General features: G+C 34.9%; 1 protein-coding gene across 3 annotated transcripts; it reads right to left on the minus strand.

Moving 5' to 3' along the window:
• Positions 1–987: 987 nt before the first annotated feature.
• LOC138713495 (peptidoglycan recognition protein-like) lies at positions 988–58,740 on the minus strand. 3 transcript variants are annotated; one of them, XM_069845660.1, is made up of 3 exons: positions 58,597–58,740; positions 11,845–12,060; positions 988–1,950 (listed from the first exon to the last, which is right to left on the minus strand). In XM_069845660.1, exons 1-3 carry the CDS (start codon positions 58,706–58,708, stop codon positions 1,334–1,336), a joined length of 945 nt encoding a protein of 314 aa, XP_069701761.1. In that variant the 5' UTR covers positions 58,709–58,740; the 3' UTR covers positions 988–1,333. The 3 variants fall into 3 exon arrangements, with proteins under 3 accessions (XP_069701761.1, XP_069701763.1, XP_069701762.1); XM_069845662.1 differs by lacking the exon at positions 58,597–58,740 and adding an exon at positions 28,392–28,483; XM_069845661.1 differs by lacking the exon at positions 58,597–58,740 and adding an exon at positions 28,330–28,453.
• Positions 58,741–72,089: the final 13,349 nt, after the last annotated feature.

A 72,089-nucleotide genomic window follows, 5' to 3' on the forward strand; every position in this document is an offset into this window, starting at 1 on the left:
AATATCCTCAAAGTTATGAGCGCATGGATGTGAGAGTCTGATTTTTCATGTCTTGATATCGCAGTATGAAAATTATTCAGATCTGAATAGCCACGTTTCTTACTGTTCCATGAAGAACTGTCTTTTCTAAATAGCAAACAAGGCCAACAAAATAATTTACACAGTACTTCAGAACCTCATAACCAGTTTTACTATAATGTAGTACTGTTTGAACAACCAACCTTGTTGTAGCAATTAACATTTATAATGTTTGTTTTACTTTATTTGTGGACCTGGACTGTTTGAGGAGATGTAACGGCTTTGTTAATTTTTATATGGAATACTATAACCAACGAGCGCAGAATGCATTCTGTGCTCGTTGACTATAACAGACTGGTTAAAATTATATTTTTCACTATTTTTAATATGGAATATTTTTATTATACTCACATTAAAATGTAAGAATATTTAAATAACTTAAATTTAAAATAAATACAAATAATTTCAATCATTGCTGAGGTGATTTTTATGTATGTTTTAAATAGATCCTAAAACAACAATAAAAAGATGAATCGGAAATATATATGTAAAAGTGCAAAGAACGGCAAATCTTGGTAAAGATTCTTATTTTAAATTAATACGATTTTACCACAGCTGATTTGTAATTTCTGAGATTTACCAACATCTCTTGGTAAGAGTTCAAAATGTATACCTCTAATAAGATATTTTTGGGTTTTACAGTACTAGCTATAATGGTAAATGTTAGGTTATACCGGTAAATTCTAAGATTTACCAGTCTTCGTACATTTACAGTAACATATCTACTAAATAAATAAAATAAATAAATAATGCACTACAGCATAATCTGCTACAGAACTCAGAACTAATGAGATCTTAATTCCATACTCACACAGTAATATTGTAGATATTTGATAAGCTTCTTTCATATAACATTATGGAATAATATATGGTAGCAGAGTGGATGAAACGGGCCAAATAAACAAAGACTCAGGATCAGGATTGTATTTCAAATGTACATCTCAAGTAAACCCTTTAAACAAATAATTATGGTTCCTCGATTACTTATTTGTCAATTTGTAATAACGTGCAATTCTGTGAGATTCCATTGCTGTTTGTATGGATTTTATGCAAGTGTTTGTCTGACGGTAGTGCTGAAGAGAACGCTCTGGCCGAAACCATAACTTCAGATACGAAGGAAGCACCAAACCCTGATGGAATGGGAAGCCATCTCTGTAAAATCACTCAAAACAACTTTAATTTCAGAGTAAGATCTTTCCTTGAACAGCTTCATTTTTTGAACTGTTCCATGCAATATAAAGATACAACAGTTTAGTTACTGACTAATACTGAAGGTGTTGTTCATGCTATGTGGTGTAGGATTTAAACATAGAGCAGTGTCAATGTCTGATTGATTCAGAAATTGTGGCAATTTGCTGATCTCATGGTACAAGTTTTTTCCAGGGCTTTCTGTTTCCATTGTTTGATTTAGAGCCACAATTCTGAAGTCAACATCTATTTTACCCAGCGTAACGCCAAGTTGAACGAGTGCTTGTAAGGATTCCATAGTCTCGTCATTTGGTACGTCCGTGCTGAAATTACCGATGACTGACACTTCTATACTGCATTGTTGAAGGAACCCCGCGTGCTCATTGGCGACGTCCCAACCTCGTCCTTCATACACGTTGCCATCGCCTCCCACCACGAAGTTGTACACAATATCGGCGTTATAGTGAAACGCCGTCTGTGTTGTCATTTGTCTTCTCTGCAGAATCCTAACGATGAACACGCAGTCGTTGTAGGAGGAGCAGGTTCCCGTGTTGGTGTGCGATATCACCACGAAGGGAACTGGGTGATGCAGTCTTGGTATCACGCCTCTCGCAAGGTCCGCGTCCCAGTAGTCTTTACTGAGAATAAAACGTCCGTTCTTCAATTTTCTCCCTTGTAAATCATCTAAAACAAAATAAAATATACAGGGAAATTTACGAAGTTATTCACAGCAGTTTTTATGAAAAAAGTGAAACTTTTGAAAAGTTTACTGACAGGAACACATTTCTTAGTTTTATAAGCATTTGTAAGTTATTTATATGTGTGTAAAACAGTGGTCGTCAACTCGATAACCTGTGACGTCATCTCAGGCAGCTCTGAAGCCCGCTGCGCTCGTGTTTCGCTGCCGCGGGCACAGCGGAGGCTCGCGATGGTGGCTGCTTTTTCATGATAATAAATGTTACTCATATTGATGAAATTAAACTTAAAGTAATGTGAACGCCTAATACTGGTATTTACATTTATGAAAGCAATTGTTTGATAACTTAGGGATGAAATGAAAGCTGAATAAAACTAAATATTATACAGCATTTTAAATTTCTACTTTTTCTTTCCATTTTGTTAATTAGTAAAAATATTTCCTGATCTTCTGTAATGCTAATTTTACGAGATTTTTTAGCCTCTTTATTGCGTACTGATTGCTCAATATTATGCACTATGATCTGGGCAGTGCATGAACTGAGAAAATTTTGCAGATTGTAGTCATATGAATTAGCTAGTTCTGTGGTGGGATTTACTTATTTTCATTAAAAAAACGTTCGTATATGTATGTGGATCCGAACATGCACAGTCTGTCGAAAGCTGCTGATGAAGCCTGAGAAATCTGACTAATGGAAAATGTTAAAATTTTATGGTTTATTTAACGACGCTCGCAACTGCAGAGGTTATATCAGCGTCGCCGGATGTGCCAAAATTTTGTCCCGCAGGAGTTCTTTTACATGCCAGTAAATCTACTGACATGAGCCTGTCGCATTTAAGCACACTTAAGACTAATGGAAAATGTGAATAAAAATCACAGACTTTTTTCCTGCTTTTGTACCAGACCAGGATAGGATAGAACACTGTGACGTCACCTCACTCCGCTCTGCCTTCTCGCAGTCAACGTCTCTGCAGGGATGTGAAATGTGGACAGCAGTTTGTAGGGAGGGAGGAGAGGGTATTAGACGTGCAGGTAACAGTGATATAGGAGATAAATAAAAGTGATCTGGTGTTCACAACAGTTCCATGCATGGCTATCTCATTGGTAATGTTAATTGTTTGAATTGCACATCTTGTGTACTGATTACTGTGCGAAAATCAATCTATAAGAAAGTCAGTCTCATATGATGGACACTTTCTTGTATTTAATAACTACGTAGTATTTCATTTCAGTTAATTTGGCGAAACAATATCGGGTAAAATAATACAAGTTTTTATTATGCACGTTCATTTGTAAGTCAAGATATCCTTTATTTATAATTACTGCAATCACACAACATGTTAAAAATAAATACAAATAATTAAACTTTTCTCCACAATTAGGAAGAAAGCACAGACCGATTATGTGGACATTTTCCTGCATTTTCTGTTTATTTTTTCTTTAACTAATTTCTCAATATTGGGACACAATGACTGGGCAATATATAATCTAAGACTGCTTGTTAGGTTGTGATCTGATAAGGTACTTCTTGCTTTAGGCTTAGTAAGTTTCATAACAGAAAACAATTGTTCGCATACATATGAAGAACCAAGCATACATAATAACTCTGTAGGAAGTGCATACAACCTCGGTAATCTGGCTTGGGAGAAATTCCTATAAAAGTCAGCCAAGTCCTTCTTGTGTTTATATTTGTCCTTCAAGAAATCGTCACATTCTAATTTTAACAGTTCCGGTTAGTACCTGCTAGGAACATCGTTGACATCTACTGAATAAGTGATTGCAAAAAGCTGAAATGTAGTGGAAACTGTTTCTACTCAAACTGGCGAAGAAGATCTTGTAGTATTTGCACATATTCTACAGAGAGACTAATGTTCACGCACTTGCAATAACTTTGAGAAATGCAGTGTTCCCAGCCAGCAGTTGATTCACCCATAGAGCCTATGGCAATTTTAAAGCTTTAACCCTGTAGCATATATCTGTTACGATGAGATCCTTGCCTTGAAGTGAGGTATTTAAACCGTTTAAGTGACCTGTTAAATCAGCATGGAAACCAAGTCACAAATCCAGATTTTTTCTTGCAACTGAGAGTCTTATTTAGACTAGTCATGAATAATGTTATTTCTTCTAAATAACTCAAAGAAACGCCGTTTATATAGGCAACCTTGCATTACGATGCTCTCACCTGACGTCACACGAAATTAAGGATGTGCTCTTCCTTCACAAACGTCACACCGTCTGAAACTGTCTTCCGCTGGTGTAAAACAAAATTAATGCATAGAATAAATATAGTGCATACCCATCTGAGCAAGCTCGTGTTGGGGGGTAGAGCCTATACATAACTACTTTGTTCTCAGGGTGCGAATTAAGATTTCTGATGAGAGGGGGATTGAATTCTAGATAGAAATTATCATACATAAAATTATTACCGGTATTATTATTATTATTATTATTATTATTATTATTATTATTATTATTATTATTATTATTATTATTATTTTTAGTTGTGGTGGTGGAGGTGGTGGTGGTGGTAGTACATACATCCAACCTTACCAGAATTTCTCCGAATTAAATTTAGCGGTATTTACATATTGCATCATTTGCATGAATGCTGATATCTTAATAAACACAAACTTTTGACAACAGAGCGACAGAGACGATTTCGACCTCATTCGATACGGCTCAACGCTTGGTCGCACTGAGTTGCTTGTCTTGCATCTTGATCATAATAATTATATCCATGAGCAGGCTTAATAAAATGTGTAATTCCTAAGTTATTGATTGTTGTCAGCTTGCTGGTGATGATAATAAATCATATATTATTTTCTTTGCTTACTTTATACTTTATACTAGTATTGAAACAGTTATATTTTTTGAGGGGGATAGAAGTTATCCCTGGCAGAGATGTTAATATGAATTTTTGAGAGAGGGATAACTTTCCAACAGGGGGAGGAATCCCCCCATCCCCCCGTTAATTCGCACCCTTTTTGTACTAAAATACAGTACTTATAACAAAAGTTCAATAAAACTATAACATTTAATACAGTAATTATAAAATAGGAATTATTGAGATAGAACTCAGAGAATCATGTCAATAACTGAACATGTTTAGATCAATATGTTAATAATAAATAAGGACCGTATCTTTTGGTGAAAAAAATGAGTGATTTCGTATTAAACCTGCCACTAATTTGGTAGTTATTTCGTGACATACGTAAGTATTGTGCTATGTTTGACAAAACTTTGTTATTTTATTTTATTTATTTATTTTTTTTTTTGCTTACACATATCACTAGGGACCGTATTCTGGCCTACGACGTACGAAGATAAAGTTAGTGTTCACAGACTACAATAGATGTGACGTCATGCTTGGCGCGTGCCACAGCTATCAGGGAACACAAGTCTGCATCATGTTTGGTGATGCAGTTGTATTCATGATTCAAAATTAGACCCCGGGGACAGTTCATAAAGTGATAAAGGCTGATACTATGATGATATTTCCTACAATTCAAATTGTTTATTCATGTAGTTATTAGATGTATTTTTACTGGCAGAGTTAAGATCGTAAGACTTTCTTTCTCCTTCACTCAACCAGTATAAAAATAAATAACAGCTATACCGAAAACAATGGAATAATAATAATAATAATAATAATAATAATAATAATAATAATAATAATAATAATAATTATTATTATTATTATTATTATTATTATTATTATTATTATTATTATTATTTCGGACGACATAGTGTTTGTAACGACCTCAGAAGATAATCAACGTTCGGTCCATTCTTTCCTCCTAACTGCAGAAAATTACAATATGGAAATTTCAACAGCAAAATCTGAAGTTCTTGCCTTTTGAGGATACGAGTTGGAACAGATCAGTCTTATAACTGTGAGGAAGACAATGGACTATTTTCTTGATAGACTGGGATATTTTTTAGATGTGAATGGTTCTCATTTTGAACATCTGTGATAAAGCTTGGTTAGTCATAGTGTTTTGTTTAGTTTTATGGTCTACTCAACATGATTTTACATACTTATTTGTCTCAAGTTTCAAGTCCACGAAACGAGTTTAATAACGGTCTTACTAATAAAAACTCTATGTACAGACGTTTAACTGTCTTATACTTATACAATAAGTAGCTCGTTTATACGTCGTGTGTAAATTCCTTACTAATAATCACTACATAAGTCGTGTATAACAGAACAACTGTTACACAGCTACGTCTTAGATTCGTCATTACTTCATTACGAAAGGTAATAGAATATCTGAGGTTCTCTATTGCATCCGGTAGAGCGCTCTAGTGTACCGTGTTAATTATCGATAGTAAAACTGGCTGTGATCGATTACCACACTATGTTTTGGACAAAGAGTACAAGCTACAGCAATATTATTCTAATTATTCTGTGCTCTTTGGTTTGTTCTTCTGTGGTTACAAGGCAACCATCATCATAAAATGACAGTCTATACGAACAGCTGTTAGAGGGCGGCCATTTTTTTCTATATACAACGCTTAAACAAGGAGTTTCGTGTATATAACTAATGCAAAGCAATTCCCATTGTATAGTTACAGATTGTTTATACATCCATCGCTTATGCATGGTTTATTAGTAACGTTTTCTCTCTCAACTCTGCATAAGTCTCGTATAAAAACTATACACAGTTTATTAGCAAGACCGTAAATAGTTAAGAGACATGAAACCGATGAATGGGTAAAATTTCTACATATTCACACGTAAAATTTAATGGAGATTAGGAATATATAAATTTTAATATAGAGTGCCATTTAAAAAAATAAACTTTACTGCCACATCCTGCATACCTGAATAACTACCTTCTTTGGACCAATGGTAAGTTGTTGTATGACTAATCTCCAACACCTTTTGTATAAAACTTTTTTTTTCTTTTTGTAAAATTAAAATTTAAGAAGTTATTGACATGGATATGTTAGGAGAAAATCCACATAAGATTAGGGAAAACGCGGACATTTCATTTGAACCAAGTAAAGCGATAGGTTTGGAAGTAAATCCCGAAAAGACAAAGGCTGTGATAATGTCTCGTGACCACAATATTGTACGAAATGGAAATATAAAAACTGGAAATTTGTCCTTTGAAGAGGTGGAAAAATTCAAATACCTGGAAGCAACAGTAACAAATATAAATGATACTCGGGAGGAAATTAAACACAGAATAAATATGGGAAATGCCTGTTATTATTCGGTTGAGAAGCTTTTATCACCCAGTCTGCTGTCAAAAAATCTGAAAGTTAGAATTTATAAAACAGTTATATTACCGGTTGTTCTTCATAGTTGTGAAACTTGGACTCTCACTTTGAGAGAGGAACATAGGTTAAGGGTGTTTGAAAATAAGGTACTTAGGAAAATATTTCGGACTAAGAGGGATGAAGTTACAGGAGAATGGAGAAAGTTACACAACACAGAATTTCACGCATTGTAGTCTTCACGTGACATAATTAGTAGCCTAACATTAAATCCAGACGTTTGAGATGGGCAGGGCATGTAGGACGTATGGGCGAATCCAGAAAGGCATGTAGAGTGTTAGTTGGGAGGCCGGAGGGAAAAATACCTTTGGGAAGACCGAGACGTAGATGGGAGGATAATATTAAAATGTATTTGAGGGAGGTGGGATATGATGATAGAGGCTGGATTAATCTTGCACAGGATAGGGAACGATGGCGGGCTTATATGAGGGCGGCAATGAACCTGCGGGTTCCTTAAAAGCCATAAGTAAGTAAGCAATTACTATTAGCAATATTCCATACTTATTGTTTAGTCTATATATGTGTTAAGTTTATTTATACACGCTTTAACATCTGTGGTCATATCACGTGTATACAATGTCTGTGTTCATAGTTGGCGATGTGTTGATATTGTACCTGATGGTTCTCATAATTTTTCGTCATAGCTGTTTATATTACTACGACAATTTTGCGGTATTCATAAGGAAACGTTAATCGTGACAATGTTTTTTCCTTACGCATACAGCAAAGAAGAACGTTCTAATCAATAACGTGTTATGAAAAACACCAGCTGTCATATAGGTGTACCAATAGTATACTCCATACAAGTGTGAGAAGTGCATTATAATAGAATCGAGGAAAAGTTTGAAAAAACAAATGAGCGGAGCGAGTTTTTTTTAATTTCCGAGAGTCTGTTATGCACTTCACACGCATGTATTACATACTTTTTGCAAATCTAGTCTTTCAGGTGAAGCTTCCTGTAAAGCTGATTTGAATAATTTCAAGGGAGAAATTGTTCCGGGGTCGGGTATCGATCCCTGGACCTCTGGTTGAACGTACCAGCGCTCTCCCAACTGAGCTACCCGGGACACGGTGTCGGGTGTCGGGTGAGTTCCCGGGTAGCTCAGTTGGGAGAGCGCTGGTACGTTCAACCAGAGGTCCCGGGATCGATACCCGGCCCCGGAACAATTTTTCCCTTGAAATTATACATACTTTTTGTTAGACGGTTGTTAGTTTAAATAAAATAAATTAATGAATAAATAATTTTTATGTTATATTGATTTTAGATAAAGATTTTATTTCTTTTGGATTTATATTTTAACGGGGCTTTGGATTTTGTTGCTGTGATACATACAATTTCATTATTGTGTTTTGTCTTTCTGCATAATTTGTAATTTTCTCCTAGTTTTGATATTAATCGTAGAATTTATGGCAGAAATGATTGTAGATAACGATTGTGATGATGTGATGGAATGTAGTGATAGAAGAGGCGTGGAAAGAAGATTTTGCTACACTAATATCGGAGAAATCGAAACGAAGGTTTATGTATGATTTTACTTCCCTCGCAGCGGGCGGGAAAATTTCATAACAGTGTTGTTTTTCCTTTGTTACTACAGTTACAGGGAATCGTGTGGAAATTTGAAGTTCCGTGCCATGACAATACTGACCACAGTCTAGTATATACAATCACGATGTTTGAGTTTTGAGGGTACTAGGAACACTAGACTGTGCAGGTACTATTTCGCAATGTCTGTGATGAGACGATAGTAGCGATCCTAATGGTTAGCAAGTATCTATGGATGCATATTTACTACGTATTGAGCTTCGTGACTATATACTAGACTGTGTACTAACGGAAAGTAACAAAAAACGCACGATCGTCCAAAAAAATAGTATATCACGATATAAGGTTGGAAAGTGCTTTTTACAAAATCGAGGAATAGTTTGAGTTTTTCAATTTCCTAGATTTTTAATGCACTTTACAAATCTGTACAGTATTATTTTTCCACGATAGTTTGTTTTGAAAATAACATTTTTAAAAATATTAATATAACTTACAGTCATAGGCGGAGTTATGGGGGGGACATGGGGAGCACTGCCTCCTCAAACTTGCGTGAACTCTTTTTTTTCTATTAACGTTAGAAAATATTGAATTCAAAAAATCTTTTTTGCTTTTTTTTTATGATTAAGTTTCTGTGCTTAAATTGATGAATGAATGTCTTCAGATCATGTGTCTGGATTATAATATTTATTTTAAATATCTGAATGTATAAGAATTTCTACACCTCATTTGAGGAATGAAAGCACTGTAATGTTTCTTTTGTGACAGCCTGTACTCATGTGTTAGAAGTCTGCAGGTGTTCAGGCCGCCACTTGGAGAAATATAAATAACATACTGCACATCAATGCAGAAAAAAGAAAAGTGATCCCGGTATAATGTGTAAACTTAAAGATGAAATTAAATAAAATAATTAGAGTTTACATTTCATATGATATCTCAGGAAGGTAAGCTTCATATAAAAAAAAAGTTTTATTGATGTATGCATGTGTTTCTGTATGACAGAGAAAAAGAGGGAGATTGTTTTAAGTTATGCCCTATTATAATTTGTAGTAGACCTACAGTTCAAGCGCTATAAAAGTCGGTTCGAAACATGCTCCCCTGAAAATACCTTTATTAAATAATCATATTCCGATATACTGTATCACGGTCAAGTTATAACGAGGGGAAGAGGTAAACGATGTCTCCAAAATCCCGTTATATGGGGATTCTCTGGTTTTGCTTTGCTCCCCCAAGAAAATGATTCTTTCTCCGCCTATGCTTACAGTATCTACGTACGTTAGACTGTGAACAGCTGACTGATTCTCAGCAAGAAGTTTGTCATAGATGTCGGTAGATGGCAGGAGTAGTTTTAATTACAACCCTAGAGCAGTTATTGTAATATTTTAACATATTTATCTAGATTGGCAACTCTGAATTCAGTAAAATCGACTTACAATAGTGGCGGCCATTTGCTGTAACGACGAAGAAACACACTATCGTGCAGAAACATATTTATCCACTTTAAATCGTGGTCAGTAATAATTCTTAAGTATAGTCTGATCCGTTTGGGTATTGATAATATTTATTTATTATTATAAAGCTATTATAATAGTAGAAAAAAATTCTTGCTGGTTATATGGTTATATCATGGTTAAAAGATGGGAGTTTCCATATATCACAACCAACAATGCGTAATCTGAAAGGACAAATGAAAATCGTAGGCCTAGATGATTAAAATGGCTACTACAAATCAACAGCGGGCACAATGTGTTCTTTGGTATGCTAAATTTGAGAGTATTAAAAGAGTTCAAAGGAAATTGTGACGTGAGTATGGTGTGCGTAATGTACCCAAATACGATTCCATAATGTTGTAGTATCGAACATTTGTAGAAACAGGTTCTGTGTTAAAAAAAAAAAAAAAAAAAAAAAAAAACATGCAGGAGGTCGCGAAACCCAGTACGAGAAGCAGCTATCTCTTGGCTTGGTCCCCAAACTCCCTACATCTAACCCCTCCTGATTTCTTCGTGTAGAGTTTTGTTAAAAACATTGTCTATTCAGAGAAACCCAGAAACATTGATCTGAGAGTAAAAATTACTCAATCTTTTCAACAACTCACCCCTCTTATGTTACAACGTACATGGGCTGAATTGCATCCCGTTATGAGTTGTGCAGGGTGCGCAATTGGGATCATGTTGGGGTCTGAGGAATCTCCCATTTTTTCAGTGTTGTATGCACAAAGTTTCAACAAATAAAATTCAGTAGTAAATGTTTTACTGTGTTTTTATTTTATCCATACCCAATCGGACCACCCTGTACTTTACTTCAGTAGATTCCTTCAATAAGGAATATTTTTGCCATCATCATTAATTGAAAAATCAGCATTATGAATTGTTACATTTAATTTATCACAAGATTTTAATTGCTGTAAAGAACTGACATTTAAGGCAAATGGAATCGAAGTAGTCTTGGAAATATCTAGTGAAAGAAAATTGCTATCTAGCCATTTCATTTTAATATTTATACCATTATTGCATTCTCATGTACACTAGCTCAGGTTTAAGCGCTAAAAATTGAATCGCCCCATGCAAAAAGGGCTTCAGTCCATTAGACCTAGTTTTCAGAAAACTAAAAAAAAACATTCTGTACACTGTATTCCTTTCTGCATAGAACTCTGAGCCTGACGCCTCAGTTTCTATCTTTCCAAGCATTGGACTGAATACCTTTCTGCACAGGCCGATGGAGCCACTCATAAAGAAATGATTTTCATTTATATCTCTCTTTTTTTTTCAAAATTTGCGATGAAGCCCTTTCTGCATGGGGCGATTCAATTACAACTCTGTAATTAAGATATGGATACAGAGGCACCAAACGGGAGGAAGCACGAACTTTTGGATGTTAACTAGGCCTATATATTTTAAATATGCATATTTAATTTGTAATTTCAGTAAATTCAATCCAGTTGTGTTATGTCCAATCTTTACTGTATCATTAGAATTGTAACATCTTAATATGATTTGTGTTTGAATTACATGTACGTCAGGAAAATAATTTAATTATAATAAAACGGCACTAGCGCTACCTTCTATTTTTGGCTGCCCGTACTGTGTGAGAGTCGAAAAGACTATGAAGATAATAAGAAGCAACAAGATTGAGGGGTATAAAATGCACATCCAATACTTCTTATTGAATCTATAACACTTCGACTGGCTCTTTCCTCCTTCTTCTCCTTCCTCTTGATTATCTTCTTCGTTTTCTGCATCAAAATGAACTTTTCTACTGGAATCCATCACCATGTCTGAAAACATATACATTATGAATATTTGTTATAGATTTATTAGGAGAATATTTTGTATACAATATTAAGTTAGTTTATATACTATTTAATTATTATTAACGCACATATACATATTTGTGATAAGAAAACGTTCAATCTCTGGACCAGTTTTTATCAATATTTTTATTCTGGAGGAACTTCGATAATAATAATTTATGTCATGCACATATATGATAAGAAAGCCTATTACCGGTCGTTCTGTATGGTTATGAAACTTGGACTGTCACTTTGAGAGAGGAACAGAAATTAAAGGTGTTTGAGAATTAGGTTCTTAGGAAAATATTTGGGGCTAAGAGGGATGAAGTTACAGGAGAATGGAGAAAGTTGCACAACGCAGAACTGCACGCTTGTATTCTTCACCTAACATAATTAGGAACATTCAATCGAGACGTTTGAGATGGGCAGGGCATGTAGCACGTATGAGCGAATCTAGAAATGCACATAGAGTGTTAGTTAGGAGGCCGGAGGGAAAAAGACCTTTGGGGAGGTCGAACGTAGATGGGAGAATAATATTAAAATGGATTTGACGGAGGTGGGATATGAAGGTAGGGACTGGATTAATCTTGCTCAGGATAGGGACTGATGGCGGGCTTATGTGAGGGCGGCCATGAATCTCTGGGTTCCTTAAAAGCCATAAGTAGGTAAGAAAGCGTTCATTCTCTGGACCAGTTCTTATCAATATTTATATTCTGGAAGAAGTTTGGTAGGTAATAATAGTTTATATATCATACATACTGTATGTATGTATGTATGTATGTATGTATGTATGTATGGGTTGCAAAAGAAATTACTACCGAAGTCGCTATCGATTTGAAATATTATCGTGCTTCGAGGACTTCGCTTAGGAAACACAGAAAGCATTGTATATCGTCATTGTTCCTGCAATAATTCCTATGTGCAAAATATACAATTTTTCAGTAAGAGGAAAAAAGACATTTTATTCATTCTATGGCAGCCGTACATAGGGGAATGTGAATTCTTACATTTTCGAAAGAAATAAACATAATTACATATAGGAGATTTTATTATTTGCTGTATCACTATTTAAGTTATTTAATAGAGCAAAAATCTGAAAATCGATGAATATATCACATAGGAATTATTGCAGGAACAAAGACGATATGAACTCTATTATTGTTCTGTTATCATTACATCATTCAGCTTGTTCGTGTATGTCTTCAATAAACTGTAAATAAACTAAGTTATAAATGTTATATTTATATCTATATTTATAATAAAATGGATTCATTTTTTTGTTAATACAATATGAAACGTAACAGTTTTATTTCTTCGTAGTCATTTCTTGACTTTCAGAGTTACGACTTTCTTTCATGGCATTATTACCCTTAGATGAATGCGTTAGGACTAACATTAAAGTAAGCAAATATCAAGCAGATGATATTAATTTGAAATTGTCTGAATTAATTGAAGCGTCAGCTGGAACAACGTTAGAAGTTACATTTGGTAAAATTTACAGGAGATGCAAAAATGTGTACCCGTACAACGTTGTTCTTATGAGGGTAACAAACTTTTGAGTGGACAAATTTCACGTACTGCATTGATGGACAGTTGCAAGCCAAGGAGTATAGCAAAGTAACATGACATACAACATTATTATACGTTTAACGCCCACTCCCAACTTTGGGCTACGATAATGTAAGCCAACCTGGAAAAATGATCATGGACCTCCTAAATACTACAACCGCAGAACTTGTCTACAGAAAAGAAGATCCCCCTACTTTCATTCATTATGTTGGTTCTGGTACAAATCCAGACCTATTACTAGTAACATCAGATATCCATCACGAAACCAAGAAAAAAATAATTGAAGACCGTGGATCTGGCCATAGAGTCATCATTGCTTCTATCCATCTCCACCAAAACCGAAGAAAAGAACCCTACAATAACAAAACAACATGGAACTTTAAGAAAGCGAATTGGAAACTATTTACAACAGAACTCGGCGAACACCTCAAGCTCAACACACCACTAATGGAAAATACAAACTCAGATAGATTGAACAAATATTTCTGTGAATCTCTTCTTAAAATTGCAAAAAAGCACATTCCACGAGACAAATAAAAAAAATACACCCCATTCTGGACAGAAAACCTGAATTTATTGAAACAAGATAGAGATAAAGCAAGAACCAAAGCAGAACATAGCAAAACACCAGAAGATACTCAAGATTGGAGGAAGAAGACTGCCATTCTTAAAAAAGCAATCATAACAGCAAAAAAGGACAGTTTCAATAAATTTATTGAAAATATTAATTACAGAACCGATAGCGCAAAAACATATAAATTTCTGAAGAATATTTCCAATACACAGGAAAATACTAGCCAACCTTTTATTCATAATAACAAAACACTAACAGATAGTAGAGATATAGCAAACGCATTTAATAAACACTACTCAAACTCTCACAGATTACATTCCAATATAAAAAAATGACAAATTTATCAAAAGAGAATTACATAAAAATAATAAAAACAATATTACTAGTACAAAACCTGAAATATTTCATCAAAATTTTACTTCCAAAGAATTAACTCTAGCTATACAAAATTTAAAAACCAAGAAATCTCCTGGCCCCGACAACATTCATTCCGAATTTTTTAAACATCTGGGGGGAAAAGCCAAGTCTGTACTTTTATCCATTTTCAATTTATCTTTGAACACCTCAATTCCTGCAGCTTGGAAAAAAGCAATCATTGTACCAATTCACAAAAAAAGGGAAACCTGCTCATGATGTTAATAGTTATCGACCAATAGCACTATTAAGCATGATAGCAAAAACCATGGAGTCCATGATCTCCAACAGATTAACTTGGTATTTAGAATCCCAAAATCTTTTATCACCAAAACAAGCCGGCTTTCGACACTCTACCAATGAACAAGTCATACGCCTCGGCCAAGAAATAAAAGACAATTTTAACAAGAAAGAAGATACCTTGACAATATTTATTGACTTTCAGTTAGCATATGACTCTGTTTGGTGAAATAAATTATTACTAAAACTCCAGAAATTAGGTATATCCAGCAATATGTTCAGATGGATATCAGAATTCCTTAGTCAAAGATTCATTGCCACTAAATTCAATAACTCTCTTTCTAGTTACAGACAAACATATCGAGGTCTACCTCAGGGCGCTGTCCTCAGCACAACTTTATTCAATATTTATATAAATGACTTACCCTCCCTATTAGAGGAATCAAAAATGAAAACAGCACTATTTGCAGATGATATAGGTTTGTGGACTTCCGGATCTTACAGACATAGAGACAAAATTCAAAATTCTACTCTTAAAGCTGTCAAGCAACTACATGAATGGAATACATCAAATTTGATGACACTCAATTTAAGCAAAAGTAACTACCAAATATTTTCACTCGGTAAAAAAAGAAAGAGAATTCAATATCCAATGCAATGGCCAAAACCTTCCTAGGACTTATGAATCCAAATATCTTGGAGTTATTTTCGATAGTAAGTTAACATGGAGCAACCATTTGAAATACATTTCTGAAAAAGCTCGTAAAAGATTCTCGCTTCTAAAAAGACTAGCAGGAAAGAAATGGGGATGCTCTAGATATACTTTGAACACTACATACAAAATGTTTATACAGCCAGTGCTGACATACTGCGGAGAAATTTTAATTACTTCACCTTTCATAAACGAAATAGAATAATTATGTTTAAAACCAAGCTCTCAAACTCATTACTGGTGGAATCAAAACAACTCCAATAGATTCTACGAGATTCCTCACTAATATTAACAGTATCAAAATGACAATAGAAGAAAAAGCACTGATTCAATATCAAAAACTTATCAGATTACCAGGAAACAATGGCATTCATACAGTCCTCTCTGTAGATTGAAAACTCAAAAAAGTTTCATATCCATTGTTCAGGAATTAAAACAGAAAATCAATATCCCGAATTTAAAAGAAAACTTAGAAATTAAGCCAAACCCTTTAACTCTATTAAATATAGAATATAAACTAAATTTAACAGAAGAAATACTGAAATCAGAAGTAAACACTGAAATACTGAACAATTGTCTTTAGAGACAATTAATATTAGGTACTCTCCACAAAACTGGCTTCATTTATACACCGACGGATCCTTGATCTCCAGAGAACAAGGTGCCGGTGCAGGTGTTACGTGCTGTCTCTTCTCACTTTATAGATCACTTGGATATGGAACAATAAGTTTTGATGGTGAAATCATTGAAATAAGTGAATGTCTCAGGAATCTTCTATTCCACATCAATAAATTTAAGAATGCAGTTATATTGTCAGACTCCAAAGCAGCTATTCTATCAATCGTCTCTAAACACACACCTTCATCTCAAACAGCAGAAATAACTAAAATGCTCTCTCAATTAATATCACTCAATAAAAGAATTGTATTCCAATGGATACCATCCCATTGTGGAATCCTGGGAAACGAGAATGCGGATGCTTTAGCAAGGAAGGGCAGCACTGCTACTTACAGACCTGTTACTAAATCTACATATTACTCTGTGAAGAGATTTATTAAATCTACATGCTTAGACTTCAACAAACAAAATTTGATAACACAATCCCAAGGGAAAAAATGGAACTCTCTGCATCAAAATCCACAGTTAATTCCCGAATTACCACGAAAATCGTCTTTGCTGCATTTAGATTGGCAACAGGCCATGATTGTTTGGCTAAACACCTGCATAGAATTGGAATATATCAGTCCCCTAACTGCCCATTGTGCAACTCAAACCAAGAAATGGATTCGGAACACCTCAAAATCTGTGCTTCATTGGCTGGTCATGATAATATCTTTGAAAAATATTGGAGTGCAAGAGGTCAAATGACTTTATTGTCAAACGCCTGGCATTAGAAAACAACAACAACAACATTATTACACGGAAACACTCCGAATGAAAATTTTGTAATTTACAACGTTGTTCCAGCCGACGCTTCAATTATCAAGTAGTTTGCTATCTGCACTCTATACAGGATCCTCTCCATTTTAGATTTCAAGCGATAAAAAGTTCCATTCAATTCAGCATATACACGGAGCGTTACATAAAGGCAAATGCCGAACACAAATCTAAACTGTTAAGCAAACTCTTTTGACACAGTTATCTGAAGAATCCAGCAAAAAGAATCAGTTTTATAGTGACTTACGTCATGCCTTTGTAGCTGCTAATATTCCATTTCGGAAACTAGAAAATCCAATATTCAAGCGTTTCTTGAAAAAATACTGCCACCTATCAGTCCCTTCTGAGTCAACGCAAAAGTTACTAATATTGGATTCAATCTACAATGACACCATGAAAAGAATTCGACAACATATTGGAGAATAACATTACTGGATATCAGTTGACGAAAGGATTGATGAACTTGGTCGATATATTGCGAATTTTGTTTTAGAAACTATTTCATTTGATGTATATGAAGCCTAAATTGGATACTGAAAGGACTTATTTTAAGCACCTAAAGCGCATTTTTAGGACCTAAAAATCCGCGGTGTAGTAATAACATCTTTTTTCCTGTTTAAATATTTCTGTGCAATTGTTTATTCCATCTGAATGAAATGAATGATGTCCTTATTAAGAGTATTGGCAGTACTGAATGCATTATTGGTCATTGAACCGGTAGCATTCAATTCAGTATCATTTAAGCTGCGCTTATGTTTGCAACTAATTCGTAGAGAGCAACCAGTGCATGGTCCATAGAAAATACTCGTCTTTTACAAAAACACACATCCCTACCATTCCACAGCAACTCCACGCTGTATTGTATTTTTGGTTCAGGGAAAATACCCATTTCTAAGGTAAAAAAACGTAAGAAATGCGAGTGTTTTCGTAAATAACTGGGCCGAAAATACACAATGGCGGTGATGTGCTAAATTAACTTAATAGAAAGGGTATAAATGCATGTGCAAATGCATCTTGAGATATTTCAAACAATTTGTCAGTGTGATCAGATATTTATTTATTTATTTATTTATTTATTTATTTATTTATTTATTTATTTATTTATTTATTTATTTATTTATTTATTTATTTATTTATTTATTTATTTATTTATTTATTTATTTATTTATTTATTTATTTATTTATTTATTTATTTATTTATTTATTTATTTATTTATTTATTTATTTATTTATTTATTTATTTATTTATTTATTTATTTATTTATTTATTTATTTATTTATTTATTTATTTATTTATTTATTTATTTATTTATTTATTTATTTATTTATTTATTTATTTATTTATTTATTTATTTATTTATTTATTTATTTATTTATTTATTTATTTATTTATTTATTTATTTATTTATTTATTTATTTATTTATTTATTTATTTATTTATTTATTTATTTATTTATTTATTTATTTATTTATTTATTTATTTATTTATTTATTTATTTATTTATTTATTTATTTATTTATTTATTTATTTATTTATTTATTTATTTATTTATTTATTTATTTATTTATTTATTTATTTATTTATTTATTTATTTATTTATTTATTTATTTATTTATTTATTTATTTATTTATTTATTTATTTATTTATTTATTTATTTATTTATTTATTTATTTATTTATTTATTTATTTATTTATTTATTTATTTATTTATTTATTTATTTATTTATTTATTTATTTATTTATTTATTTATTTATTTATTTATTTATTTATTTATTTATTTATTTATTTATTTATTTATTTATTTATTTATTTATTTATTTATTTATTTATTTATTTATTTATTTATTTATTTATTTATTTATTTATTTATTTATTTATTTATTTATTTATTTATTTATTTATTTATTTATTTATTTATTTATTTATTTATTTATTTATTTATTTATTTATTTATTTATTTATTTATTTATTTATTTATTTATTTATTTATTTATTTATTTAATTAAACTTCATCACCAACAGAAGCAAGCTTCAAATTATAGGTGGCTTACATTGATACATATACAAAAATACAGAATAATGAAAAAACAAAACAAGCAACACAAATGAAAGAAAGAGAGATACATAATAGATGCTAGAATATATTTCAATTAGGCCCTAATATTAGTGCCAAATGTCAATACAATAATGCAGAATTATTTCAAAATTAGAGTAAAAACATTATAATACACTTATTCATAATTTAAATACCTAAAGAAATATAGTTCTTTTTAATATTGTATGAAGTTTTTTAACTGAAAAACAAATCAAATTGAGAATCACAGTTTAAAGACAGAGAGTTGTAACTATTACACATAACAAACAATGGAGAGTTATTGAAGAAAACAGTTCTAGGAATTGGAATAACAAAAGGTTGCTTACGACGTAATTCTGTTCTTTTTACATTGAACTGGAGGAATTTAAGAAAATCACAGTTATTCAGTATACCGTTAACAGTCTTGTTGTTTAGTCAACTGTCCGAAGACAGGTTTGAACCTCATAAGTAACACCAATAAGGCATTACTCATGAGGCAACTAGATCAGGGGATAATGGGGTAGGGTGGCTAGTTCCTTTCTCCCTTCAATGCATACTTCGCCAATTAGCCACTAATCAGACTTCAGATGCATACAAACAAATTTTTCTTCCTCTGACACATATATCGCCAAGTGAGATGTACTGTCTGATAATAAATATACATATCAGCCAGGACCTCAATCAGAGATATTAACAGTCTCATAGAGTAAAATTTGACTATTTATTAATCGCCTATATTTTAAATTTTTATAATTAAATTTAAAAAGTAATTGATTTGTATGAAATTTGTTTTTCATAAGACCACACGTGATGTTTTTTTTTTTTTAAATATAAGTAACGTAAAAATATTTTCTATGTCCTTTCTATTTGCATCTGATGGGACTGGAACTGAGGTGACCATATGATAGACGCATACTCTAGTTTACTCCTAATTAGAGTTTTATATAGAGTATTAATAATATTCATATTTTTTATTCTTTTGTATTTCTGATTATAAATCCTAATTTTCTATATGCATCAGTTACCACGTGATTTAAGTGCATTTTAAAGCATAAGTCATGTGCAAAATAAATACCCAAATCCTTAAATGATTTTACTCTAAGTAATTTCACACCATTAATTTCATACGAATTTTGAGCAATTGTCTTATTTTTAGAATATGTCATAAAGGAACATTTATTACATTTAACAGAAGAAAACTGTCAATACTCCATCTATATAGTCTGCTCAAATCATGTTATGGATCAAAATCATCTTCTTGTTTACCAATGACTTTATACAATTTAACATCATCAGCATATAGTAAACATTCAGAGTGTGAAACCTGTTTAGGCAAGGCATTGATATAAAGTAAAAAGAACAAGGGAAGAAGATTGGATCCTTGGGGCACACCTGAAGGTACTGTGAATGCTTTTGATTTTACTTGATTGAATGAAACATACTGCTGCCTGTTTGTATTATGATGTTATTAGCTGTAAGTATGAAAGAGACAATCCAGAATTTGAAAGTTTATTAATTAAAATTTGATGGTGAATTTTATCAAACGCTTTGGAAAAGTCAAGGTATATCACGTCTAAATTTCTAAGATTATGTAATGTATTAAATGTTTTTTGTGTATAATTAATTACATTTGTTGTGGTAGACCTTTGGGTGTAAAATCTATGCTGATTTATATCAATTGCATTATAAACATGTTGAAAAATTCGTGTATATAGAATCTGCTCAAATACCTCGGATGGGACGCAAACTATTGCAGTGGGTCTATAATTTTCAATTTTACTATTATCACCAGATTTAAACACAGGGCAAACCTTTGTTAATTTCCATTTTTTTGGAAAGTTTTTTATTAAATTATACAACAAACATAAAGGTTACATAATAGAGATGAACAACGATCGAGAAAGCAAGTCTAATGGCGCTCGCAAAGCCGAAAACCCGCACGATAATGTTGTATACGTCGCATCTTTGACGTAAAGACTGCTTGTGAGTGTTTCGAGACGGCGAGATTGATTACTCCCGAAGTCCAGAACGTCAAGCAGCCTTGAATTGCCACAGTTGTTTATATCTGACTGAACTTCTATCTACGTTGGCAACTGTTATACATGTATAAGTCCACACCTGTGGACTAACGGTCAGCGCGTGTGGCCGCGAAACCAGGTGGCCCGGGTTCGAATCCCGGTCGGGGCAAGTTACCTGGTTGAGGTCTTTTCCGGGGTTTTCCCTAAACCCAATACGAGCAAATGCTGGGTAACTTTCGGTGCTGGACTCCGGACTCATTTCACCGGCATTATCACCTTCATTTCATTCAAACGCTAAATAACCTAGATGTTGGTACAGGGTGTAAAATAACCCAATGAAATAAATAAAAAATATATATATATATATATATATATATAAACAATCAAGTAGCCTATTTGAAACATCGTCTCTACCTTTCAATGTATAATAATCCGTTCCCCAGTCTTTATTTAATTACTTGGCCCTTATTAAAGAGCTAGGAATTTTCTTTTCATATGTTTGAGATCAAGTGTGAAATCTCAAGTAAAAATATATTAACGTTATGTTTTAAGTTTCTTAGAAATGCAAATTAATTTGAGGATTGTTTTTTTTTTTTTCTATTTATATAACCATAGGTAATATCATATAATAGAAACAGAACATTTTGATAACTAAGATACTGTTTTGTTTTGTCTTTTTGTCTCGTTTAAACATTTATAATGTTATTTTTTCAATGATGTAGGTTAGTCAAAGTTACGAAATCTTTCCACGCCGACCAAATGCTATTTCAAGAATGATGAGCGAGACTCAAGAAGCGCACGAGAATGACAAGACGAGACTGGAAAGACAAATGCAGCGAACACAGCGAGCGAGAGCGGTAGTTAGTTTTGTTCATTTCTAATGCATAAGTACTTCGGAACAAATATAGCATGCTAATTTAGTGAATACATTTCACTTAGCAATTTATAAGTTTTCAGACGGAAAACACTCAATAATTTTTTATATTCTCAGCTTATCGGCACTTATATAACATGCTTATAAAACTTCGGAACAAGCTTTCAATACATAAGGAGTTAAATTATCTGGACCACAAGATTTTTTAGGCTATAATTTTTTCAGCAGTCAAATATTCTTGTCTAGTTATACGCTCAGTTATTAATGGTAATGTAATCCGGGATTACCGTATTTTCTATTAGAGGGTTGTGTGGTATGTTTACGGAGAAAACTGAACTAAAGTAATCAGCAAATGCTTATAAACTGGTTGTCACCGACAAGCGTCAAACTTTTTGTCTAGAACACTTAGAGAACGTCTAGTAAGTTATTTTAAAGCTAACTCTGGTTTCACCAGTTGAAACAATTTTTGTGGACTTTCAAGTACTATTTCTTATAGTTTATAACTCATAGATAGATAGGTAGATAGATAGATAGATAGATAGATAGATAGATAGATAGATAGATAGATAGATAGATAGATAGATAGATAGATAGATAGATAGATAGATAGATAGATAGATAGATAGATAGATAGGTAGGTAGGTAGGTAGGTAGGTAGGTAGGTAGGTAGGTAGGTAGGTAGGTAGGTAGGTAGGTAGGTAGGTAGGTAGGTAGGTAGGTAGGTAGGTAGGTAGGTAGGTAGGTAGGTGGATGGATGGATGGATGGATGGATTGATTTATTCGTTCCATAATATTCTTACATTTGTTTTATAGCATAGAATAAAGTACATGTCCAATTCTTACGTTTAACATAATAGTAGCTCCACGAAGTTCTGAACTTGCAACCTCACGAACACTTTGCTAACGCTCTACCACTATGCTAATGGCCGGTTTCACCAAGCTTCTTTAAATCAGCACAAACGACTTGTCAACAAATGGATCGTTTAATTTTAACGGAATCTTTAAAAGTTGACTATTTCACCAAGCCTCGTATCTTTAAAATTAACAGGCGTTTACTAACGAGGGGATTTTGTACTTGTATCTTGCATGTTTTGTTTTTCATACGACCATGGCTTCGAAATCCCGAATTTCATTGGTTACATATGATCATGGCTGACTTTGTTTGGCATGAAGAAACAATCATAGGCAAACGGGTAAGAGGCAGTAATTTTGAGAACATCTTCCTAAATACAGTGTGTTGTCATACCGCAATTAAAAAAAAAAAGACAGCTGCTTCCAAATGTAAATAATAGGAATGTAGAGCAGTTAAATTGTAGCTTCTAAAGGAAATCTGAGAAAATTTTGGCGGACTACAAGGTCGACAGCTTAAAAATTGATGCCACAATTAATTATATACAAAGCATTCTAAGCAGTTATATTAGGCCTAAATTTAGGACGGGAAATCGCCTCTTCCATAAATTGCATACTACTTTTCCACTGTATTTCATGCAGATTTATTAGTACCCTGTAACAATTTTGCCATGCTTGTGTGGCAGGATTCAGGAGAGATGTCATTAAATTGGATTTTAAGGGGTATCCATTGTCTCCTAAAATAAAATCTCTTTGCACCCTTTTCATTTAAAAGGCATCCTCCTTTGGAATGTTGTGCTATCCGTGTAGACCGTAACATTATCGTAAACCGAGAAGAATCTGTTGGAGAGGCGTTAAGTGGGTGATTCCTATCTGTCGTATTCTAACCTATTACAATTTCAATAAACTAGCTCTGAGGTAGTTCTGAGGTAAAAGTGAAAATCGTTGAACTTATAAGGGATTTTTTTGTGGTAATGCAGTTGATCGTATATGCAAGGCATAACAAAAAATTAAACTAATCAAACATAACCTGTCACAGATTCGTATGTGCAAGGTGTATAAGCAGAGTACGAAGGAAACTACCTCAGCGCTAGTTTAGCCACAATTTTTCTATGCGGAGCATTACATAGGCCTATGAAATTGTTTGAATATTGAAGGAAAAATAGGATCTTCTATTGCAGAATCTTTTGGCTATATTACTGCTAGGATATACGATTGGAATATGTACACAATCTATGTTGTCTATGACAACATAAAATTTAGCTATAAGCTTATTAGGCCTATAGAAATAATGACTATTGTAATGTTGGTAGTACGTCTGATAATTTATTCACATATCTAGACAATACAGCTTTTGATACCCCGTTCATATCATCAATTACTATTTCAAAACTTCCCGCAACATTATTTTAAAACGAGAAGAATCTGTTGAAGAGGCGTTAAGTGGGTGATTTCTATCTGTCGTATTCTAACCTATACAGTATACCGGTATTCAATTTCTTCTAGAATCATTCTTACTACTTATTTCCTTAATGTGTAGCTTTCGTGGAATTCTTTATCACTTAAATCTTCAAAATGATTATTCCGAGTGTTATTACAACATATAAGTTCGTCGTTATGTTGAAGTTCTAAATAAAGAACTTCATCATCGAATAATTACGTCCGCCATGTTGTTGACTTCTTAATGCATCGTTACTGTTTTAACGCGACGAATAGGTCCTAATAAATTAACGATGAATTTAAAGATGCGTTAGCAATAATGATACTTGGTGAAACACAAAAACTGACTAACGTGTCATTAAATTATTTAACGAGACGTTATAATGATAACGAAGGTTGGTGAAACCGGCCATAAGAGTACTAATGGTGAGTTGGTGAGCGGGGCATGAGGAGAGGGATGCTGTTATCGCTGCGAATTCCCGCTGCACGTGGTACTACGCATTGAACTGTATCATTCACAAAACTTGTGCTCTTGGTCTTACACAGTCGTATTATGAATCCATGTGTTGGGTTACTAATATTGTTTCATTTTAATTACAGTGTTGATAAAGATTGTGTTTTATTCGTCCATGTGTTGCGGTTACTGATAACAGTATTTTATAATGGAACCACAGAGGAAAAACGATACACAGTGAGGCCCGGGAAATTATTAGAAGGGTTATACTTGGTTGTGATGAGGAAGCACGACAAGGGAAACTTAGCCACAAGTGAAACAAGCAAATTTACGAATATCTCATTACACTGGTACTTCAGTCAGTTCAATAACAAGAATTCGTAGAGAAGGTGCTGATGCTGGTGAGACTTCCATTTCTACTCCAGGGAAACACAGAAAACGCCAAGAGGAAAGAAATGTTCATTTGGACGATTTTGATAAAAGGCTAATTCGAGATACCATGAGTGAATTTTATTTATCTATTATAAAATCTACATTAATTCATTAATATTTATTTTATTTATTTCATTTTATTAATATCCTTTTATAATTCTGTTGTACAAAAAAAAAAAAATAGCGTATGAAACTCGTACAATGTAAACTCGTTTAAAATGTTATGCATTTATTATATTCGTTCCTCGTGTAATAAAGTATAACATCGTAAACTTATTGACTATATATCATTAACTTAATACATTAATGTACACAATTTTTTTGCAGATTAAATTATTCTTAAATTGTCGAATTCCTGAATAAAGTAAGGAAAGAAAATTAAATTTAAGTAATTAAATGCTTTGAGAATAGCTTACAACTTAATTTATTGTTAACAATTAACAGTTAAAAAAATTCTTTCGCATTAAATATTAAATTAGAAACGCGACTAATATTTTCAGGACGCATAGTACTTCGATGCATGTGATAAAAATGTTATCACTCTAGTACTGCGTCACGCAGTCCTTCCGCTCTTCTTCTTGTCAGCTCTTAGCAGTATAATGTTGGTTTAGGATTGAATGGGGCAGTCTGATGCTTATCTACTAATATAGTATCAATGTTACAATTTATTCATCATGAACGTTTTCGGCATATTTATGCCATCTTCAGATATTATACTTTGTCTTTGTGCATACTTAATATATGCCACAATGGTGAAACATGAGTAGAAGCGACGTAATCGTTGTGTGCTATTTAAATGAACTTATGGATTACAGTGTTCATACAGCTATTGATTATACACTGTCACTTCGTAATGAATTAAAACACACACACTGAATGAATGGAACAACTAAAACAAAATGTAAAAATTTAACACACTAGCAGATGATGCTTGATAAAATTCAAGGTGAATGTCATTAGTGTCAATCACTTAGTTACATTTTCAATAAACCACTTTAAAACGATTAAATACACACTGACAGAATGGAACAATTAAAAGAGAAATATAACATAAGCTTTAACACACTAGTAGATGATGCTTGGTAAAATTCAAAGATGGATGTCATTAATGTCAATCAGTTACATTTTCAATCAAACACATTAAAACAATTAGTCTCTGCGTTTGTAGTGATTTGTGTTGTCTGGTTTTCAGCCACTAACAGTTGAAGTGCAGTGATGTTGTTATTTGGTATCAGCTTACTATGGTTGTGTATTAACAAATTTCAAACGTTGTCACTTCTCGGAGTTCAGATAGCCAGACTAAACACGCGAAATATTAGGACTGTATGCAACTGAAGTACTTATTTGTAATTTCTAGTTCTTAAGAAGAAATTGTAGAATAACTTACGTGCAGAAGCTTGTATTGTTGTATTGATGTGTTCATATCGGTGTCTCGGCTCTGACTGAAATTCGGGAAGTGCTCACATCAAACAACCTTACGCTAGTGTACATCCAGCGGTACCGGAAGTGGGGTTAGGGGTGGGAGAGCCTGTATGGAAGTTTGCCTAAATTGTTTATATGGAATTAATTTAAATAAGTTAAATAATGGGTTGGAAGTATTAGTTATTTGCTTGTTTATGATGGGATTATCTTGATTGTAACTTTTATCAATGTAATATTGTTCAGCCGTGTCAATTAAAGAACTATTGTTAATGACTTTTAGAACTTTTAGCGTGTCTGTTATGCTAGTTAATTCATGCCCTTCATCAATAAGATGTTTTGCAAATTTTGATTTGTTTCGATTATATTTTAAGTCTGTTATTTGTTCTTTGTATCTGATTTTAAAGTTACGGCGTGTTTGACCTATATATGTCATGGGAAAATTTTTACAATTTAGTTGATAAATATCACTGTTATGGAAAGGTTCAATATTGTTTGTTTTATTAGGGATTTTATTATGTAATTTGTTATTGGTTCTTGGAGCAATATGGATCTTCTGTCTTTTGAAAAAATTATTTAGTTGATTAGAGATTTTACCGAAATATGTCATTGTTTGCCAAGACTTTTTGGGTTTTGAAATTTCCGGAGTGAGTGTGGTAAATTTCTTTTTGGACAATTTTGACTTCCTTTTATTATATTTCTCTTTTAGTTGTTCCATTCTGTCAGTGTGTATTTAATCGTTTTAAAGTGGTTTATTGAAAATGTAACTAAGTGATTGACACTAATGGCATTCACCTTGAATTTTACCAAAGTGTGTTAAATTTTTACATTTTGTTTTAGTTGTTCCATTCATTCAGTGTGTGTGTTTTAATTCATTACGAAGTGACAGTGTATAATCAATAGCGTGTATGAACACTGTAATCCGTAAGTTCATTTAAATAGCACACAACGATTACGTCGCTTCTACTCATGTTTCACCATTGTGGCATATATTAAGCATGCACAAAGACAAAGTATAATATCTGAAGATGGCATAAATATACCGAAAACGTTCATGATGAATAAATTGTAACATTAATAGTAGATAAGCATCAGACGGCCCCATTCAATCCTAAACTTATTGTACTCTGCTTATCGGTCAAAACCTCAACAAAATGAAATTAAGTATAATGTTGGTTTCTTTACCTTTGTAAATCAGTATGCTATATGTTTTGGAGATTATTTTATATTATGTTATATGAAGCCTAAATAAAATACTGAAAGAGCTTATTGTTCAAAGATAGTTGGTGTTGTGAATATTCTGTACGCCCCTTCGTAACGCGAGACAGCATTTGCGAGTTTTCAAATCACTCTACTCATAAATCTGCAATTTTCCTTTCTTTGTAGCTGCTTAATTATTACCTTATTTTTATATAAAACTATGCAATTTGCTGTTATTAGCGCAGAGAACCGATTTTAAAAATTAGAATGGCACTACTAGTCATAGAGAGTCTTTAAATAACAGAATAAAAGCTGCGAGCAGAGCTCTTTGTGAGAAACTAACTATTTGTTAACTCTTTCTTTCGCCAGTCGTTATAACTCTATTTACAAGAAGAATAACTGGAGCACATAATATACAGTAAATTGAAATAGACGCAAAATCAAAACATGTTTATGTATTTTTTGTTTCTAGTTTTAATCCATTCCTGAAGTTGTCGCATGATATTATGATACATTCTAATTACTATGAAAAATTCAACACATACCGTATCCGTGTTAGCTTAGGCTATAGCCTATGTTAAAAATCCGTTTAAGTTGATGCACTCACCACTATTACAGTCAACACTGACTGGAACGTCACAGCCTTGCAAATTGAAACTACGAGTAAAATTATGTTAGCAGGATGAACTCTTCAACAGGATATTGTGGTGCAAGGACTTTGATAAAGAAATCCGGGATTAATATAATATCAGATAGGCTTTATAAAACGATATAGCAACGGTAGGGTCTCGTCATTGGACTTAACTAAGATAAGAATTTTACTTGCAATGAAGATCCGTAGTAAGACTCCTTTGGAAGAGGAGTAAATAATTGTCAGGATTCTCTGCACCGTGTACTTACGACATACAGAACCCTATTTTAGGCAAGCTTACGTCCATAACTTTCTCTACTAGTTTCTTTGGGTGTGCAGCAGTGGCGCTGATTGACTCAGGCAAGTGAGACTGGGCCTCAGTAACTTGGCTTAACTGAAATCAAATTTTGTGTGTTTATAATTATAATGTATTAGTTATTTGAATGAAGCATATATCGCTGTAGAAGCATTTTAAAACTTTGTGATGTAGATAGACCTCTTTTGCATTAAAATTTGTTCCTGAGGCCAGGATCGCTCGTGCCAGGTCTGGTTTCTGCATTTCGTGTGTCTTCGCGGGCTTTTGAGGTTGCGCTTAAAACGCTGTAGCTGAGGCACAATTCGTCTGGCCTCGTGGCTGGTCGGGTTTCACTCCTCCCATCCATGGGCCGGCCTCAAAGGTAGAGTGGGGTGGGAATAGCAATGGTGACTTGTCTTCCTAAATAGGCCATAAATAACAAAAATTCCAGCTCTTTGCCAGGCAGAGACCCACACTATTCTCTCCCCTATGTCTTAGTTTATGACTTAAGCGAGGGTGTTGTACTATTGTACTTCGTAGTACAGTAGTGAATCTGGGCCAATGTTGTTATTTATTTCGGGAAAATATAAACAGAAACAAATGCGAGAAATAATGCTGGTGTAGTTAATTCATTGTTAGAGTGTCCTTTTTCGAGCAGAAATAATATTGAAAGAAAGGAAGTTTTAAATAAAGAGAGAGCCTACCGAGATACGACATCGCTGACAATTTTTCTGACAGATAATCTTAAAACGCGAGTTTCTATTGCATCCTGGTATGGGCAACATAAATGGTTAAGTGGTAATGTGGTGTAAAATAAACTTCTCTGTTGGCCTTGTTTGTTGCTGTCAAAGAAAAAAAAAATAAAAAGAAAAGAAAGAAAGGGAAATTTCAACACATAATATGGGCTGCTTCATCACACTTAATCGCTGAAACTCGCAGCATAACAGCTTATTTGGTGAGTGAAATTATTTTTCATTAATAGTAATAATAATAGACTAATAATAATAATACAGTAATAATGATATTAATAATATAATAACAATAATATTAATTTCATAAATAAACATTTCCTATCGGAGGCACTTAACTAGTTGCATCTGGCCTCACCGAGGATTTCGATCACCGGCCGCTACTGGTGTGCAGACATCTTTGAAAGAAGAAATTTCGTTAAATTACCGAGACCGCTGGCTGTAAATAGATCTTCGGAAAGCTGCATTAAGGAATCTGAAAAGGACACTATGAAGGTCCACTGCTGTGGAGTAACGGTTAACGAGACCTGGTTTAAATCTTGATTGGAAAAAGATACTTGGTTGAGGCTTTTTTCCGAGATTTCCGCTCTACCAATTGAAGTACCAGTATAACTTTCGGCGTTGGACATCGGACTCATTCCACCATCATAATTACACTTACTTATTTACCTACTTACAAATGGCTTTTAAGGAACCCGCAGGTTCATTGCTGCCCTCACATAATACCGCCATCGGTCTCTATCCTGAGCAAGATTAATCCAATCCCTATTATCATATCCCACCTCCCTCAAATCCATTTTATATCATCCTCCCATCTACGTCTCTGCCTCCCCAAAGGACTTTTTCCCTCCGGCTCCCAACTAACACTCTATATGGATTTCTGGATTCGCCCTTACGTGCTACATGCCCTGCTCATCTCAAACGTTTGAATTTAATATTCCTAATTATGTCAGGTGAAGAATACAATGCGTGCAGTTCTGCGTTGTGTAACTTTCTCCATTCTCCTGTAACTTCATCTCTTTTAGTCCCAAATATTTTCCTAAGCACCTTATTCTCAAACACCTTTGATCTCTGTTCCTCTCTCAAAGTGAGAGTCCAAGTTTCACAATCAAACAGAACAACCGGTAATATAACTGTTTTATAAATTCTAACTTTCAGATTTTTTGACAGCAGACTAGATGACAAAAGCTTCTCAACCGAATAATAACAGGCATTTCCCATATTTATTCGTGTTTAATTTCCTCCCGAATGTCATTTATATTTGTTACTGTTGCTCTAAGGTAATAATAATTAGGCCTAAGTAAGGGACATGAATCAGTCAGGAGACTAGTAATCACCCTCTTCATATTCGTTCGCGCCTTGGAGCACGAATTTGGCAGGCATGATCTAGTGATTTAGTTAAAAAAAAACGTTTACAGAAACTCACCTTTTCAATTCAGCAGTAAAGTACCAAATAGATTAATACTGGGTGCCAAGTTTGGCATCCTCATGATTTCAACATGCATACATGTTTATTTGCCTGAAGGGCAGTGGTGTTTGGGTCCAACTAAATTACTGGATACATCAGATTAAACTTCAGAACTCAAGTTGCTAATAACAGCTACATCGCATTTCAGTCCTTCATCTTGTCTGTTATTTTCACGCATATGCCGAATCGACACCGTTCTTGAAGAATGACGTGATCCAGAGCCAAATTTGCACTGTTCAATAGTGTATTTTGCGAGAAAATCTGAACCAAGATTCTTCCCTTTTATCAAAACGCATTATTTTGGCCCACTTGAATCCAACACCGCCTGTGTTATTTCGCTCATATACCAAGCGGAATTTCTGGCGAATATTATTTTACAAGGAGTAAAGTCGAGAAAGGTTACACTCTTTACTGCATTACATTAAAGACATATTTTTTTAGTTGGTTATTTAACGACGCTGTATCAACGACGAGGTTATTCAGTGTCGATGAGATTGGTGATAGCGAGATGGTATTTGGCGAGATGAGGCCGAGGATTCGCCATAGATTACCTGACATTCACCTTACAGTTGGAGAAAACCTCGGAAAAAACTCAACCAGGTAATCAGCCTCAGTGGGGTCGAACCAGCGCCCGAGGCAACTTCAGACCGGCAGGCAAGCGCCTTAACCGACTGAGCCACGCCGATGGCATTAAAGACATGTTGCATAGCTCGTCAGTTGTCCTGGTCGTCCATATACCCGACCACGCATAGAAAGGTAACCGTCTTCAGGCGTAGAGTTGGGACCAGTGTTGAACTAAGAACAACTTCAGTATATTACTATATTAGAAGTATATTACTATAGACCTATTAGAAGTTTCTGTAGCAACTGTATTTTTAATATGAATTTGTGAAGATTTCAATATATGTAACGTTTGTCAAACTACCTAAAAATTAACATGAAAATAGTCCAATTTCTGATTAACCATAGAAAGCTATCGTCTATGCGTGTTCTACTTTTAAAAATCGGGATAGGCTGTATCGGCGAGACGTTTTATGCGTGGGTGAATACGTCGCTCATTGAATATTGTTATTAAGGTAAACGCCAAAATTCACAATCAACATCTCTTCTTTCCAGATACCCTGAAAATCCTATAATATATGTTTGCTGTGCTGAGACTCCTGATAGTAGCCATCTTGTATGCATTGAGAGTAAACATGTCGGATGCTATAGTAACCATCGTATTCTGTTGTTTATACGTCCGCTCCCATTTGCGCTGCATATGTCTCGACATTGTGAATTTTGTCTTTTCACTAAAGTTTATTCGAATTTTTCCAATTTAACTTGTCGACTGCTGATTGTTGCTCAATTGAGATTGTAGCCTTGCTCGTTACGAATATACGACACTACTGCGAACGTTCTAACGCTTATCATTCTCGAGTTACACTGCCTCGGCTGCCGCGCGACCCGCCAATTCCTGCCTCAACTTTTTTCCTTCCCCATATCACTAGATGACATCATCCGCTTCAATTCAAAGGCACATTGGATAGTTTATCTTTCGTCTGTCGATCGCCATTTACTTCATTGGAATATATTTCGTGTAGTTTAGAAATTTGTAGACGCGATGAAACAGACCTGAAAATGTGTCTGTTGATTTTCTGGGATGTCACCTTAGTACTGGACCGAACTTAAAGCTGTATTCACGTCAAAAATAATTGCATTATATGTGTTTAATTGATCTGCATGCTATACGCTATGTAAATTAATTATTGCACGATGATGCGTTGTTTCATACTTACCGTTGTTGTTACATGCCATGTAAGTTGATTATGCCAATACAATAATTGGCTAGTTTAGAAACTCTAGAGAGAGCAATGGTCAGTGTCTGGGTCATTCTCACGAAGCCCATCACATTTCTTTCCCTTGCATATATTTCTGTAATGGTTTGTAACTTGAAAAATGTCTCTTTTGCAAGTAATATAGGTATGCTACACATAGCTACCCACTCTAAACATAGGTCGATATTATATTTTCTTACCGCCATGAATACCCAAACATGTAGATGCCGTGGACGTCCCGCACTACAGAATATAAATTTGAATGAATATCACCTTTAAATTAAATCCGATTATAAAGAAACACATTGTATTGAAAAGTACGTTGAATGAAGTAAATGTCTCATATACAACCGTTTCATAAAAGTGTAGACTACAGTGTCACTACAGAAATTGTGTAGTTTTTGTCCACGAGTTTTAGGCTTTGCCATGGAACGAATCATTTTTCGCTTTAAATTTGCCGCTTTGAAGGGAAATTCAATGTGATGCTACCAGAACCTTCGGGAGGTAAAAACGATGAATTGCACACACAGCAGTCAGTACTTGTGTGTCAAGTTCAAAAGCAGCAACGAATAGCAAGTGTTCATTTTGAAGTGAACACCGTGGATAAAGTAGCCAGCTCAACTACGTAAGGGGAAATTAGCCTACCAACTGCTGATTAAGTAATGACTTCATAGGCTACTTATCAAATATAATCGGAAAAATTAATATGGTTGAAAGTAATTAGAACACAGTAGTGCAATTAATACTGAAGTGATGTCTATGATATAGGTGGACAAATATACAATCTCTAGAATTGCGTAATTCTATATGGATACAATATTACAGGATCAGTAGTAGTAGACTAACTAGGGGAAGACGATAATGAGAATAACGAAAGGGCAAGAAAAGAAATCTTAAAAAAGTAAGAAATCTGGTCATTCAGAAAATGTCAAAAGTTGAAACTTGCAACTTGCAAAGAAAGGAGAAGCAAAGCGTTTACGATGGAAAAGAATGAAAGCAGATCCTGAGCACGCTGCTTACTTAGCGTTGAGTGTATGATATGGGCTGCGAAGAAGAAGCAAGAAAAAATTAAAACAGTTTCGGGGATGAATAATAGAGAATTAAGAAAAATTAAGACAGTTTCGGCCACGAGTAATAGAGAATTAAGAAAAATTAAGAGCGAAGGAGAAAACGAAAATGGATGAGAAAATATCGGAAGAATATTAAGGGAAGGAATAGGTGAAATTACTAAATCTTACAGTTTTAATTTTTTTTTCTCAAAGACCAAGGACACTAGAATAAAATTATGTGATACGTTTCCTTATTAAGATGAAATAAATGGCAGGAATTTTTTTCAACGTGATTTTCTTTAATTTTCGACGTGTGGAACCATTTATATATTAATTAATTAATTAACCATTTATATATTAATTAATTAATTAATTAATTAATTAATTAATTAATTAATTAATTAATATATAAATGATTCCACACGTCGAAAATTAAAGAAAATCACGTTGAAAAAAATTCCTGCCTTTTATTTCATCTTACTAAGGAAACGTGTCACATAATTTTATTCTAGTGTCCTTGGTCTTTGAGAAAAAAAAGAAAACTGTAAGATTTAGTAATTTCACCTATTCCTTCCCTTAAGGACAAACGTATTCAACAATGTAATCATAGTAATTTGGGAAAGGATGCAAAAATATCTCCTGCTAATAAAAAAGTACTGAAGTTATTCGAAAACTGAATGCAGAAAACATTAAGCTTCACGTTTAGCAGAAAAATGGAAAAAGTATTATTTACGTATAAAGGAAAAATTTGAAATAAGCCTATGCCCTACTCCATTTTGTAAAACGAAGAAGAAAAAAGTAAAGCAATCTTTCGGCGCACTGCAATTCGTACTATTCTAAAAGGGGTCCAGTTTCTTCTGACATGTTAAAGAAAATGGCCCTTGGATAGTGCTAGAACAACATTTAAAATCTTAATTTTCATATGGGGGATATAAAAGTAAACATATATCGTAAATGACAAAATAATTAAGAAGTATAGAAATTTTGCAATTTTATTGTTATAATATTTCAGTAATGTTTATTTATACATTTGTTCAATTTGAAAAAAAAACATTGAAATGAGAATAAATCAAATTTGATGGATAATCAACTTATTTATTTAAGTAATTTTAATTATCAGTGTTAGCGGAGAAAGTAAATTTTGTTATTTCCCTTTGAATGTTGTAGAATAGATGCCTTGTGTTCATGTAACTGATTTTAAATTTTGATTAAAGTTTATGATAGTGGTGATTGAGGTGATGATGAATCATGATATGTAAATTTCTATGGACTTACCGTAATGGAATGAAATATCAGGGGTTTCTTTCTTTCTTTCTTTTTTAAATCCGTATGCTGTATAATCTTCAAGCATTTAAAGTAGCTCCTTATTTTCCGGATTCTGAGTTACAGTGACGTTTACATGGGAGTGCTCTTCCTGGAACTGTTCTGTGAGCTGAACTGTTCTGTGAGCTGTCCAGTGCTTGCAGTGATGTGAATTCATCTTCCTATATATCTGTAATCTGACACGCTATCATTTTGTGTTGTGTAATTCCGTTCACTCTCAATATGTGGTCATTTTCGTCTTCAGTTGAAAGAAATCTGCACTTAAAGTGATATTTTTATCATTTACACAATTGTTTTTCCTGTCACAAAAATAGAAGGGATTTTAATCTCGTTGTATTGTATTGAATTTATTTACATTCCATAGTATTCGTATATCGCTTTACAGCTAGAATATGGAACATGTTAAACGAAAAAAAAGTCTTAATCAAAGTCACAGTCTAGTTGAAATATATATAGTAGAGTTTACAATATAGCCTACTAATGCAACACAAAGTTTTAGTATCAATACTTCATACAAGACAGGAATATTCATGAAATGTCGTTGAATGTCATGAATTCACCTACAGAATAGAAGGCGTGAGAAATTAGGTAGACCTACTTCTTTAATTTGGCCCTAAATAATCTTATCTTTTGAGTTTGATTTTTTATATCCATAGAGAAGCTAATAAAAATGTTTACTGCCATATAACGCGCTCTTTTTTGATAACAGGATAGACTTGCCGATGGAGTATGAAAGTCATTTTTGGCGCGTATTTAGGCTATGAACTATTGAATTAGTTCCAAAGTTTTCACGATTACATACGAGGAAGATTATTCATGAAAAAAATATATACTGACAAACCATTGGAGCTACAGTTGGTAAAGGATAGTCGTAAAAGCGACACAAGCATTTTGTTAGGGAAAAATTAATTTCAATAGCGTCCTGATTACACTTAGAAGCTAATAGGTAAGTGTAAGAATCTGATTGGAGTCTTTCTACAGCCCTTTAAGTTTCCTAGTGGATATGAGAAAATCTGTCAGAAGAGCCAAAACTTTAGATTTTTCTTTCACGCTCATATTGGAACACAACTCTGCCAGCAGATCAAGTGCTATATTTTGTTCTTCCATGTTCATGCCTAGAATTAAGCACGTTGAATCATTATTTATAATCCTCACTAATATTGTTCTGCAAGCTCATTTCGACAAGCTCGATTTCGACAACTAATATGTGTGATTGTGAACTTATATGCATATTTAAATCATCCTCCCTCTGACTATCTAGAAGTTGACGGAAAACGTTGTTGATCTCTCCAATCGGGAGGATATACCTACCCTTTATCCAAAAGATAATTAACGTCAGAATTTATGAGCATGCAGAACATCAAAAAAATGTCCAAAGATGTCGGTATCTATAAAATGGATTTTCTATTGCGTGTTGTGTGCGGTAACCCCAATTTTTATATGAATTTTCTGTTATATCTACCCACGTCATTAACAGACTTTGGATAGTCAAGTCGTGTTTAATGAACAGTATTAACATTCATCTGAAATACGTTCTCAATCAATATAATGCCGCAAATTTCACACCATTACAAATTATTAAAAGAGTATAACACATGATGCCAGTATTTTAAAGATTATAATATTAGCTTGGAATAATGTAGTCTATTTAAATGTACTGATGTAATTATATTAATAAATTACGCGGTTGTGCAGCTGTCTGAGGCATGTAGATACGTCATCGCTATGAGTCCAGTGATGGAGTTACCTATATACAGTCACGAAGCTTGAGTTGTGAGGCTACTAGGAACAATGGACCATGTCGGTACTATTTCGCATTGTCTGTAATGAGGTGATATTAGCGATCCTAGTGGTTAGCAACTACCTATGTAAGCATATTTACTAAGTATTGAGCTTTGTGACTGTATATACTAGACTGTGGGGTTACAGCTTGGCGACACCACCTCTTCTATTCTATCATCTTCGATAGCTTCTACCAAGCATTTGCTATCCTTCCCCAACCCTTAACCTCCTGAGTCCTGAGACATTTGTGTTTTATTTTTAAAGTTCGATATAATTCTACATTTCAAAAAAAAAAAAGTCACTGACATAACGAAAAATTCTACAGGTTACAATTAGGACACAAATTCAGGTATATTAAACTATACTTCGGGTCTCTGGCGATACATACATCTTATATCATAATCATGTATGAAGTATAATAAGCATATAGTATACTATACTCTCAGGATTCAGGAGGTTAACTCTCTGGCTGAGCGCACACTTATCTAGCGAAACTGCTTTAAGCGAAAATGCTTTTGCTTAAACATACTTAAACATGATTTTTCAGTGATTAATATAGAAATGCCGTACATTTATCTAGCACGATTACAAAAATACTGTACAGCATGTTTAAGCAAGTTTAAGCATGATTGAGCAAAAAGCAAAAACGCTGTACCGGAACAGCACGATACAGCAAGTTTGAGTAGACCTGGAGCTGCTCGTAGCACAAACACTGACCAATGTTTGAAAGCAAAACATTTGGTTGTGCGCATGCACTTGCAATATGTAGCTGTCCCTAATGACGTGTTTGTTGTGGTGTGAGATTGTTACAGCCTAGCTGACATAAAGTTTTCTTAATGGAAGTATATAAATCCATTACGTCCATTACGTTTTACAAGTACTGTAATTATAAATACCAGCTTTCGTTTAAATAAGTTCTGTGAGTTCTTTGCATTATAGATTATAGAGGTCTGCACGAGCCGAAATTTTTAGGCCCAATCTGAACCAGACTCGAACCCGACCCGAGATTAGCTTATAAATTATCACCCGAGTCTGGCCCGAAATCCGAGATTACCTTAAAAAGATACGGAGAAGTACATTGTTCTAAAGAAAGGAGTCATGCAAGGATCTCCTCTGTCGCCAGCTTTATATAATTTAGCAACAGATCATATTTTAAATGAGTTATGCGAGCAGACAATAACATCAACTTTTGGATTTGAACTTGTACCAGGACTGCCTCTTTAACTGTTCTCGGCTTTGCCGATGATACCGTAATTATTGGTAAAGACGACGTTTCCGCTATTGAACTGACAAGAATGGCTTATCAAAGATTTACAGACATTGGGCTAAAATTGAATCCTAATAAGTCCGTAATTATAAATATCTCCAAAGGTAAGCTTGTCGGACACAATCTCAGTAAGTTATATATCCTGATTTTGAAATTAAATCTATTGGCACAAACGACTCTATTCGCTATCTGGGAGTAAACTTCTCTGACTCAATAGTTTTCAATTCCCAGTTGTCCACACCTGTGGAGTAACGATCAGCGAGTCTGGCCGCGAAACCAGGTGGCCCGGGTTCGAATCCCGGACGGGGCAAGTTACCTGGTTGAGGTTTTTTCCGGGGTTTTCCCTCAACCCAATACGAGCAAATGCTGGGTAACTTTCGGTGCTGGACCCCGGACTCATTTCACCGGCATTATCACCTTCATATCATTCAGACGCTAAATAACCTAGATGTTGATACAGCGTCGTAAAATAACCCAATTATATAATTATAATTCAATTCCCAGTCAACATTAAAAGACCTAAATAATAAACTTGAAACTCTTACCTCGTCACCTTTTCTTCATGCAGACCAAAAATATTGTGTTCTAAATTCCTCCATCTGTCCTTCCTTAATATATCAATTTCAAACCATCCCTTCTGCACTTATACCAAAAAAAGTTCTTGGATGACGCCGACAAATTAATAAAAAGTGCACTGAAAGAGGTACTGAATCTGCCTACAGACATTCCTGATGCAATGGTCTATAGTCCCAGGAAGTACAGAGGACTAGGAATTTTTCGAACAAAATGGGAAGCATTATTACAACAAATTAATGCCCTTCGATGTTTACACAAATCTCAAAACCCATACATCATACAAACACGTCAGGTTCATGAGGAGAGCATTAGATGTGCCCAATCTCTGAACATTGTTCCAGAAGATGCCCTATTTCATAAGAATGAACATTTCTTAAATGCTACAAAGATTCGTAACCTTCTGAGGAACAGAGAATTTGATATTTGGTGTCGTCATCCACAAAAAGGGAAAGGCGTAGTTTTATTTAAACAATATCCTGGTGCCAACAAATGGATTTGTAAACACGAAGGACTCTCCAACAGCGAATGGCGCGATGCCATTAAAATGGTTGGAAATGCTGCTGCAGTACGTGCTGTGCCGGGAAGATCTCAGGACAACCGTTGTAGGCATTGCCACAACGAGGTTGAATCTCTTGCACACGTCCTGGGATTCTGTCCGCACGGCGAAGCTCTGCGAAACGCTAGACACCACCAAGTACGATCAATTATAGCCACTGCCCTTAAAGATGCCGATTACAACGCCTTTGAAGAAGTACATGGTCTCTCCGTCACTGGCAGAACACGGCGCATAGATATAATAGCTTTCAAGGAATCTACAAGATCTGGATATATAATTGATCCGACTGTGCGTTTCGAAACGGATGAGGAACAGCCAGCAGAAGTGGATAATGAAAAAAATAATATCTACAATCCTACCATTCCCTATTACCTCCAAAAATACCAGTTAAAAGAGCTTGAAGTAATCGGACTTCTGGTTGGAGCAAGAGGTACCGCTACTCTCTTCATGAAATATATATTTAAGAGGCTTGGAATACCTACATCTATTATTCCGAAAGTAACTTTAACTGCATTGAAAGGATCAATTGCTCTCCTGAAGAATCGCCTATATTCGAAATCAGTTCAGTAGCATTCTTTACTTTTTCGTAACACTTACCTCTCTAAAAATAGGTAGGGCCTATATGTCCACTAATCTAAAAAAAAATTAATTGTAGCTATGTACTTGTAGGAATTTCATTGTTAAAACAAAATCAATGGTTCAATGAACTTGTAAAAATTTCTGTGGTTAAGTACTCTTTGTCCCTTGTGGCAGCTCACGAATGGTGAGAAGATTTATAAATTTTTAATTTTTTACACTGGACGTAGAAACAAAATGAGCTACTTAAATTTACCTACTTATTTTGTACTGTCAGTTGGCTAGTAGATAAAGCAGCTGCTAGAGATGTCACTTCGGTAGGAACATGAAGAGTAATCTACCAGTCTGCCAGGTGAAACAAATAATCATTGCTCTGTGTCTATGACAATAGAGACGATACAAATGTCATTACGAATAGGAAGTCGAACTAAACAATAATCTAGCGTACTGATAGCATTTTTTCCTGTTAGAAGGGAGCGAGGGAACATCCCACGTACTACGACCTGAAGTCTGTTGTACACCGCCCTATATGAGATGGGTTGCGTGCCCATCGATCCTCTACGCGCACTGACCTACCACTTGATCCCCTTAACGACTGGTCCCTACAGCCAACAGAGTCCCTGTACCAATCCTGCTTCGGCAACCCCCCCAAGGCTCCCTTAACGATCCGAGGCGGAAGTCCTCCTCCGAGAAGGTCTGTCCCGGGTTCCGTTGCATAAGTTATTCATCATCGCATGGATACAGTCCACGGAGGCCGGTCGAGAGAGCCAGCAGCTTAGGAGGACCGCATGTAGAGCGATCTGAAACCAAAAGTAACGGGATGATAAATGAAAGGATAGGGGAGGAAGGGAAGTGGCGAAGATAAGTGGGGTTCCAATCGCCTGATAAAGTTACCTGATATTCATCCATAGGAGTGATGGGAAAAACCTCGAAAAAACCTCATCCAGGCAACTCGTCCGGATCGGGAATCGAACCCGAGACTCGCTAACCCCTCAGCCACAACGGTAGACGTATCGATAGTTTACTGTTCTGGATGGGTGCCGGGTGGACATCTAATCGTGCATGCATTAAAACCTTCGTATTATGCTTTAAGCCAGCGGTATCAGCACAGAGCACCCTCGGGCAAGCATCACTTACCCGCGGATAAGAGACTGCACTATGGTGCATCCGTAGCTGCTGGCAGGTATGCTCTTTCCCTCTGTGCCTGCTGCACGACAGGGCATATGATGTTGCACCGAATACCCTTTACCCATTTCAGCGAGTGCTGACGACCACAGCTTTAAGCAAAAACGTTTCTGCTTAAAGTAGTTTTGCTAGATAAGTGTGCGCCCAGCCTCTGCCCTCACTTGCAGTAAAAGACAAAGAGAGGAAGAGTAGATAGAGTGCACTCTGCTAACTTCTACTTCTCAATCAGATTCCTGTCATGGCCATGTAGTATAGTCAATGACAAGGACAGGAAGTGCTCTCAGCTAGCCTCTTTTATACCCAAGTTACCCAGTCACCGAGAAATCACGCGGAACTTTAAAAATATACTAGGCCTATCAGTTATTTTATTTAACCCAACCTTGTTAAAATAACGTAAATCCTCTGTGCCTGCTTGCTCCAGAGCATTCGGCATGGTTTGGAAATGACCGCCGACAGGTTACCTCAAACAAGTAAATAGAATCGTGGGTTACGATACCGTGCTGATTTGTTATTATTCTTTTGAACTGCTGGCGATTCGTTGATACCACGAACCGATTCTTACGATTCTTTATTATTAGTCGATCGAAATGAACGAATCGTTTAGGAGTCGACCCAACTCTACACTGAATTATTATCGCAATTCAGTAGTTGGTGGATTGGTGCTATTTTTTACAAACTTCTGGAAGTCCCTATGGGTTGATTTCTAAACCCCGTTCATTAGTTAGTGTATCTATACCAGAGTTAATTCGTAGTCGTCTCTTTCTTCAAAAGTTTTGGTAAGTTAATAATGTTATTTGAGCTTATAAATTTGTACTCGCCTTGTCATTAAATATTTAATAGCAGGCAGGCCTATAAAACATATTTAACACATTCTTATTTATTGTAAATTTTGTAGACCGAATTTATTCTGATCACGTAGGCTATGGTTTCCATGTCTAATTCAGCTTTTTCAGATTATTGTTCAAATAGAATATAACAAAAAATTAGGTAATTATCTATAAGTAGACTACTGGTTTTTTTTTTTTATGAAAGTAATGTTTTAAAACTTTTCGATTACTATTCCTAATGTGATGGGGGAAGAAATTTTCTCATGAAATTTCGGCCAGTGTATGGGACCGGTGCCCACCAAGCATGGTGATGCACTTAGGCAGCTACGATAGTTAGCGAAAACCCGGTTTCGCAAACCAGCTATAACGGATGGGGGGATCATCGTGCTAACCACATGATACCTCCATTCTGGTGGATGATCGTCCACCTCTGCTTCGGCATGTGGGCGTGAGGCCAGCAGCCGGCTGGTCGGTCTTGGCCCCTCAGGACTGTAGCGCCATGGATTTACTTTTATTCCTAATGTCTTAGAAAAAATGAGCGGAAAGCAATTCCTGATTCAATTGTACTTTTGATTTTATTATGTTTACGTACTTACGGATATTGGCCGATTGGAAGTGGTGATCAGCCATTTTATGTTTGATGTTTATTAGAGAACAGAGACCGATTCGCTGTGGCGCATATGCTAACTTGTCATGGAGTGAGTGGCGTGATTTTTACGTGAATTTATTTTCGTGTGTACATTGCAGATCAAATCAAGGAGTTTCCTTCGTACTCTGGTTACAAATTTTGCATATACGAAAGTTAGGTTTGGTTAGTTTAGGTTTTTATTAACAGTCCCGCACAAGATCCTGCCTCCTATAAGTCAATATTCGATGACGTTACATTAATGCGATATTCCATTTTCTTTGTCACTTTGACTTTAGTTCTGGTGATGAGGTGCATATTAGTGTCCTGCAATGTTCGAACATGAGAGAGGCAACCAAGACATTAAAAACTTCATCTTATTTTATATGAAAATCTAATTGAAAGATCTGTGCTAAAATTCTTAAGCGGTTAAAGCATGAGTAGAGGACAACGAATATTTTTATAACTAGGTGAAACAAACACGACAGGCCTCCTTCTGCAGAGTGAACATCGGCGAATATCGAACTTCGCCATACTCGACAAATTTGAACCGAACATGCGGTCTGTAATGCACGACGCTAGTGCATATAGTTATGTAAGGATGGAGAAGAGATGCGTGGGCGCTTGTTACATTATATTTTCATGGAGAGATTATATTAACTTAGGAATGTTAAATTTATCGTTATTATAAATTGAAATGTAGTTTTGAAGTTTCTTCTTTTTTATTTTGAATTTACTTGCGAAAATGGGAGTTTTCAGATTTTTCTCCTGAACTTTTTCGACATTTTAAGGCTTTCCGCTCATTTTTTCTAAGTGTTTTAATTTATGGGACAAAAATTGGGAGTTTTTAGAGTGTTTTTTGTCGAAAGGACAGAAACTGTACTTAGGCTATAGAGATTTACAAAAAATTATATCCCAACAGTCATAATTAGTCACCGGGTTGGCTAAGATTAGAGCTATATGAAACTGATTTGTCGCAGTTAAATAGTAATTACTTTCACTCAACAATTCGATTAAACATTGTTATGCTATAGTTAATCTTCTGTTCATTTTGTTTTGAATATTATTTCCATTACTTCTCAAGTTTGGGCACGCCATTTCGAATTGATATGAAAATTCACAATGACTTAACACTACCATTATACACTACCTCCACAGCACAAAAATCACTTATAACATTGAAGAAGGCAAGGAATGCCATTTTGTAGCACTTTGTAAAATGACTCCCTCCGATAACATAGAAAATGAAAGGGAACAGTTGCAGTGATCCACAGTTATATGTATGTAAACAGTTTTGCCACAAATTTGTTCCATGATAAGATAATTAGCGAGGGCCCGCTGGTCTTTTACAAGGTATGTGATGAGGTTAGTGGTTTAGTTGAGGGGATATCTAAGGAACGTATGACTAAGAATTATTTTCAATCATTGAAATCTTTTCACATATTCCTCGTAGTTGTTTCTTTATATTTCTAAGAGATATACAATGCATATGTAGCCAGGTTATCCGAATGATTTCACAATGTAGGCTTTAGTATTTGTTTACTTTAACGGCATCAACTTACCTATCCCCTCATCTAACCTACTGTAACCTTGTCACATTCCTCTGCCTCATGTCACTTAGTTGTCATCTAACCTAAATTAACTTTTAACTCGCATTATTTACGAAAATACACGCCGGTGCAGGGCGAAATACAGTACAACACAATCCCCACGATCAGATGTTACCAATAAAACGAGTCAAATACGGTAAATCCACGGTACCTTTAAAGTAAATAATTACCATTTCTTAATTAAGGTAAAGGTAAGGTAAAAAAGTATCCCCGTCACATGCCATGAAGGCACTTGAGGGGCATGGAGGTACAGCCCCATGCTTTCCATGACCTTGGCATTAGAATGAGGTGGTGTGGTCGGCACCATGCTCCGACTGCCTTTTACCTCCGGGAAAGACCCGGTACTCAATTTTTTAGGAGATTGAGTGAACCTCGGAGCCGGTCTGGGAGTTTAGCAACGAGAAAAAAATCCCGTTATCACTCGGGATCGAACCCCGGACCTTCCAGTCCATAGCCAGCTGCTCTAGCAACTGAGCTACCTGACCGCCCCCTTAATTAAGACCCACTACAAATACTTGCGCAACTTAAATGTTTTGCTCATAATAGTAGACCTATACAAGCTTAACATTGTTGTTTAGTCTACTGTCTGAACCTCACAAGTGATACCAAGAAGGCACCAATTATGAGGCAACTAGGCCAGGAGATAATGAGGTAGGTTGGCCAGTGCCTTTCCCTCCTCCATTGCATACATCGCCGACTAGCTACATATTACACTAGTCAGACTTCAGATGCATACAAACAATAATTGTTAGAATTATTGTTGTACGGTATGAAATCAAATGGGTCATTCCATGTGAATTCAACCAATTTAAAAAAAAAATGTCATCCACCATCACAGATTGTCTTGCAACTTATTAGAATTGTTTGTTTATATGTGGTATGACTCTGTTGATAATATTAATTTAATGCTCTTGATTTAACCATTTACAAATTCTATCATATACCGTACTTTTTTCAACCACAGAAAGTTGGAAATGATTTTTTGCCTATTGATGGTTTATATATTGCTTGATATAATAAGCATAGTCAGAGCTCTGGGCCTATTTTTTTTTTTTTTTTTTTTAATTTTTAAACAGAGCTCGAACACTAAAAAAAAAAGTAAATTTCTACTTTTTATGAAAAATAAACAATTTGGACATTGCCCCATCATAGATGTGTCTCAAATTTTGAAATATATTACACAACAATCTTAGTTAGGCCTGTTATTGTTTTGGAGAATTTATAAGAAAGCTGAAAAAAAATTTATCTATTTAAGTTTAATGTATCTAACTACCTCAACTCCATTAGTGTTTACATTTCTGTATGTGCTTAATGTCACCTTTTCTAATAATAAAATAGTAATCAAAAGACTCTAATATATGTGTTTTTTGTTGGCGTAGACTTCTTACTGTGAGCAAAATGTTAGTTCTAGTAACTGAGACAATGCGGCACAAGCCTGGAAACTCTACACAACCCATATATGTATTTTTTGTTCAATTAAGTAAAACAGAAAAAAATAAGCAACAACAAACGTGGGAAATTCAATCAACACATAATGTAAATCTGTTGAGCTGTGCCTCTTGACCATAAAGCTATGCATGTTCGTTTTGATACATTGTCCATTTTGGAAATACAAGTTCTTTAGTTTCCTTTGAAAGGTGATATGTTCTGCCAGTAATAATGTTTAACTGAACTTCACGCAAAAGATGCTGAAAAGGCACGTCACAGCAATTACTTCTTGGCCAGTAAAATGATGATATGGTCCATAGGGTGCAAAAACTTTACAGATATGTCGCCTTCTTGTGTTAATTTTCTCAACTATTTCAATATACCAATGAGAGTCATGCACACATGCAACGTACTTGTTGACACACCAGTTGTAGTCACAAGGGATGTCGATGTTGATGTGAGCAACTATGCTGTATTCCTCATCAACACTTAATCTTTTACCTCCTGCTTCATTTTTTGATAAGAGTACAAAGTGATGCATGCTGGGAGTACCTGAATAGTGACTGCACTTTAAATCTTTCATTCAGCTGAAGTCGTTCAGAAGCCATTTCTTCCTTTGGAACAAAAAATACTTCTATTTCTGTGAGAGAAACTTTACAGAATTTATACATCGCTTCAGCTGAATGATCTGTTCTCTGAGAGGTCTCTGTAGGCTTGCTTTTGAAGTGAGGCGCTTTAGTGTACCACCTATGTCATCACAGGGTGATTTGCCATTGCTTGTAGCAAAAAATGACTAGGCCTACATGCATTTCAGACCCTGAAAGTCATGACTATGGTAGCACAATTGTAGAAAAGTTTTACAGTTCTTATACTGAGCTGCATTACCATCTGTAAAATATTCTGTGTACTTCAAATTTGGTATCATGTTCCTTAGATAAGGAAGCATTAATTTTTGCATTTTGAACACGAAAGAAACATCATGTTATTATATCATCTGAAATACTGGTAACACAGAAATTTTTGATTCAGTCTCAGCTTCTTCTTCTTTATAGTAGGCTACATAACAGTATGCAGACTACAGTAACCATTGTTTCAGTGATATCCTTGTACCTCATCTTGGTTGACAAAAGAGTATTTTTCTCTGAAGACCATCAGCATTATTGTAGTGTCATCATTTATAGTCTCTTTTCGGTGTTGTAAGGAACTTGACAGAGATTTTGCAATGTACAAAAGAGGTATTAACTTTTCTAGTTTGCTTGTGAGTGTTTCAATGAATTCTGTTATGGTAGAGGTAATTGTTGTCAAATCCATTCTATCTGTTGATACCCACTGTTGGTACTCTATATTATCATGTGGATCACAGTCACCAATCTTTTTTATAAGAAATTCACAAGCACCCTGGACTCTTCACCCGAGGTGTCTTCCTCCTTGTACTGTATTGTATTTATTAACATTCCATGGTATTCATACATGCTTACAGCTAGAATATGGAACAAGTCAGAAAACTTAATGCTATTATAAAATCTTAATTTATAGTCACAGTCTAGATGAAATATATAAAGACGAGAGTTACAATGTTGTCTACTAGTACAACACATAGTTTTAGTATTAATTTCATGAAGTGTTATTGAATGTCATGAATTCACCTACAGAATAGAAGGCGTGAGAAATTAGGTACTTCTTTAATTTGGCCCTAAATAATTTTATGTTTTGAGTTTCATTTTTTATATCGATAGGGAGGCTATTAAAAATTTTACTGCCATATAACGCACTCCTTTTTGATAGCACGATAGACTTGCCGATGAAGTATAAAAGTCATTTTTTGACGTGTATTTATGCTATGACCTGTTGAATTAATTACAAAGTTTTCACGATTATATACGAGGAAGACTATTAATGAAAAGATATACTGACAAGCCATGGGCATTATTTGTAGTTTTTTTAAAATAGTCCTACACGATTCCCTAGATTTGGCACCTGCTATTATTCTAATTACTCTTTTTTGAAATAGAAATATACTGTTACTACGTATCTGTGGAATTTCCCCAGAATATTATTCCAAAACTCATTACCGAGTGGAAGTACGTATGCAAAGTATTTTTTTTTTTTTTTTTGAGGTATTGATATTTACTATCTTTTGCATAGATCTAATAGCAAAACAAGCTGAATTTAGTTTGGGGGTAATTTCTTTAATATGATTTTTCCAATTTAACACATTATCGATTTTTAAGCCAAGAAATTTGGTTGTTGTTGTTTCTAATAGGGATCTATTATTAATTATTGCGCTATAAATTTGCAACGTTGAATTTGGACAGGATTGAAATTGAATTATGTTAGTTTTGTTACAATTTAATACCAATTTATTGACTGAGAACCAGTCACATATTTTGAAGAGAATTTCCTCTGTTGAAGATTGGAATGTTTTGGAGTTATTGGCTGTAATTACTATACTTGTGTCATCTGCAAATAATATGGGATGACCTACATCTCTTCTTAGGGGGCAAGGTCATTTATAAACACTAGAAAAAGTAGGGGACCTAATATTGATCTTTGAGGAATTCCATTATTAATAGTTCCCCATGTCAATGCAGATTTCATAGTTGTATTGATTTCAACTTTCTGTTTCCTATCTATGACATATGAGTGAAACCATTGGTGTGCAACACCTTTAATTCCATAATAATCTAATTTATCTAGCAGCATTTTATGATTTATATAGTCAAATGCTTTGGATAAATCACAGAAAATCCCTCCAACTTGTAATTTTTTATTAACTGCCTCCAGAATTTTATCTGTTAAACTAAATGTTGCATTTTCTGTGCCTTTATTTTTTCTAAATCCAAATTGTTCTGGGACTAAAATGTTGTATCTTTCTAGATGATGATATAATCTTTTATACATTACTTTTTCAAAGATTTTGGAGAAGGCTGGTAGAAGTGATATGGGTCTGTAATTTTCTGGAGACGTTGTTTCTCCCTTTTTGAAGATAGGAATAACCACTGAATATTTTAATCTCTGGGGAAATATACCATTGAACATTGAATAGTTACATAAATAACTTAATGGCCCAGCTATAATATGTGAACTCGCTTTTAATATTTTGCTTGTTATTCACCCTGAGGAGTTTTTTGACTTTAGATTTTTTAATAATTGCAATTATTTCTTGTTTGTTTGTTGGAAATATTTGAATATTTGGGAATTTTGTCGGAAAATATTGTGTTAAAGAATCTAAACTGTTAGTAACATTATCTTGGGGGATGTTGAGGTTATCAGTTATTGTAAGAAAATATTTGTTAAATATGTTTGCAATTTCATTTGGGTCTGACGTTTTTGTATTGTTAGATATAAGGGTATAGTTTGTTACTTTACTTTTTGATCGTCCACTTTCTTTTTTAATTATGTTCCAAGTTGTTTTGATTTTATTATCAGAGTTTTGTATTGTTGTATTATAGTGTAATTCTTTAGTTTTTTTAATTACTTTGTGTAATATTTTTGAATAATTTTTACAATATTGTTTTAAGTTTGTATCATTACTGTTTCTGCTCTGTATGTGTAATGATCTCTTGGTTTTGCATGAGATTTTAATACCTTGTGTAATCCATCTATTGTTACATATTGTTTCATTTTTATACTTTACAGGAAAACTGGATTCAAAATTTTTTAGAAATGTTTTATGAAACTCGTTGAATTTACTGTTCGTATCACTTCGACTGTATACTGATTCCCATGTTTCATTTTTAATATTTATTTCAAAATTATTTAATGATTCCTTGTTTATATTTCTCAATCTCACTTTAGTTGGTTTTTTGATGATGTGTTAATATTTATACTTAGGAGTTGAGCATCATGATCCGAAAGACCATTAATTATTGGGGTTGTTTGAGATATACCTATTTTTTCTTTTCCAATGAATATGTTGTCTATTGCAGTAGCTGAATCCCCTTGTATTCTGGTCGGAAAGTTTACTGTGTAAATTAAATTGAAAGATGCTAGCAGTGAATTTAGTTGATCTTTCCTATTGCTTTCTGTTAGATAATCGACATTGATGTCTCCGCAAATAATGCATTCACATTTCAGTTTCTGTAAGTATTCTAGTGCCTTTTCCAATAAATGAATAAAATTTTCGTAGTCTCCAGATGGTGCTCTATATAGACATATTATAATGAAATTATATGTTTCATTTTCTAATTCAACAGCACAAATTTCTAAATCCCTATCTTTCCAAAAATGTGAACGATCAATATTTTTTAAATTAAGGTCAGATTTGAGAAATATACTCACGCCTCCATCCTCAAGAGTTTGTCTGCAGTAACTAGCACCTAATTTATATCCTTCCAGTGAGAGAGACAATATTTCCTGTTGTTTCATATGGTGTTCGGTAATACATAGCACATTCGGATATAAATGTTCGGAAACTAAGGATGCAAGGAGTTCATCAGTCTTATTTCTTATACTTCTTATATTCTGATGGAATACACTGAATGTTGATTGTATTACGATTTGTTGATTCTGTTTATTATTATTATTATTATTATTATTATTATTATTATTATAATTGTTATTTTGACTTTATTTACCCTAAAAAAGGACAAGCCCTATGACGGATTACAACAGGAATTTTATTGCCACACTTGCCATGGTCACATTGAAGATTGTCAGCAATGAGTCGCTTTAGCGAGTCCTTGCCTCGAGAATTCAAATGCAGTCCATGATTAGTGTATTCCTCTCTTACAATGGAGGATGTGTCTATAATATTAATGTGGGCCATGTCCCTCTCCAACTAAGCCAAGTCAATCCGCAGATTTACACTCTCAACCTTCCTATTCATCCATGGCTTGTCATGCCTCTGGAAAAGGTTCACAAAACCCACATTCGTATGGTCACTCTTCTGTGCAATGTTGTATATATCTCCATCAATTGAATAATTAAGGTTCCTGTCTAGGCTGTTTCCTGCACCCCCCACTATAATTACATGATCTTCTTTATCAAGATCTTCAGCAAGCGCAGATAGATCCCCTACAACATTGGACAGAGAAGCGTTGGGTTTGAAAAAGCTGGTAACAGCATATTTCTCACCAAATGAAGCCTGGAGCCGTTGACTTATTCCTCTACCATGGCTGCTACCTAACAAAAGTATCTTCTTCCTGCGCTTGGGCTCCGATACTGAGTTGGAAGGAGCATCAGATTCAGGTTCTAGAGAATCCAGAACAGAGAATCTGTTACTCAGTTCCACTTCAGTGCTAGAGGTAGCAGTGGCAGTACTAGGGACACTGGAACTCTTCCCTTTACGCTTCTGATTAAAGACCACCTTAAACTCTGGTGATTTACTTCTAACTTTAGGCTTTATAGATTTCAAGGCTGCAATTTCCTCATTAGCAAGCTCTAATTGTCTGCGTAAATGGGTGATGGTTTCCGCCTGTTCCTTTACAATATCTGTTTACAATATTTACATTGCCATTGACTATTTACATTTTCAGCATTAGTATTTGGACAGTCCCAATGAAACCATATATTACATTGTATACAATTTACACCTTGACACACTTTCCTTCGACATGCACCACACTTATCTGACATAATGAACATTTTCACTTCACTCACTTCACTTCACTAATGTTCTATTTCTCACACTAGCACATACACTTTTTGACTTTACTATACTAAACTAAATTAGGCCTAAACTATAACACGACATGAAGTTATATTATTATTCTTATATTTAACCTTACCTCTTAATATATCACTTCACTTCACTTGTATTATTCACACGGCACATGACACTAGCACAAACGCTTTTAAGCTTTACCATACTATACTAAACTAAATTAGGCCTAGACTATAATAAGACACGAAATTATTCTTACATTTAACTCAGTGGCGTATACTGGTTTAAGAGTCTGGGCTACCACTGACCCTATTATTACGCAAAATATATTTTAAAATCCCTATAATAAAATGCCTTACCTATTTATATGTGAATTCCAGACGTCTTGATTGGGACGAAAATACTTTGATGACTTCATCATTGAAATTACAGTTGGGCCGCTTGCGAAGTTTCTGTAGAAATGACTTTTCAATGGACATCAGTGCCAAGCCGGATAAACGTTCTTGTGTATGAGTTGATGTACAGTAGGATTTTATTCTCTTCAACGCAGAAAATGTTCTTTCTACCGTTGCTGACGTAGCTGGTATTGTCACAATTAATGTTGCCAATTTAAGGACTTCAGGAATAACTTGGTTCAGCTGGTTTTCATATATGGCAGATAATATTTCATGGATATGTTTGTTCGAAAAATCAAAGATTTCTGCTGAATATATTACACTTAATTCATTTTTCAAACGCACTTGATCAAAGTGACTGTTATAGGACTGAAATAATTTGTTTAGTGCCTCATTCAGGAAGTTTTCTCTATAAGCAGAAAATTTGAGAATTTAGAAGATGTGTGAACTGAAGCTTTCCATAATCAGAAAATCTGTTAGTAATTTCCATGTGCATACGATCTAGTATGCTGTAGTACAGCTACCTGTATTTCAATTCATCATCTACTTTTCTTCGCTTTAATGGTGGTTCCATTGTATTGTCTGAAGAATTTTCATTTTCCATATTACTCTATATGGACGGAAACCCACTACGTCTGAACTCGGATATAGTATTTTTTAACTTCGACACCTCTTGCAAGCAGTATGCTATGTCTAGACTTTTTGTCTGAAGAATATTGTAGAGCACATCTGTATGTGCGAACACTCTAGCATAGACTTCAAGAAGAAATATATTCTGAAACTGTGTGAAAAAATACAAATATCCTTGAGCCTGCACAATTACATCATCATCCCAGTTTTCTTCAGAGTCATTACAAATGATATTTTCAAAAAAGCAGTGAGTTGTTCTCTGTATTCTTTCACTGTATTTACAAGCCGAGATGTAAAATCCCATGTAGTTGGTGCAACTTTTGGGAGTTTCTGTTTCATAAATTCCTTGAGTTTTTCTGATCTTATAGGAGATGATGAGAAAAATGCAGCTAAACCTGACAGTGTTGAAAAAAATGCGGCATTCTGGAATGGATGAAGTAGTTTGTTGCAAAACTAAATTGAGAACATGGCTGTAACAATGGACAAATAGTGCTTGAGGATACTTTTCTTGAACTTTTGTTTTTAAGCCATTAATATTTCCCGCCATAACTGAAGCACCATCGTATGTCTGTGCAATTAAGTTACTGCCGACATTGTATTCTGCTATAACACCTTCCACATGCTGAAACAAAGCAGCAGCAATTTTGTCCCAACTGACATTTGTGAATCCTATAAACCGTTCTTGAACATTGGCAGTACTATCGACGTATCTTAAAACAGTGGACAATTGACTCTGATTAGAGCAGTCACTTGTTTCATCAACAACAATGGCCACAAAAGGTGTTTCTTCTATTTCAGATTTTATGTTCTTTATCATAACCCCACTTATAGCAAATATTAAGTCATTCTGAATTGCAGGAGAAGTACCACGAAATATTGTTGAACTCTCAAGATGATTGGCCAGTAAATGGTCAAATTCACTTAAGGAACTAGGTTAGTTATGGCGGCAGGTAAAGAACATGTGTGTGGACGCTGTACAATTGTTATGAAGAAAAAGGATAGCAAAATAACCTGTTACGGTCCATGTGAACAACAATTTCACTCTGCTTGTACGGACTTAAAAGATCATGAAATCAGGCTGCTTAACAGTGGAAATAAAAGTTCCGGTTTGAATTGGTTGTGCTTAGCCTGCTGCAAGACTATGGCGATGTTGAAACATGTTGAAACCCTGCAAAACATCATGAATCAGGAAGTTGGTAAGCTGAATGACGCTATAATGGCATTAAGACTTGAATTTGAAGATAAAATCCAAGAAGTAAAATCAGATGTAAGTCGAAATGAGGTTAGTAAGGTCACTGGCTCACTGCCTACAAGACTCCGATCTGATGCATCACGGTCTGCTCAATCGTCAGCTGCTGCCCAAGAACACAATCTACAGAGAGAAAGAATCGGCCAGGAAGAAAAGCAATACACATGGACAGAAGTAGTAAGCCGCAAACAGAAGCAACGAAGAATTGAAAAACAGACCCTATGTGGCTCTAATAAAGGAGATATTATAAAAGTAGTAGAAAAACAGCCAAAGAAAAAAGCAATCTTCCTGAGCAGAATTGCTCCAGATGTAACAGCTAGGGACATAACACAGTTCCTGGGAGAAAATTTCCAAAAGCTAAAGGTGACAAAGCTGAAAACGCGTTACAATAGCTATTCCTCATTCCATGTGGAAGTAGAAGAGAAGGATTTCCAGAATATTTTCCGGGAAGAAATGTGGCCACATGGTTGCCTGGTGACGGAGTTCTTTGGCAGACTTAGACCTGATCGGATTGAAGACTCAACAGACTTACAAACAGAAGTTTCCTCTGAGTGACTTGGAGGAAATTTCAGTGGTGAAATAGTGAAAAGTGATAATCTTGGTAAGAGTTTAAATGTCTTACAATATAATGTACAAAGTTTCAAGAAAAAGACGGAAGAGATGGAGGTATATTTGATTTCCAAATGCATTGATGTGTTAAGTGTTTGTGAGCATTGGATGTCAAGAGATGAAATTGAACTTGTGCATATGGACAGTTACAAACTTGCTAACAAATATTGTAGAGTTAATTCATTACATGGTGGTGTTTGTTTGTTTCTTAGATCAGATATTGATTTTAATATCATAGATTTAGGAAACATATGTCATGAAAAACATTTTGAGGTAACTGCAGTAGTGTTACCTACATATAGATTAGTAGTTATTTCAATATATAGAACACCTGACAGTGATTTTAAAATCTTTCTTGAATGCATTGAGCACTGCTTACAAATTCTGTCTTGTCAGCGGTTAGGATATAATATAATAATAGGTGGTGATATTAACATAGATATAAGATTGAACACTAAAAATTCTAGAGATTTGCTTAATGTGCTGAGATCCTATGGATGCTACTGTACAGTTTTTAGTCCAACAAGAGAAGCTGCATGCTTAGACAATATTATAACTAATATAAACTCTAAATTTGAAGTAGAAATAGTAGAACCCGGGTTATCTGATCATGTGGCAATCCTGTGGAAACTTAATCTGCCTGACAACCAAGATAAAAATATCTCAAACAGTTATATTTATAGAAGAGTATTCTCTCAAAAAGGTATTGAGTTTTTCGTTAGGGAAGTGAAGCACAAAGATTGGATTGCCAGTTTAGAATCTCACTATAGAAATTGCAGAGGCGGTGATTTATTTGATGGTTTTTTTCATATTTTTATTGACCTTTTTAACTATTATTTTCCGGAAGAAGTGATGAAGATTAAAAGAACAGAAGTACGACACGACAAAAGCAAATGGTTTACAAAGGAACTGGAACATATGAAAAATAGGATGATAATACTGTCGTCCATATATAAATTTTCTGGGAAGGAAGAAGACAGAGTTGAATATAAGAAAGCAAGGAAAACTTACAAAGATTCATTAATAGAAACAAAAAAAAACAGAGAAATGCTATTTTCATTGAATCATCCAACAACAAATGTAGAGCTGCATGGAACTTGATAAAGACAGAATGTAACAAAGGTGTCAAAAATCAAAATATACCAATTGAACCCAATGAAATGAACAGGTATTTTCTTGAATCTGTGGAGCATATCATTTCAGAGATCAGTTCTTCACATATAACAGCAGAAGTTCTTCTAACAAGCACACCTGTGCAAGTGCCAGAGATAGGTTTCAAATGGCAGTATACGTCATGTGAGGATATAGTTAATATTGTGAACAAAATGAAAGCATCAAACAGCAAAGATATTTATGGAATATCCAATAATTTCCTGAAGCAAGTGATTAATTATATCGTATATCCATTGACAGTGTGCATCAACGATTGTCTGGAAATGGGGATATTTCCAAATAGTCAAAAATACTCGAGGATTTGCCCAATATACAAGAAAGGTGAGAAAGAGAATCCAAGTAGTTATAGACCGGTATCTATTATTCCTATTTTCGGAAAAGTGTTAGAATGTGTAATGAAGACTCAATTGGCAAATTATTTTGAAGGAAATGACTTATTGTGTCATACGCAGTTTGGTTTTCGTAAAGGTAGAACAACAGTTGATGCTATCTTATCACTGCTGGAATCAGCATACAATGGTTTTGAAGATAAAATGTACTCTGAGATCACGTTATGCGACCTAACAAAAGCTTTTGACTGCGTTTCACATGACATTTTAAGACTTAAGCTACAATACTATGGTATAAATGGAAGGGAGTTGGATCTCCTCTCATCATATCTGTCTGGCAGAAAACAAATAGTAGAAATTCAAGGGATCAGGTCTTTTGAAGGAGAAGTGCAACATGGTGTCCCACAGGGTTCCATCTTAGGACCTTTCTTATTCCTAATTATTGTAAATGATTTAAGTTATAACACTATGGCCAAATCAACATTATATGCAGATGACACTTCTTTTATAACATGTTCGACTAGTGCAGCAGAACTGCGTCAGCTAACCTCAAATACAGTTTTGGAAGCAGCAGAATGGTTCAGAGCAAATAAGTTAATTTTAAACGAGGAGAAGACTCAAAAATTAATTTTGTCATTGAAAAAAGAAGAAGGGTCTGAAGAAAAGGCAGTAAAGTTACTTGGTATCCATCTTGATACAAAACTAACCTGGGATTGCCACATTGAATACATCTCTCGGAGACTGTCCAGAGTCCTGTATCTCTTAAGAGGAATTAGAGATAAAATACCCGGGCAGTACCTAAGAAGTGTTTATTTTGCTTTTTTTCATAGCATATTGAAGTATGGAATCCTGGTGTGGGGAAACAGCAATAAACTTATTGAAGTCCTACTCATTCAGAAGAAAGCAATAAGAATTATCACACAAGAACCAAGCAAAGCACATTGTAAACCACTGTTCATACAGGAGTCCATCTTAACAGTTGTGAATGAATATATTCTGGAACTCCTTCTTTACATCAAGAAAAATCTTTATGGCTTTACCAGTAGGATGGATAAACATGAGTATAATACTCGGAATAAAGAAAAACTGGACATACCATTTTGCAGACTATCCAAAGTTAAAAGTAGTCCTAACATGTTGGGCTGTAGAATGTTCAACATGTTTCCACAGGAAGCACAGGAAGTGTCACTTGACATATTCAAAGTCAAAGTGAAAACGTGGCTTCTTAGAAACCCATTCTATTCTGTACAAGAATATTTTGAATCAGAAAATCAAGCTGTTGATATTTTTTAGGTTTCTTTCTCTGAATTGTATTATTATTCTGTAATATATTAGGAAATTCTCATAAATTGTTAATCAAATCAATATTTGTGATCAGTGTGTTACAATTTTCATCTAGATATTAGCCTAATTTTGATAATCTTGACTCTCAATTGTAAACTCTAAGGAGTATTTGTGATCATTTTGTTTTATGTTTAGTGTTGTAATAGAATAATTTTCATTTTTGCACTATAATTTCACACGTGTAATTTGACAATGTCATTAGCTTTTGCTATAACGACAGCTAATAAATACTATACTATACTACTATACTATACTATACTATACTATACTATTCAATATAATTTCCTCTATTGTCTGATTCCACACTCTCGTTATGACCCCGAAAAGCCAATTCTTGTTTTCCTAGAAAGCAGATTGCGTTAATAAGACGCAGTAAAATCTCCCGATTTTTTTTCACAAGATCATTGTGTTGATTGATGTGTAGAGCTTTTTGCTTATCTAGCTGTAAATCAATTCTTGTCTTCCCAAAGTTTGCAAAGTTCATGCTGCTACAAATATGAGCTTTTGATATGTCGTGTTTTAGGACTGCCGTTCGAAGGGAGTTCATATTAGAAAACCCCTCTTTTGACCACACATTAGTTTCGCGGCTAAATAACAAACATGGCCAGCAAAATAGTTTAGACAGTTTAGAACTCCCACACAACCAATTCCACTTACCATATGATGTTGAAGTGAAATGGCGTGTGTATTCACGCTGTTTTTCTTTTACGTCCATGGACAAATTTAACTCAGGAGTTGGTCTTTCCATTTTCACAATTTCAACTTTCTCGTTGTATGTACGACGGTTAAAAGGCACTTTTAATAAACCTTCTATTACACAGTCATTTTCAACACAAACCTCTCCAGAAACTTGTTCTGCCATATTTTTCACAATATCACTTAATTGGGAAATTAAAAACTTAATAATTAACAATTAATATAACCCTTAGACACTCGAACAAATCACAAATTTAAAATACTGCACTGCAAGAACGCAATCACATTGATGAGCTAGCGTACTAAGCGTATTGCTGCTTCGCGCCTGCGAAGAAACCGATCACGAGAGCGGCAACTCACCCGGCCTACACTGCACGATGGAAACAGAAGGGAGAGGGGGACGGGCAGTTGTGTGACAGAACAGCGTTAGCGGAACGGTCACAGGCTACCCCTCATAGCAGCGGTTTCTGCAGCAATGCTGCCTTGACAACTTGTTTCTTTTCGAGAGCAGAGAGTGCATATAAATCTAACGATTACCTTAATTTTAATTACTGTGGTAAAACTAATAATACAAAATTATTACATTATGTTATATTATAAACTTTTTCTTTTGTAATTTCCTTGGGCTACCGCCGGTAGCCCCGGTAGTCCGCAAAATACGCCCCTGATTTAACTTCACCTCTGACCTAATATATTTTGCTGTTTACAAGTAGTTTCACAACAGTTCAATATTATGAACTATAAATATGTACAGCAAAAATACAATTAATTACTATTGTGACAATGAGTCAGAGTGGTTTTTGCACTGGTCAGATACTATTAAATTTCAATATGGCGGCCGGATCAGCTGATTGGGAGTCTAGGAACTAATATTCAATTATAACTATTTTAGTATTTACGTATTTATGAAATTTATATATGTAACTGTAGGAAAAAAGTTAAATATTTAGTTTATATTAATATTTTTCAATTAAAATACTGTTTTACCTCTGAATTGTTTAATAAATACGGAGCTTACTTTTGCTGCTGAAGTACGCAACCAGTGCTGCCACCACTCCCTTGATGACAATACTCGACCACACACTGTAAACCAAACCGAACGCCAAATCGTACGGTTTCACTGGGAGCATCTTCAACCATAAAACGTCTTTGCCTTCAACGCTCACCTTACAGACCTGACTTGGCACCTAGCGACTTCCATCTCTTCCCAGCACTGAAGAAGAAATTGAAAGATCGCCATTTTCAAAATGATAGACAGGTCAACAGCAGTGTATAGTTAGATCCATATATTCTTTGACGAGGGCATTCAAAAGTTGGGACAACAAAAGCCTCAACATCGAAGGTTCTTATGTGGAGAAGTAGGTCATGGATGGTGTTGAAGGATGTGTATAGTAGGTGAGTATAAATTAATAACAATAAATTTCAGAGCTACAGGATACTGACTTATTGAATGTCTCTCGTAGTAACCTGCATCTCTGCAGCGTCTATTCTGATGTGTTATAGTTCTAGTAACAGATATAACCGAATTTAAATGAAGTAGGCCTACAGGTAATTGAATTTATTTTACAAGGTCATGTTTTACCCATGAAAACATTACTTTATCAATAATAAATTTCATTATTAATTAGAGGTTTTATTTTACAGAATTCATTCAGACGTATAGATTGCAGATATGCATATGCAATTTATAATCGAAAGCTGAAGGTAGTTCAGTTCAAGCAAACAGGCCTACATGACAACAAATCATGGACAATGATCTAGATAATGAGCGTCTTTCAAGACTTCTGAAAACACTGAATTCCCTCGCAACAAGAGTTCCAAAAATTGAGTTGCAACATGTAGAAGAATTATTTACTTCACTGAAGTCAAATGAAGTAAGTATTAGCGATTCTGCTTTCTGCCAACAACAAAACTGAATGTCTTTCTTAAAAATTTCACTTTCTCTGATTACCTTCTGAACTAGAAAAAATTGAAAATATAATAGCTAACTAATATTATTTCAGGTAACTCTTAATAACCAAAATGCAGTGCCAACTAACATTACAGCAATGTCTACGATGAACTCGTCTTTCAGTCTACAAGGATTGATAAAATAAAATAAATGAAATTAAATAAATATGGATTTTTTCTAAGGAGGGTCTGTCTTCCTCTGAATGGCGGGACGCAATTAAGATGAATGCTAACGTAGCACCAGTGAGAAGTCTTCATGGGAGATCCTTGGATGGTTTCCGTTGCAGATACTGCAACGAGATTGAAACCTTAGCACACGTCCTAGGATCCTGTCAGCATGGAGAACTCCTGAGAAATTCACGCCATCATAACATCCGAAAACTAATAGCACAAGCCCTTAGAAACAAATCCTTCGAGGTCCATGAAGAGGTGCACTGCGTTGCATCGGAAGGCGGCAGAATTAGAAGAGCGGACATCGTGGCTCTAGACAAGACTAATAGTAAAGGTTTTATACTGGACCCAACTGTTAGATTTGAGATGAGCCAGACCCAACCATCCGAGGTCAACAAAGAAAAACAACAAATTTATGAGCCTACTATTCCGTATTTTCGAGAAAAATATCAGATGGAAGGCACCTGGGAAGTACATGGTTTAATGATCGGAGTGAGGGGCACCATCCCACGATCAACTGTAAACACTATCAAAACATTTGGAATCCATGACATCATTCCAAAAATAATTACTTCAACCATTAAAGGATCTGTGGCAATTCTGAAAAATCATTTATACGGAATATCATAATCCCCCCCTTTTCTATTCGTTAGTGTGTGATTGTTACATATGTATGTACAAATTTATTATTTCTTAAATTTAAGCTCCTAGTTCACATTTCAATTTGACTCATCTATCTTACTGTAATCATTACTGTTCTTATATGTGTGTTATTCTGTGTTTTTGACAACCTAGGATGCCTGGGCAGACTATTTCTTGAAATAAATTATATATAATAATTTTTCTTTACTTTTGAGTTTCAGTTCATCAGACCTGTGCTATACGTCTTGATATTTCTCTAAGTGCACTTATTTTAAATAAGCTAACAACGTTGATCAAAAATATTCATTGCATGTGCCAGTACGGTATTTGATATGTTTATTTCCACGATATTATGTTTTCTATTTGATAAATAAGATGTAAACCAAACTAAGGTTTCATCTTTATGTACTCCATTACTTCATCCACTAACCTGGAAGCTGCATTGTCAGTCGAGTTATATTTTCTAAAATCAAACTGCTCTAAAACTAAAGTGGCCAGATTTTCAAGCCCCAAAATCAGGACACCTCGCTAAGTGGGATAGTAAATGAATGGTGAACTATTTATATAAATTGACTTGAGAAATATGAATATGCAATAAAATAAACAGAATCACGATAAAAACAACACATTGCAATACATGGATATGATAACATGAAAACACAAATTAACATTTTACACATATTAAAATTGACTGCATGTGTTTAATAGATCAGTCCAGAAGGGAATCAGTTATTGATTTGCTATATCCTTGAGATTTTAATTACAAATTCAATCAGGTCCAGTTGCTTTCTTGTTTTTTGCCTTGAGGATGGCTGCTCTTCCACTATGCTATCAGCTCTGTCATATGACTAACAGTGGTTAGGTTACACCTGTTGAGGAGAAAAGAGTATTTTTCCCAAGATTCCATTGAAATCTCCGTGACAGTGCTGGTTAACTTCTATCTAAGGGCAAGAAAGGGCTATGTTAGCACCTCTTGAGCCTGGGTTTTCCTTGTTCTGTGAAATTAGTAACCTTCCTTTCATCTGCATAGATATTTATATTTGGTCTATGCAGAAGTTTGATCGTTTCTTTCCTCTGTTTGTTGCACTCAACATCAAACCAAGGTTTGGCTGTCCTTTCCCTCTGATGGATGAGCGATGACGGTATGTAGGATATTCTTTTCAGAGGTCGGCCTGGATGGCGCAGTCGGTAGAGTGCTGGTCTTCTGTGCCCGAGGTTGCGGGTTCGATCCTGGCCAGTTCGATGGCATTTAAATGTGCTTAAAATGCGACAGGCTCATGTCAGTAGATTTACTGGCATGTATAAGAACTCCAGCGGACAAAATTCTGGCATGCCGGTGATGTTGATATAACATCATCAGTTGCGAAAGCTGTTAAATAAAACACAATTTCATTTAATTTTTTTCTTTTCAGAGCGGGATCTAATTCAAGGAAGGCTGAAGGTTCATCAATTGCGCATTTTCCTTCAGTTTTCTTGAGACTGTGGGGAATTTCACTGTTTTTTTATGTTAATGTAATTGTTACTGATATATGTTTACTTAGAATGGTGACTGATGAGAAGAGTATTTGTTGTCGCATGAATCATATGAAAATGCAGTCTTATAGCATAAAGCTACTATATCATGTGTAATAAAAACATTAGTCACTTAACCATCACATTAATAAAATATCTCTCAGTCCAATCACAGCACGTTGGAATACTGTTACTGACAGCTTCTCTTATCGGCTATCACCCATATTCAATTCGAATTTGAAGTGAATGAGATATACTACCAACACCACTAATAGCAATTAACTGACTATATTGCCAACTTTACAATTTATATTCCTTATAAATTTTACTATGAATGTAGAAAAATAAAAATCGGGATAAATCATGACATCTTGGTAAAATCGGGGACAAATTGGCATCCCGAACTTTCAGAAAAATCCGGGACATGGGGTCTGAATTCGGGACTGTCCTGGAAAAAATCGGGACAGATGGTCACCTTACTAAAATTAGTACAGGATACTGGTATTATTGTATTTCAGATAATGATATGATCTATTAAACCAGTTGTTCTCAAAGTGTGGCTTGTGACCCCCTGGCGGGTTGTTTAAAATCCTGAAGGGGTCGTGAGATAGTTTACAGAGTAAAACAAACACGCTTTATTAACATAAATTTATGTTATATTTAGAAACATAAACGAGATTGAACATAAAAATAAAAAATGTGTAAGTAGTTACAAAGCAAAAGGTAATTAATGTAATAAAATTTGAAAGGCATGTTGGTCCGACAAGTTAACAAATTTAAAGAAACAAATATCAAGATTCCTTCAATAACTGTCTATTAAAAATTACAAAATATTACATAGGTTGCAGGAACATATTCTGACTAGCGCTTTCGCTATAATAATAGCATCTTCAGGTCAGACTTTTGCGATGTTATGCTTTTCATATAAAGACATGGATAGACTAGTAACGTCGAAAAGTGTTAAAGTACATGACGTAAAAATATAAAAATACAATGATAAGAGAAATAAAAAGACTTATGAACAGTCTGAAGTATATATATATATGGTAGTAAAACCTTCATGAGGTCTCAAAAAATAAAAATATTTGACATGTGTGCAGGTGATAGATCACAATTTGGTAAAAAATATGCAGCTTAAAATAGCGACACAGACAATAAAAAGAATAAATTAAAATATTGCTTTGGATCAGTCACCACGACGTAGCAGCACATTGTAAAATCTGCAAAAATCAATAATAAGTATTTAGTAAGGGATCAGTGTAGGACCAGAAAAAGAAGTGAATTGACGATAAAATACTTACAAGGTCTTTGGTCTTGGCGTAATAAAAGAAAATGATGTTGTCTGGTCTGTGGCGTGGTGGTGACTGGTGCAATGACACAGTATGAGAGACACGTCATGACGTAAGTGGAGAGGGGTACGTGCCGCAGTGAGAAGAGTTTCTATTGGCTAATTTAAATAAGGGGTTACCGGAACTAGGTAATTGTTCATTAATTAGTGGAACTGTATTATTAAGCGATTTAGCTATGTAAAATTCTTCAGCAACTAAATTAAAAATTCCATTACTGATGGGTTTTAAAATCTGTAAAGCGTCGGACATATTTTGAAGCTCGTGGCCGTTCTCAATCAAATGCGTTGCGAATTTGGATTTATTACGATTGTGACGAAAATCTGCTTTATGTTCAGAATATCTAGTCCTAAAATTCCTTTTGGTTTGGCCAATATACTTTTTTGGGCAATTCTTACAATGCAGCATGTACACTCCACCACTGGCATATTTATCAAAGTTACAAATATTGTTTGAAATAACATTATTAAGTTTATTACCTGTTCTAAAAGAGACCTTTACATTTTCTTTTTTGAAAAAATTATGCAACTTGTATGATACATTATTATAAAAAGACATTGTGTTCCAATATTTAGATTTTTTAGTATCAGTAAAGGGTGTGAGCGTAATATCTGAATTCTTGTGTAAATGAGACTTTCTTTTAGAAAGAAGTTTATCTATCAATTTTTTGTTGAATCCATTTTCTATTGCAAGTCCTACTATATATTTATATTCTTTTAAATAATTTTTCTTGGAAAGAGGGACATATAGCAATCTATCAATTAAGAAAACAAAAGTACTATGCTTATGAGACTGGGGATGGCTGGATTGACAGTGAATAGTATGGGTAGTGTTTGTGGGTTTTCTAAAGATATCATAATCAAAACTTTTATGTTTTCTGATAATTTTCAAGTCTAAGAAATTTATAGATTTGTTACATTCAACTTCTATGGTGAATTTTAAGTTAGGATGTAAACTATTGAAAGATTGCAAGATACCTTCATGGGTGTCAGCATGACTCTCAAAAACTAACAAGGTGTCGTCAACATATCTATTGTAAGAAATGATGTTGTGTTTAGCAGCAAGTTTTTCGATATGTTTGTCTTCCAAGCTCTGTAGAAATACGTCGGCTAAAAAACCGGAAAGAGAGTCACCCATTGCTACACCTCGAGTTTGTAAGAAATATTTATTGTCGAAACGGAAGTAATTTTGTTTAGTGCAAACAGAAAGCAACTGCATTAGTTGATTGATGATTTTTTCTTCGGTGTTAAGTTTGCGCAATTTCTCTGAAATTATCTTTAAAGTTTCATCAAGTGGGATATTCGTATATAAATTTTCGATGTCCAAAGAGACAAGTTTAGTGGATTTATTAATACTTAAACTTTGCAATCTTTCAATAAGTTGTTGGGAATTATTCAATGAATACCTATTATCCATCTTAAGTATTTCTTTCAAATATTTCAACAAAAATTTATTAATTTTGTGGTTAGGTGAATTTACGCTATTAACAACCGGACGCATAGATAAATCCTTTCTATGGGTTTTTGGTAAAGCTTTGAGGGTTGGTAGACTAGGATTTTTAGCAATATATTTGTGTGCATCTCTCTCATTTATGATATCATAAAAACTTTATCACAGACACCGGTCTCTTTAGAGAAAGAATTGTTGGTGTTTTCTAATGCCAGGCGTTTGACAATAAAGTTATTTGACCTCTTGCACTCCAATATTTTTCAAAGATATTATCATGGCCAGCCACTGAAGCACAGATTTTGAGGTGTTCTGAATCCATTTCTTGGTTTGAGTTGCACAATGGGCAGTTAGGGGACTGATACATTCCAATTCTATGCATGTGTTTGGCCAAACAATCATGGCCTGTTGCCAATCTAAATGCAGCTACAGACGATTTTCGTGGTAAATCGGGAATTAACTGTGGATTTTGATGCAGAGTTTTCCATTTTTTCCCTTGTGATTGTGTTATCAAATTTTGTTTGTTGAATTCTAAGTACAGTGAAACCTGACTTTACGGTCACTTCATTTAAACGACCACCTGGCCAAAAGGCCAATTTTCTCTGGAACCAATTGGATTTTCCATAAGATCAATACAAATTCTCTCTTTATTTAGCGGCCACCTCATGCGCCGGCCAGCGGCCGGGGTATATTTGGGTTGGAACCTGACTATAACGGTCACTGTCCAACAAAAAATCTTTTCACGGATACTGTCTGACCTATTTTTTCGATGGTTAGAGGACAGGAAGCAATAGCTAAGTGTACGACAGTACACCCTCCATATCTTTGGGGTTAGGTGGTTACTGTTTTATGATTCTTTTGTCACTTTCCACTCCGACCCTGCACAGCTATAAATTCTTACTCGGTTTTTAAGGATTGAAACACGGACATTTTCTATCGAAAATGTCACAGTATGTTTTAGGTAGTTAACCATTCAAATTTTTTTTTTCTCCTCATTCTATCTTTCTCTATAAGGATCAGCTTTTACGAAGTTAGTCTGAGAGAGAAATCATGTCTAACAATAAATTTAGAGTGGTGTTAAGTTTAGAGGTGAGACGAAAAATGATTGAAGAAAGTGAGAAGGGAACATCTGCGAGAAATACTGCAGAAATATTCAAATTTAGAAGGACACAAATAAACGGTATAATTAAGAATAAAGATGAAATATTAGAAGAATGGGAGGAAGAGAGAATCTGTGTTTAGTAATGTGAATGATTTCGTTTACGAATGGTTCAAGTGTGCGAGGGCGAAGAAATTGCAGTAAGTGGGCCTATGATTCAAGAGAAAGCTCTTGAAATTGCCAAAGAACTCAATGTAAGAAATTTTGTTGCTAGTAAAGGGTGGTTAGAGTGCTTTAGAAAACGGCATAACATTGCATTTCGTTCTGTGTCTGGTGAAGGAGGTGACATTGCAACCAATGTTATTGAAGAATGGAAAAAATAGACTGCCTTCAATTATTCTTGCGGAATATCAACTCAGAGACATTTACAATGTTGACGAAACAGGTTTTTCTTCTGGGCCCTATCTAACAAAACTTAAGTTTTAAGAAAAATGAATGTAACGGGAGGAAATTGGCAAAAGACAGAATAACTCTGCTCTTTTGTTTTAATGCTGCAGGAGAAAAAGAACCACTCTTAATGATAGGGATATCATTAAAACCGAGATGTTGGAAAAATGTTGACATGGGCTTATTGGAGGTGAAGTGGACTGCCAACAATAAAGCTTGGATGACATCATCATTGTTTGAGAATTAGCTATGCGATTTCAATTCTAAGATTAAAAGACAAAATCGCAATGTGATCCGTGAAATTGGTGTTTCTTCCCCCAAATACATCACACCTCCAGTCCCTTGATCAAGGTATTATCCAGTCATTTAAATTGTGGTACCGCAAGCGAGTTTTGAAAAGGCTAGTTGCAAGAATGGAAGAGGCTGACATTAATATGCATGATTGTTTACACGTACAGTCCTAAAAAGTCAGTGAAATTCAGTATTTTCGTGCTGATTCATAAAAAAAACCGTAACCTTAATCCAGCGGCCACCTGATAAAACGGCCATTTTACAAGGTAACTTCAGATGTAACAGGTTTGTAAGTAGCAGTGCTGCCCTTCTTTGCTAAACCATCTGCGTTCTCGTTTCCCAGGATTCCACAATGGGATGGTATCCATTGGAATACAATTCTTTTATTGAGTGATATTAATTTAGAGAACATTTTAGTTATTTCTGCTGTTTGAGATGAAGGTGTGTGTTTAGAGACTATTGATAGAATAGCTGCTTTGGAGTCTGACAATATAACTGCATTCTTAAATTTATTAATGTGGCATAGAAAATTCCTGAGACTTTCACTTATTGCAATGATTTCACCATCAAAACTTGTTGTTCCATATCCAAAAGATCTATAAAGTGAGAAGAGACTGCACGTAACACCTGCACCAGCACCTTGTTCTCTGGAGATCAAGGATCCGTCGGTGTATAAATGAAGCCAGTTTTGTGGAGGCTACCTAATATTAATTGTCTCTAAAAACAATTGTTTCAGTATTTCAGTGTTTACTTCAGATTTCAGTATTTCTTCTGTTAAATTTAGATTATATTCTATATTTATTAGAATTAAAGGGTTTGGTTTTATTTGTAAGTTTTCTTTTAAATTCGGGATATTGATTTTCTGTTTTAATTCTTGAACAATGGATATGAAACTTTTTTGAGTTTTCAATCTACAGAGAGGACTGTATGAATGCCAATTGTTTCCTGGTAATCTGATAAGTTTTTCATATTGAATCAGTGCTTTTTCCTCTATTGTCATTTTGATGCTGTTAATGTTAGTGAGGAATCTCATAGAATCTATTGGCGTTGTTTTGATTCCACCAGTAATGAGTCTGAGAGCTTGATTTTGAACATATTCTATTTCGTTTATGAAAGGTGAAGTAATTAAAATTTCTCCGCAGTATGTCAGCACTGGCTGTATAAACATTTTGTATGTAGTGTTCAAAGTATTCCTAGAGCATCCCCATTTCTTTCCTGCTAGTCTTTTTAGAAGGGAGAATCTTTTACGAGCTTTTTCAGAAATGTATTTCAAATGGTTGCTCCATGTTAACTTACTATCGAAAATAACTCCAAGATATTTGGATTCATAAGGCCTAGGAAGGTGTTGGCCATTGTATTGGATATTGAATTCTCTTTCTTTTTTACCAAGTGAAAATATTTGGTAGTTACTTTTGCTCAAATTGAGTGTCATAAAATTTGATGTATTCCATTCATGTAGTTGATTTAGAGCTTTAAGAGCAGAATTTTGAATTTTATCTCTATGTCTGTAAGATCCGGAAGTCCACAAAACTATATCATTTGCAAATAGTGCTGTTTTCATGTTTGATTCCTCTAATAGGGAAGGTAAGTCATAAAGTTGTGCTGAGGACAGCGCCCTGAGGTAGATCTCGATATGTTTGTCTGTAACTAGAAAGAGAGTTATTGAATTTAGTGGCAATGAATCTTTGACTAAGGAATTCTGATATCCATCTGAATATATTGCTGGAGATACCTAATTTCTGGAGTTTTAGTAATAATTTATTTCTCCAAACAGAGTCATATTTTAAAAAGTACCATAGGGACAGTTTTTAAATCTGTATTCGAGAGCAGTGGAAAATATTTTAATTTTATACTGTGTCCAGTGTGCTCATGCCACACATCAAGCGAAAGCACAACTAGCGCGCAAGCAGGAAAACAGTAGAATGAAATCAACTGGTGGGATGACGTCACTGCAGTGCTGAGACGAGTGCTGAGGAGTGCGGTGGGCTAAGCTGGGCTGTGAAGCCCACCGCAACGGGCTAGGAAGCGGCCGCGCCAAGCAGTGTTGGTCTTGGGTGGTCTGGGCTGCTTATGCATTAGGACTGACAGTGCTGAGCGGAGGGCCAGTCTGCATGACTCTGCATATGCTGTAGCCTCAATCCATTATTTCTTGCCTCATGCTAAATTTTTCTCTATTGCAAATATAGTGCATACTGTTTCGGAAGCTTCGCCTTCATTCTGTTAACATTGTTTCCAAATATAGTTCTGAAAAAATTTAAAAATTTTGTTACATTATTTAGTTCTCTCTTTCATTCTTTCTTCCTCCTTCTTCTTACTTTTCTTTTTTTTCTTTGTTTCACCCTCGCTCCTCTCCTGTGGCTATGCAATTTTGGCATGTATGGCATGGTGTCTCAATAGATTCAGATCTACGGTACTTCGTAAATTATTGTTAGTAATTTATTTTGGTTAGGCTTATATGTATAGTCTGCTTTTAAACTGACCACTTGTACTAGAGGGGAATAAAATAAAACAGGAATAGAGTTTGAATATTTTAATATCTTCTTCAACAGATATAACTTAAATCTGCTTCTAAAGTTGATATTTCAAAACAATATAAGGACTTATGAGTTACTGAGTATTAAAAACGTATTATTGTCATCATATCATCATCATAATTAGGGTTGCCATATTTCTGGATAAAAAAGCCGAGATTTTTGTTTTTACAAAAATTGCAGGCATTATTCACATTAAAGAAGACTATCTACTACATTGTACCAATACATAAAAATTAAGTATTATTACGATATACCGAAGTACATATGATATTTTCGTGCAGAAATTCTGCGTCATCATATGATGAAAGATGAGTGGAACGGAGAAATATCATATATACTTCGGTACATCGTAATAATAATAATAATAATAATAATAATAATAATAATAATAATAATAATAATAATAATATATATGCGAAAAATAACCACTTAGTGATTTAAGATGGCGCTTACTCCATCGGATCCCGGCCATAGTCACTCATAACGAGTGCACCTCTGCACATGTGTGGACATTGTGCCACTGTCATACATCTATGACGCAGTGAATGAGGGTAGGCCACTAGAGGGAACCCAAGAGGTGGAACTTAAACTGAGAATATTATAGATCTTTTATTAATTTGTCAGACAGAATAATATCTGTAATATTTACAATTAATATTTGAGGAGAAAAATTCGCTCCGGCGCCGGGGATCGAACCCGGGTTCTTGGGTCTACATACTAAGCGCTCTGACCACTGAGCTACGCCGAATTCAAATCGCCGAAAGGCGAGAGAGACTTGCGTCATCCTCTGTACCCGTCTGCATAGTCAACTGCAATTGCCGTATTAGGGCCCGCACTCCCGCGGTCTAATAATTACATTATAATTTCATGAATAAAAATATATAACTACCACACTGAAAGGATTTCAATTTCTATGCTTCCTCCTCCATCCAGTGAGAGTTCCAAGTTCCAAGTGCAATATAAAGAACAACGAGAACAGTGTAACCGGAGCTGTCACGATTCAACGGAACAGGTTCTGACTGTTCTCTGTTGTCTCGGAGTCGGAACATGTCTTGCGCAACGCAGTACTGCGGGCCCGCAACAGCTGGACAAGTGAGCAGCTCGGAGTCGGAACAGTGTTATTTCAGAACAGTAGGTTCCGATCTACTGTTCATTTTTGCAACAGTTCCGAGACCGGAACAGTTCCAAAATAACTGTCGTGTTATTTTTTTACCCATCTCTAGCTGACACATAAGAAGGTGACTTTACAAGCACTTTCTTCACATTGGAAATCAGCAGGACAACGGTACTTATTCCGCAATTCTGTGACAGGCGTGGGCGAGGCAAGTAACATGAATCATTTTTCTGTACCCTATTTGGATTTAAGCTCGCCTTCTGTCTGATCATGTAAGATACCACATCACTAACGAACATTAGTACTTTTTTGTATTGTACACCTGAAAATCAAGGATTGCAAGGCACTGTCAAATACGAAAGAATTGTAGAGGAATTCACTTGATCTAATTCTTGACACTAAAGAAGATAGAGTATTTTAGGATTGCCTACATCCATAGCTCCAACGATCACATTTGCCACATACCGTCCTCTGGAATCCATTGTATTCACTGAAATCCATCTATTGTTATCATTGTTTTCTCTGATATCATCAGTGCATTTATAGTAACATTCCTGTGCGTCATATTTTCGCACAGTTGAGGGATCTCGGATTGACCTTTGCGTATATTTACTAAAATAATTCTCCCAATTCCGTTCAGCAGATTGTTTAGAGGGATGTTGGTGATGCAAATGCAACACATATCTGAATAAAACTCTTTATTAGTATTATGTTCTGTCCCTGATTCATTTTGTTGCACTATTTCAAGAGCGCTTATGTGGCCTTGTGTGTTTTTTGAGTTTTAAGTGGAGTGTAACACTATACAGAGTGTTTCCGGGCCAGTGTTAAACTTTCAGGGATGATGGGGAAGGGCACATGTATCAATCTGAGATAAGGAACCCTGGATAGAAAATGACTGAGTCGAAAATTACAAGCAAAAATAGTTGTGTGGCAATGAAATAATTTTATTCTTCTGTACACCTTATTTATGTGCATTTATCTGTACATCTTACACATACTGTATTCATCTGTAGACAGCAGTGTATGTGTACAAGTTGCAGTGTTCAGTCGATCAGTCCTAGTGAAATGGAAGAGTACACGAGAGTGGAATATGCAGACATGATTTTCGAATAGGATGAGCCAATGGGAGCAGTAGACAAGCTCACAGATTGTATCCGTCAAGTACCCACGTAGGAGACATCCGACCGATACCATCTTTCCACGACTGTTCCAAAGGTTAAGGGACGGAGGATACGTGGTGCCAAATTACAATTCCATTTCCACACAACTAATTTTGCTTATAACTTTCGACTCATTCATTTCCGGACTAGGGTTCCTGATCTCAAATTGATACATGTGCCCTTCCCCATCATCCCTGAAAGTTTGTAATACTAGCCCGAAAACACCCTGTATGTTCGTTTGCATGATATTGAAGTTTTTCAAAAAGTTTACACATTACAGTATACTGACTAATGAACTCCAGATGCTTACCATATCTTGTTATAACATTAACCACTTTGCTGGAGAGACTGCATGTTTGTTTCGGCATTTTAAAACACACTTTGTACTCGAACCTTGTTTGTGCTGAAGACTTCTGTCGTGCTTGTACGAATAGCGATGGTTTGTTTTCTTCGGTCTGTAGATACTGTTAGGTAGCGTGCACAGTGTGTCTTAAGAATTGAACTACAGTAGATGGTGAGCAGGGCTCGAAGCAAGAACTGCACGGGTCATATTTTCAGTGCGCTGACATGTTTGTGACGGCCTTAAGATAGGCGCCCACTTACCGGAACGGATCCGTACGGCGCGGCCTGTTCGGATTTTTATTCTTTGCATTATTTTAAATGGAGCATTGCCCACTTGGCCGTACCGCAGACTACAATCTCGATTGCGCAACAATTGGCAGTCAGCAACTTAAATTGGAAAAAATTTGCGAGTGCATTTAAGGAAAGTGAGAAAATTCGCAATGCCGAGGCATATGTA

This window comes from Periplaneta americana, chromosome 14 (genome assembly GCF_040183065.1).
Source record: "Periplaneta americana isolate PAMFEO1 chromosome 14, P.americana_PAMFEO1_priV1, whole genome shotgun sequence".
Classification (NCBI taxonomy): domain Eukaryota; kingdom Metazoa; phylum Arthropoda; class Insecta; order Blattodea; family Blattidae; genus Periplaneta; species Periplaneta americana.

Excerpts from the sequence above, each read along its gene's own strand:
- LOC138713495 (XM_069845660.1), bottom strand. The coding sequence starts at position 58,708 with ATGCTCCCAGTGAAACCGTACGATTTGGCGTTCGGTTTGGTTTACAGT. Across the intron at positions 12,061-58,596 it reads TGCGTACTTCAGCAGCAAAA|ACATGGTGATGGATTCCAGT; the intron begins GTAAGCTCCGTA and ends ATATGTTTTCAG. Across the intron at positions 1,951-11,844 it reads CGGGCAGCCAAAAATAGAAG|ATGATTTACAAGGGAGAAAA; the intron begins GTAGCGCTAGTG and ends ATTTTGTTTTAG.